This window comes from Eleutherodactylus coqui, chromosome 8, assembly GCF_035609145.1.
Source record: "Eleutherodactylus coqui strain aEleCoq1 chromosome 8, aEleCoq1.hap1, whole genome shotgun sequence".
In the NCBI taxonomy this organism is placed as follows: domain Eukaryota; kingdom Metazoa; phylum Chordata; class Amphibia; order Anura; family Eleutherodactylidae; genus Eleutherodactylus; species Eleutherodactylus coqui.
In genome coordinates, this window is record NC_089844.1 from 175,204,261 (window position 1) to 175,276,349 (window position 72,089).

At 44.6% G+C, this 72,089-nt stretch overlaps 1 protein-coding gene across 1 annotated transcript; it reads left to right on the plus strand.

Annotated features, from left to right (window-relative positions):
* Window positions 1-3,106: 3,106 nt before the first annotated feature.
* LOC136577699 (guanylate-binding protein 2-like) lies at window positions 3,107-26,419 on the plus strand. Its single transcript, XM_066577615.1, has 13 exons — window positions 3,107-3,252; window positions 5,939-6,137; window positions 11,875-12,005; window positions 12,085-12,194; window positions 12,354-12,550; window positions 12,904-13,152; window positions 15,044-15,321; window positions 16,482-16,694; window positions 18,476-18,557; window positions 18,758-19,093; window positions 19,677-19,797; window positions 25,069-25,142; window positions 25,884-26,419. Exons 2-13 carry the CDS (start codon window positions 5,945-5,947, stop codon window positions 26,165-26,167), a joined length of 2,268 nt encoding a protein of 755 aa, XP_066433712.1. The 5' UTR covers window positions 3,107-3,252; window positions 5,939-5,944; the 3' UTR covers window positions 26,168-26,419.
* Window positions 26,420-72,089: the final 45,670 nt, after the last annotated feature.

Consider the following 72,089-nt stretch of genomic DNA (forward strand, 5'->3'; position numbering starts at 1 on the left):
CGTTTTGGGCCCCATTGTGCATCCAGACATAAGATTAGGGCCACAATGGGTATGTCTCTGAACACGGGAGAAACAGGGGTATCCATTTTGGGATGAAAGGCTTCATTCATGCGTGTGCTGTACAAAAAAAGCTGTTTTTAAAATGACAGAATTGACAAAAAATGAAAATCACAATTTTTTCCTTTTGCTTGGCTTGAATTCATTCAAAAACTGTGCGGTCAAAATGGTCAGTACACGCCTAGATAAATTCGTTAAGGGGTCTAGTTTTCAAAATGGGGTCACTTGTGGGGGTTCTCTTTGGTTTTGGCCACTCAAGAGCTCTACAAAAGTGCTATGGGGCCTAAAACGCCTTCAAGCAAAATTTATGTTCTGAAAGACACCGACTACTCCTTTCATTTTGGCTCCCGTTATGCATCCAGACATAAGATTAGGGCCACAATGGGTATGTTTCTGAACACGGGAGAAACGGGGGTATCCATTTTGGTGTGTAAATCCTCATTTTCATGGGCTCTATAGGAAAAAAATATGTCTTTAAAATGACATATTTGCAAAAATATGAAATTTTATTTTTTGTCCCCTAAATTGAACTAATTCCTGAAAAAAACTGGTGGGGTCAAAATACTCATGACACCCCTCAGTGAATACACTAAGGGGTGTAGTTTTTAAAATGGGGTCATTTGTGGGTGTATCTATTATTCTGACACTTATAAGCCTCTGCAAACTTGGCTTGGTGCAGGAAAACAAAGTGCTCCTCAAAATGCTAAAAAGTAATGTTAAATTTGTACGTCCTCTAAATGGTTAAAAAAAACACAAAAGTTTTTCAATTGTGCATTCAGAATAAAGTAAACAGATGGAAATACATATCTTATCAAAAATTTGTACAGTATGTTTGGACATATTTGAGATATTACGGTTGAAAATGTGAAAAAATGACAATTTTTTCAAAATTTTTCCAATATTGGTACTTTTAATAAATATACACAAATTATATCGGTCTCTTTTTACAATCTAAATGAAGTACAACATGTGGCGAAAAAACAATGTCAGAATCACTGGGATATGTAAAGCCTTTACGGAGTTATGCCACGTTGAACGACGCATGTCAGATTTCCAAAATTTGGCTCCGTCACTAAGGCGCAAACAGGCTTCGTCACTAAGGGGTTAAACCTGTCATTTGTGCCTTGTATTGCCGAAGTTAATCCAGGACCTGATCGTTCCTGGGGACCTGAGGTACTCTATTATTAAGTGTGGCTCAGTTATTTCACACCTGATGTTCATACTGGTGGGTACCGGAATGGTGGTGTCATGCGTGACAACCACAACCCCTGTATCCCAGTTTATTGGGCATCCCCATGCCGGGGATGCCCGTAAGAGGCCCAGCGCTGCCCTGGCCGAAGCTATGTACGTCCCTCTGGGAAGGAGCATGGTAATCGCCGCCTTGACAAGCCAGCATCTTGCCCTCCCTGCTCCTTAATGTATACCTAGTGTCCGGGGTCACCCTATGAGATGCTGCACTACAACTTGGATAGCTGCTTTAATAGAAAGTGGAAAGAAGAGAAAAGAGTAAACTTGTATTTCTCCCACCACTAGTCTCTGCAGAGATCAGTAAACTAAGTGAAAAGCACAAACCACCACAGGAACACGACAACCATAGACCAGAGACGTAGAAGACATCTCAAGAGGGGGAGGGGAGCTCTGTGTCCTGGGCTTAAGATCTGATCATTCAATTGTCAGTACTTGTAAAATGAAGATGCAGATGCTGCAGTGTTACTGGAGACAATCACAGGGTTTATTATACGCCATGGAGTCATTCTTTCACTTACAGTCATAGTTAATCTTTAGCTCTGTTTTTTTCTGAGCTTAAAGAAGATCCGGAATAGAATGCTTGAACTACTGTACAGACTGACAAAAAGGTGTAATTTCCCTCCAGATGGTGAGCTAAAGGTGAGGATTACTGACATAAAAGGACCTGAAGAGTTGAGATTGATTTGCCATAAATACAATCACAAACAGTTTTCCTTGAAAGTAGAGCAGAGTAATGGAACAGAGTCATGCAGAAGAGTCTTGGACAGCATCATGGCAGTCTTAGGGCCATGTCTTGGTGCCGAACCATGGAGTTGTGTCTTGGGGAAGAGTAGAGTTTAAAAAGAAGCTTGGACATCAGCATATCATCACCGCAAGTGTATTGCAGCAGGAAATACATCCAACGACGTTTCGGCTCAGCTAGAGGGCAAAGTCTTGGGATAGTATCCTGGGGAAGAGTCTTTGTCAGCATGAGCGATACAATATTACAATATGTTATCATCATTAATAACTTTAGAAGGGTCGGTGCTCTGAGGATTATTCCGATTGTCAGATTGAAGTCAGTAAGGACTTTTTTCCCCTTAAATGGAGATTGGCTTCTACATCATTGTTTTTTTTTTGCCTTCCTCTGGATCAACATTGGGGGTAATAGGCTGAACTGGATGGACATATGCCTTTTTTCAGCATATTATGGTACTATGTTATCATGAACCAGATTCTTGGGTCAGAATCATAGTAGCATAATAAGTAAGACTGACAGCCATACATCCAATGGGCATTGTCTTGGGAAAGTGTCATGGGCAGTGTCATTAGGCAGTGTTTTCTGACAGAATTCTGGAGAAAAGTCTTAGGGCAAAATAATGTCTAGGGGCAATCTTGGGGCATAGGCGTAGAGTAAATTCTTGGAGCAGACTCAGGTAGTAAAGTTTTCAGGCACAGTAATGGGGCAGCATCTTGGAGCATTTTCATGTAGAAAAGTCTTGGGCACAGTCATGGGGCAGAGTCTTGGGGCATTGTCGTGGAGAAAAGTGTAGTTGGAAGGTTATTAGAACGTAGTCATGAGGCAGTGTTTTCTGGTTAGAGTCTTGAAGCACATTTATAGGGCAAAATCTTGGGGCACAATCATGGAGAACGTCTTGAAGCAGCACAGTTGTGCAGAGTTATGGGGTAGGATGATTTGGCACTTTCTTGGGGCAGAATCTTGCCACTATGAGGTAAGGTCCACCCTCTTCTCGTCCTGCTCTTTCTTTGCAGTTTCCTGTATACACTCTCAATGCTCCTTTCACTTTCATTTTCCGTTAATTCAACAAAGAGACATCTTAACTCTTCATTGTATCTCACAAGTATTCTGTGAGTTTTGACAGAAGGAGTCCTGGTGGATCTTGAAGGAAGACACATCTCAGAGACACAAAGGGGAGAATTGTTCAAGTCATCTACAAGGACATTCATGTGAGTTTTCGGTCTGTGAACATTTAATGGTAGAGCATTGTGGAGAACCTACAATCATGCCTTCAGGGTCAGGGAGGGATAATGGGCCACGACTGTTAGGCTGCAGATTAGGGCATCAGGTATGTGGGGAAGGATTGCTGGCTCTCGATCTGAGGAAGGTTGGAGCGGTTTATACAAAGCATACTGTATTGCAGAAGGACGTTGTAGATTAGGCTAAATGTAACATGTTGCAGACCTTCCTGCATCTGACTCAGAAATGTTCTTGGAGTAATTTCACTTGTGATTTTGAAAAATAAACCTTTTGTAGTGCACAAGGGTCATAAGGTGACATGCGAAGCGGAGGAGGGGATGGAATCGGAGACAGCCCCTCTGACTGTAACCCAGGTATGGTTACCGGGACTCTGCAGGTACATGTGTCAGGCGGTAGGGAGTCCGAGGCAAGATTCTTGCTCAAAGAGAACTTTACTGGAAAGTGGTAAAGCCTGGCAATCTCAGGCTGGTTTCACCTCAGCGTTCGGGATTCCGCTTTCCTGCTCCATTTGGGGAGAACAGCTGGCAACCAGCTCCATCTCTTGACAGAACCCAACAGCGCAGGTCAGATCACATTAAGTATAATGGAGTCCGTCTGCTTTCACCTAGCTGCCCGGCATTTGGACAGAAGAATAAGTGCTGCATGCAGCGCTGTTTTTCCTAGTATGTTGAGCTGGACCGGGATCTGTGACGGAACGCAAGAAATTCTGTAAGACATTCCACAGAACACATTTTTCAATTAAAATGCAAACAAATCTTCACTAATTGGCAAAATCTGCATTTGCGCTGCGGACAAGTCTGTCCCATGTGAAAGGTTGCTTAAGGGTGAACACCCACTTGCATTTTTTTAACGCTGCAATATCGCTGCGTTTTTTTTACGCGATTGTCAATGGGACTTTCTAATGTTAAAAACGCATCACACAAAAATTGCAAAGCACCAATTTGTGAAGCATTTTTAACAGAAAGTCCCATTGACAATCTCGTTAAAAAAACGCAGCAATATCGCAGCGTTAAAAAAATGCAAGTGGGTGTTCACCCTAAGTGTTTAACCCTTTCCAATCCACTGTCTGACCTCTTAAGACATTATGATTTAAGGCTGTACAGCTCTGATGTTGGAAGGCATCCGTTGGGGTTCTCTTACTGTATATTGCCAGCCTCTCTGCTGTTGCAGCCTATCCAACGTGTCACCTAATGCAGTACTGGCTTTAGCCAGCAGATAGCGCTGTTGTATAATGGCAGAAAAAGAGTAAGCCCCCTAGGAAAACCAGGATACAAATTGGATTAGAAAGGGTTAATTCTCATTTAATGGTGCGAAGCTGCGTGTGGAAAATTCAATATCAGGGTCCACGACTTGTCACGTTTTTATCCGCACGTAGATTTCAAGCTATGTGTAGACTATGGTGCGGATTCCCATTCATATGAATGGGCCACCTCTTTACCACAGACTTGGCACATTATCCGCATGGTATCGGCATGTGAACTTAGTCTAAAGCCCCGTTGACACAGGTTGACAATCGGACACAAATGCTCAGAGGAATGCTGTTTGCCTGATTGTTGGCCTGTATGAAAGTGCAGATGAACAGCTGATGAACATTCAAATGGCTGTTCATCAGCTGCCAAAGAAACCATCATTCTAGGCAGCTCATGTCTCCTTCTGAATGGGGGATGTGCTGCCGAGAATGATTTAAGAAACACTCTGATATGGAGTGTAGTTGTCAGCACTGTAATGAAGAAGAAAAGCTCCGATCCAAGCTACCAGTCCATCATGTCACCCTACACTCTGCACTGAATCTGTGTCCCTCTGACAACACTCCCTGCCTCTTTGCTCTGGTAGCTTAGTGCTGTCATGCTTGTAACCATCAATAAGCTCTTATTTATTCTTATCAGTGAAATTTGGATTCTGATTGGTTGCTAAGAGCTCCGGTGTTCCTATACTGCGCTGCCATAACATCTGGCCAGGGAGATCTTATGCAGGAGCTCTTAACACAGGAGACCCCATTACTGACCTAATGAAGCTACATCAATCTTCTCTCTAATCCTAAGGCTCGTCCACATTGTTACAATTACCATTTTCCTGTTCTATCATGGGAGCAGGAAAGCCAAAACTCCTTTCCGTCACCAGGACGGAAACAAACGGCACCGAACAGACGCCACTGACTTTAATTGGGTCCGTCCAGCTTCTGTTAGGACCTCTTGTATTTTTCTAGATGAACCTGTGATGCAGATGTGAACAAGTCCTTAGGGAGATGTTCCTTGGGCTCCATTCACATCTCTGTTGGAGTGTCCACTTGGAGTCTCTGGTGCAAAACCGAATAAAACAGCACAGCATGCTTCACTATTGCATTCAGTAAAATGCCAGATAGCTGGATGGAGGCTGAAAGGACTCCATTATAGTCAATGGGGTCCATCTGGAGCCGGTGAGGCCAGGCATGTGCCTGATCTGGCACTCCTAGTGTTTCTGTTGTTCAACTCCTAGGACAGAGCCAAACAACAGAAGGACATAGGGCCTGTGTGAACAAGCTCTACCCGATCTGTTGGAGTCTAATGAAGACTGAATATGAGTCTAACTTAGATGCCTCACCTGTAGACAACATGTTCTTAATCTTCACTATAATCCCCCTATGAATGCAAGACTAGTAATATATGCCACTTGCAGGTCATCATGGCTCCAATTCCAAAGATATCCAAACCCATTTGTCTGATTGAGAACCCTGGAGATAAGAAGTTATCTGTCAATGAAGAAGCCAAGAAGATTCTGGAAAACATTTCTCAGCCTCTGGTTGTGGTGTCCATCGTAGGGCCGTACCGGTCTGGGAAATCCTATCTACTGAACAAACTCTCTGGAAACTCAGCAGGTAAGAGGACTATCAATGCCTAGGAGGTCCGGGGTTATGTATGAGATCTATAGCCATCATGGATGTAGAGGCTTGGCATTTTCTCATCTGACTCAACCACTGGAACTTCTCAGTCTCTGTATCGATTAAATAAAAAATCTGATTTAGCTATTGGATTAAATCATCAATGTACTCAATGTCTGTATTAGGGGTTTGCCCATCCCACATGTGATAATTTAGTATTTTGGTTAGGATTAATAAGGGGAGGCAACATCTGAAAGTTTTTGTTATATGTTGCTTGCATGTAGCAGGTTTATCTGAATATCTCACATGCCCACCATATTACAGTGCAAGTGTTATACACAACATTATCCACAGGATCTGCACTATCCTTCTTGGTATATCAGTATTGCTCAGGGATGTAGCTATAGGAAGTACAGAGTTAGCCGTCACACCCGGTCCTGGTGCCTGAGGTCTGTTATACCACATAATAAGACACCAGATTTATAAATGCCACATGGTAGTTGGTTCTGGTACAGATTTTTCTTCCTATCTCGAGCTATGCCCTTGGTCCCATTTCATTGTCTTGCATATCAGGCACTGGTAGACTTCTTAAATTTGGGAGTGTTATGGGCCATTTACACGGGACGGTTATTGCTCAAAATTCGTTCAAGTGAACAAATTTGAGTGATAATTGTGCAGAGTAAATATCAAAAAAATGGCGCACTATTAATTCACAAGTTGTTATCACTGACAGTCAGCATAAAAACCATCGCTGGATCAGCAGCTGAGAGGTTATTAAAGGGGTTTCCCAAGACTACACTATTGATGACCTGTCCTCAAGGTAGGTAATCAGTAGTTGATCAGTGGACTCTGCTGCTCGGGATCCCCGCCAATCAGTTGACTGAAGCAGCCACTTCTCAGACCTGTGCTATCACATTCAAGTGAATGGGGCTGAGCTGTGATACCGGGGACAGCTATTATACATTGTATGGTGCGATGCCTAGAATGCACTGAAGTGACACCCGCGCTTACCCAAGAACCACTGACACTTCAATCAGCTGATTGGCAGGGTTCTCGAGTGGAAGATAGGATTAGCCAAGGAGTGGGGTTTAACCTTTTTGTACTACTGCAGATAGAACAGCAAAGGGATGCGGGGAGAGAAAGGACTTAACCCCTTAATGATGGAGCTTTATTGTTTTTTCCTATTTTTGCTATTTCCACCCCCCCCCCTTTTAAAAAATCGTAACTCCTTTATTTATCCATTAATCAAGCTGTATGAGGGCTTGTTTTTGTGGGACGAGTTGTGTTTTTCAATGGTGCTATTTAATGTACCATATAACGTACTGAAAAACGTTTTAAAAATTCTAAGTGTAGAAATGACATTCTGCCATCTTTCAGTGCGTCTTGTTCCTACGGTGTACAAACTGCAACAAAAATGACATGATAACTTTATGTTATGTATCAGTACGATTACAACAATACCAAACCTAGCAAATTTTTTTTTTTTGCTGTACTACTTGTATTTTTTTTTTAAAGATATTTAATCTTTTAAAATTATTTTCTGTCTCCATCTTCTGCGCACAGTACTTTTAATTTTTTTTTTCGACACATCTGTGCGAGGGCTCATTTCTTGCAGTACATTTTGTAGTTTCCGTTGATACCATTATTTAGTACATATGACTTTTTGATCGCTTTTTATAATATTTTTTCTTGGAGACATGGTGACCAAAAAAACGCATTTCTAGTGTTCTTTATTTTTTATTTTTTGGATGACGTTTACCGTGCGGGATAAAGAATGCATTACTTTGATAGATTGGACTTTTATGGATGCAGCGACACCGAATATGTATTTTTGTTGTATTATTTAGATTCTTTTATCGTAAATATAGAAAAAGGGGGAGAAGGGGCTGAACTAATATTGTTTTTTCTTTTTTAACAATAAGTAAAACTTTACTGTTCTCCTGGGGGACCACAACATGCGATGCTCTGATCGTTCCTGCAGTATGATGTAATGCCACAGCATTACATCATACTACAATCTGACAGGCAGTCTATCATGCCACCCCACGGGGATGGCTTGATAGGCATATTGCCAAGACAGGCCTAGAGCCTTTCAGAAGCCCCCCGGCTGCCATTACACCAACACGGCTCCCTGCAATCTCATCGGGGGGGGGGGGGGGGGGGGAGACCCCTGAACATCTGACAGGGATTTAAATGCTGTTGTCAGAATTGACAGCAGCATTAAAAGGGTTAACAACCCTGATCACCGCGCGGCTTGTCGGGGCTGTTGCCAGAGGGTTTAAGCTGTAAGAAACAACTGACACCCACGATGTAGGGAGGGAGATCGTGGCACACACTCCCTCCATACACGTCGTGCAGCTGCAGGACGTAAAAACACTATTGGGCTTTAGGGGTTAAGTAGAGGGATGGCCATTTTGGACTTAATATTAAACCAGCACATCTGACAGAATAACAAGGGTGCAGATTGAGGGGCAGCTGAGAGACAGTGGCTATAATATAGTAAATTTCCATCTGTCTTTCAATAGAAAGTTTTATCGGGAGCTACAAGAACACTAAACTTTAGGACAGCAAAGTTTGATCAGCTCAGAGCTAACCTAACCTTATAGTATGGGACAATGTCCTCAGAAATAAGACAGGCAGTAAATGGGAACTTTTTAAAACCATCCCAAATGCTTACTGTAAGCCATTCATACCTTACAGGAATAAAAGGGTTGGAAATAGGAGAAAACCAATGTGGTTTAATAAAAAGGTAAAGTGGCCAATAAACAACAAAAAAAGTATTTAAACTACTTAAATATGGAGGCAGCGAAAAAGCACTGGAAACCTACAAAAAAAATTATGTAAAAAGCAGAGAAAAGCCTCAAATTGTTATTCAAGCATATATCTTATAAAAATATTAATACTGAAAGTCTTGGCACTTTAAAAAATAATCTAGGAAAAATAGTTGAGGGTGATGAGGAGAAAGCAAATCTATTAAGTAGTTTTTGCCCATGTATTCACTCAGGAAATGTCTGCTGAAATCAAGCGCTATAAAGTAAACTCTCCATTAATGACACTAGCCTAACCCAGGAGGAAGTGCAGAGCCACCTTAAACAGATTCAAATAGACAAATTGCCAGGTCCTGATGGCATACATCCCTGGGTTCTACAAGAAATAAGTAATGTGATAGACAGATCACTGTTTCATATATTTAAGGACTCGACAGTGACAAGGCCTGTTCCACTGGATTGGCGCATAGCAAATGTGTTGTCTGTATTTATAAAAGGTCAAAAAGTGAACCTGGAAACTACAGACTGGTAAGTCTTACTTCTATTGTGAGTAAGATGTTTGAAGTACCAAGGTTTCTTGGGTTGGACGGGCCCAGCTGAGCATCAGGAAGTTGCTTGGTCTTCTCCATAGTCCACACACAGAACAATCTCTCTCTAGTGTCTGTGCGGCTCACTTACCGACTCCAACAACTACTATACTCTCCTTACATTACATTCAGCAAACACATATATGCAACACCATCATGTGACCTCAAACTATACATTTTCCAGGCAGGACAAAACATACCACACATTAACTCTGCAAACATCCAATACACATAAATCAAATGCAATCCACAAACAAGTCCCTGACAAGACAGTTACATGAGACAAGCATAGAACATTCTGGAGGGGCACCACTAACTCTGGGCAACTACATAAGCGAGAATGTGTGTAAGTGGGTATGTAACTGGCTCAGTGATAGAAAGCAGAGGGGGGTATAAATGGCACATATTCTGATTGGGTCACCATTACTAGTGGGGTAATACAGGGGGCAGCAGTGGGCCTATTCTCTTTAATATATTTTTTCATGGTAGAAGGATTGCACGGTAAAATATCAATACATTTTACAAAACTATGTAAAATAATTAACACGAGAACACACGGTGGTTGCAAGAAGATCTGGATAAGTTGGTGGTTTGGGTTTAAAAGTGGCAAATGAGGTTTAACACTGATAAATGTAAAGTTCTGCACATGGGCGGGAAAATACATGTCAGCATTACACACTAAATGGAAAACCACTAGGAATCTCTCCCATCATCTATTTATACCCAGGACTGTAACAAGGGGGCGCTCTAATAACTATGTATAGATATATCAGGGGTCAGTACAGAGATCTCTCCTATCATCTATTTATACCCAGGGCTGTAACAAGGGGGCGCTCTAATAACTATGTATAGATATATCAGGGGACAATACAGAGATCTCTCCTATCATCTATTTATACCCAGGACTGTAACAAGGGGGCGCTCTAATAACTATGTATAGATATATCAGGGGACAATACAGAGATCTCTCCCATCATCTATTTATACCCAGGACTGTAACAAGGGGCTGTTCTAATAACTATGTATAATATATCAGGGGACAATACAGAGATCTCTCCCATCATCTATTTATACCCAGGACTGTAACAAGGGGGCGCTCTAATATCTATGTATAAATATATCAGGGGTCAGTACAGAGATCTCTCCCATCATCTATTTATACCCAGGACTGTAACAAGGGGGCGCTCTAATAACCATGTATGGATATATCAGGGGACAATACAGAGATCTGTCCCATTATCTATTTATACCCAGGACTGTAACAAGGGGGCGCTCTAATAACTATGTATAGATATATCAGGGGACAATACAGAGATCTCTCCGATTATCTATTTATACACAAAACCTTAACAAGGGGGCGCCCTGTACATCTAATGCATAGGGGGGTGGGGAGTGGGAACGTATTTTCACCAAGGGCTACATCACCTTTTGGTTGCCTTCAAAGGTAAGATTGTATAGTTATATTGACCCCCATATTGGCCTCAGTAGTAATTGTGTTTCCCATATGGCTCCAGTAATAATAATGTTCCCTATAGTGTCCCCAGTAGTAATAGTGTCTCCCATGGTATCCCCAGTATTAATAGTGCATCCCATAGTGGCCTCAGTAGTAATAGTGACCCTCATAGTGGCCACAGTAGTAAATGTCCCCTATATTGGTGGCCTTTATAGTAATAGTGTTCCCTATATTGGCTCCAGTACGAATAAGGGACTCTCATAGCAGCTACAGTAGTAATAGCGACCCCCCTATTGGCATCTGGCTGGGCAGCATCCCTACAGGCATTCCACTTACCCAGTGTGTAGCCCCGGCCCGACAACGGCAGCCGCTGCTGTGTCTGTAACCTGTCTCCTCAGCATCTGTCCTGCATACAGGATAGCACATTCAAACACTGGGTGGAGAGGTCAACAGTAACAGACTCTGTACTGCTGCCGCCAGATTGGAGATGCAGGCTGGGTGAGTGGAATGCCTGTTGGGTTGTTGCATGGATGGTGGGCGACATAAAATGAGGTGGCAGACTGGATTCAGCCCACGGGGCTTGTGTTTGACATGTGTGGTCTAAAGCAAAGAAGGTTGCTGCACAACATAAAAGGGGTTTCTTTACTGTGAAAGCAGTGAGAATATGAAACTCTCTGCCTGAGGATGTGGTGATGGGGAACTCACTAAAAGAGTTTAAGAAGTGCCTGGATGCCTTTCATGAGTGTAACAGTATTACATATTATATCACCAATTACTCAAAAGGTTCGGTGATCCGGGGAAAGGAATTGTTTCTCCTAAATGAGGAAACTTGGCTTTAACCTCTGGATTAACATTGCTGGTGGTGGTGGGGGTAATGGGCTGAACTGGATGGATACTATGTTACAAGGCGTCTTCTCCATCTGTAGGTGGCTTCTCTTTAGGACATACATTGAGTGCAAATACGAAAGGCATCTGGATGTGGTGCGCTCCTCACCCTAAGAAAAGTGATCACACCCTCATCCTGCTGGACACAGAAGGTGTTGGAGATGTGGAGAAGGTAAAGTCCAGGAAATGGTCTATTTTGGATGTTTCCATGTAGTTTCATTATCGTTATTTACATACATGATGTCTTTCAGGCTGATCAAGAGAATGATTGCATAATCCTATCGCTGGCAATGCTCATGAGTAGCGCTGTCATCTACAACACTAAGGCCACTATAGACCAAGATGCTGTAAAGAAACTGCAGTATCCTTTTCGGTGTAAGATTATTATGGGAGAAGCTCCTTTGCTCACTTATAGTTCCACATTTGGAATGCAAATATAACCTAAAACCTTTTTCCCCTTGAAACCTCATGTGAAATGTTTGCTGCACTTTTCCCAATTCTCCTTGATGTAATAACCCAGCTCCATGACTACAACACATCAGTACATCACCGAGAAGGCTTCCCAAGCAGATGGACCAGATGTACAGACAGCCGATGGAGACCACACACTGCCGCTTCTAGTCTGGACCCTACGAGATGCCACACTCAAATTAGAATTAAATGGTCGACCGGTCTCTGCCGATGAGTACCTGGAGAACTGCCTGCAGGATATAACTCGTGCGTATCACCAGACATGTAACCATGAATACAAAATGTTTCCAAAGTTCTCCTTATCTTAAGCAGACAAAACCATGGAGCTGAGACCGGAGATTTCCTGGTTGGGTCAAGAAGAATTGGCATCTTACCAGCATCTTGCAAGACCAGTGCAGATAAAAAGTGGGGCGATTACTCATAGTATCCAATCAGATCGCTAAAATCCAATTCTTGCTACGAGTAACTGCTCTACTCCTGGTTTACAACATTTTTTCCATCTGTGGCCCACTGCACCCCCATGGTTTTGCTTTGAATAAGGAAGGACGTTGGTTCTTGTATGAAATTCCTTTGTTCTTACTGTTGTCCTTATATTGTAGCTGTAAAGTCTCCAAGGACTCAGAGTCAAAATAAAGCCCGAAAGACCATCCGGAAATTCTTTCCCAAGAGAAAATGCTTTGTTTTTGACATCCCGTCATCAGACAAGGAGACTCTCAGCAGAATGGACCAAGTGTCTGAGACGAAGCTTCAAGCAGGATTTACAGAAGAAACCAAACATTTTTGTCAGTTTGTTCTAGAGGAAGTTCCACCGAAAAGACTGAAAGGAGGAATGACCGTCACTGGGTCCAGTGAGTCTGACGTCCATGTTGTGTTACACAGGGAGATGGGTAGAAATATAGTCACCACTAAAGGCTCATTCACACGGGCAAAAGGACACTACAGTCACATAAATACAGCACATATATGTGCCACCGGAAATCGCTTTCATCCACATTTTTAGGCTTCTTTGGTGAGTTTTTTTATGCGCAAATACATTATGCATTGGCTCCTTCAGACGGCCGTGTTTGTGCACATTGGATTAGTTCTCAGTAGCGTGTTGTGCGCGCAGCAGATTTTGTGCGTGCAAAAAAAAAAATAGGTCCTGATCTCTCTTCCTGCATATAAGTCTAAGGCAGGTGAGCAAATACACAAGGGGAAGGGTGAAACACGCAGGGAAATAAGACAGCTGGACCACATTAGGGTTTAATGGAAATGAAGTATTTCGTGTCCGTGTGAACTGGCCCGGCGAGCACAAATATTACAGTAATATGCGCTGAGATCCACATAGAAGTCTGATTATATTAGAAACACTATACATGTGCAAATATACTGTGGCAGCGTATTTGCATAATGTTCCCTTGAAGAAGCCCTAAATCATATTGACTTTGTATATATATGCCAGTTTTCTGTGTGTACCATATGCATTTACGCACGCTCATTGATTTCAATTGGCTTCCGTGGTGCAAAAATAGGGACCAAGATAGGGCATGCTGCGTATTTTCTTATACGATCACACATCATGTGAAGAAATACACTTATGCGAACAAACCCTTTGACATCAACAGATTCTGTTCACTGCCTATTATGCGGACACAAAAATTGTGTGCTTATTACATTGGGCAAATATAAGCCCTAATACTCCGGCCACTTGTCCTAAATTAATCCGTTAGGCCTCCTTCACATGAGCGTGACGTAATTACGCTCACCAGCCTGATCCCATTCTCTGGCGAGGGGATCCATGCTCATCTTTGCTCCACTGCTTGCCCTTTTCACATTAGCGCAGGAGACACCCGCGGCTCGTTTGAACAGGTGGGTATTTTAGTGAGTAGGCAGGCCAGCCTGGTCCCCGGTGTTATCGACTAACACCGCAAAATTACACTGTAAATAGTGCGATTTCACTCAGGACGAGGCCGCATATGCATCCACCATAGACTCATATGGAGCCTCGGGTGCGCAAGTACGGCCCAAAATAGAGTATGTCGCGTATTTTCACTGGTGGAGAGAATGCACACATGAAATCGGCTAATGTGAATCCACCCATTGAAACCTATGGGTTTTAATGCTTACTGTTCCCACGGCCGATTTTATACGCATAAAAGCATGCACAACTGCACTCGTGTAAGGGATTAAACACATGGGCGCATGCTTAAATACAGAAATCACACCCGTGTGTTTAGGCTCTAATGGTTGCAGAGAAGGAGATGATTCTCCTGATTTTGCATAATTAGGAAATGTACAATCTGACACCAAAGCTTTTGGGTAACCTGTTCAAAGGGACCATGTAGGTTTACAGAGCTAGATTCACATGGACATATATGCAGAGAAGAGAACCCATTGATTTCACTCACATGGAAGTAGCACCCATCCATCTGAGTGGGTGAATTCATATGAGATTTTTTTTTTTACTCGGATGAATAGTCAAGAGAAAAAAAATGCTGCATGTCCTATTTTTGTCTAATTATTGGACGAAAATAATACATGTCAATGAGTGGTGTCTCGAATATCTGACAGCACAGAGATGGAATGTCCGTGTGCTGTCCGATCCGAGATGCACCCGAGAATCTCTGACGCAACTCTTGACTCGTCCGTGTGCATGTACCCTAATTAGGACAAATGTCCCAGCAGATATCGTTGTGTTACGTTGTGCTATGTACATCCACACTGACCTGCTTAGATAAAGCTTCCCCGCTTTCCTTACAGGATTTGCGCACCTTCTACAGTCATATCTTGATGTAGTTAGAAGACAGGATATTGGTGTTCTGGAAGATTCCCTGTCAAACATGTTCACTTCTGAAAACAATAAAGGCATAAAAAGATCTCTGGAGGGTTACGAAAACAAGATGTCTTCCCAACATGTGAACAGTCTTCAAGAATTCCAGCAGAACCACGAGGCTGCGATGAAGGAGGCAAAGCAAGAGTTTAACAAGTCTTATGTCACACATGAAAAGAATCGAGAAGAATACTTGGATGAGCTCAAGGTTGAAGCCAGTTCCCTATAGTTTAAAATATGCAATCGGGATAATAATTCTCATATCCACAGTTCTGCCAGATTCTACATTAAAGGGGTTGTCTCACGCCGAAACGGGTTTTTGTTTTTTTTTCAATAGACCCCCCCGTTCGGCGCGAGACAAACCCAATGCATGTGTTAAAAAAAAAAAAAAGTTTAGTACTTACCCGAATCCCCGAGCTGCGGTGACTTCTTCCTTCTTCTTCCTTACCTTACTAAGATGGCCGCCAGGATATTCACCCATGGTGCACCGTGGGCTCTGTGCGGTCCATTGCCGATTCCAGCCTCCTGATTGGCTGGAATCGGCACACGTGACGGGGCGGAGCTACGAGGACCAGCTCTCCGGCACGAGCGGCCCCATTCACCGCACAGAAGACCGCACAACGCAAGCGCGTCTAAAATCGCCAGAAGACGGAGATTTTAGACAGATCCATGGCGACGGGGATGCTAGCAACGGAACAGGTAAGTGAATAACTTCTGTATGGCTCATATTTAATGCACGATGTATATTACAAAGTGCATTAATATGGCCATACAGAAGTACTTAACCCCACTTGATTTCATGAGACAACCCCTTTAATATTCTGTACTGGATGTGAAGTCAGGGCCAACGAAGCACCTGGAATAACTGGGCAGGTGTCAGGGATCACTGGGCATGGTCATCTAGGCTAACATGCTCAGTCACACAAGAGTCCACATACATACACCTGTATCTGGAAGTTGATAAATATGGCAGATTTTCCACGCTTTCTCAGGGTTCACTATTCTGTTCTATGGTAAAATTACAAATTGTAATTGACACAATGAAAAATTGATTAAAGAAGACTTGTCGTGCTCTCATGTCAGCGGGGTAGGAGTCGTAGCTCTGACTCTAACAATATCTTCTTTTTCTGTTCATACTTCCCCTGTATCGGCTCTTCTTTGTTTCAGCTCCCTCCATTGTGAATGTGTCAAGTTGGTGGTCTCCAATGGATGATGTCAAACCTGCTTGACAGTAACTGATGTGGACAGCCTAATTGGCCACCCAGTTGACACATTCACAGCACCAGGAGCCGAATCTAAGAATCCAATCTATGCAGCTGGCTCCACTTAGATGAGGAAATAACGAGATCTGCTTTTTCTGGTGAGCAGGCCATCTTACTGACGAAAAAAGATGAAATCTGGAAAATGTGTGAGGATTCTTCCATACAGAGATGCAACGATATTAAGGCACAGCTGGAAAGTAGAATACAGCAAAGTCTCAATGAGAACAAGTACCACGTCCCTGGAGGACACAAGACGTTTACTAATGACAAGGAATCAGCAATACAGGAATATAACCAAAAACCAGACAAAGGGGTGAAGGTAAGAGTGCCGTCCCTCCGCTTGTCCCTATATTCCATTCTTCTCAGTCTGGTTCTGTAATGGAGATAGATTGCCACCACTTAGTCTTAATGTGTCCTGAAAGTAATCATACAATAGCTTCTATGGTGGCTGAGCACAGACATTGGTGGGGAGACAGTGGGAAATGAGATGGTTTTCAACGGTGACTCTACTGTCCCCTCCCAGAATATCAAGACTAGGCTTAACCCAGCTGCGCGCAGTGACAAAGACAGTAACAGTGATGATGAATATGCTGATTTGAATGTTCATGTGATGCCAGTACCTTTTTGGTGAAGCACTCTGGTGGAGATAAAATAAAGAGTCCAGACCAGATTTGACAAAATAAACCGAAGGTACAGAGTTCACTCAAGGCTTGCTAGATTAACAACAGTTCGCAATTGACACATTTCCTTTTAGCATTAACTTCAACAGATTTGCTGTGGGCAAAGAGTACTCGTACAAGCTCTTTAACTCTTCCTCGGTTCAGGAGAAATGAGCCCACCAGTCTAAGTTATCTGAGGGTTCTTCCGGAAAGGGGTATTTGTAGAAAAATCGAGACTTAAGCAGAGTTGATTGTACGCAGTGGACTCTTAATTACACAGGATACATTACATTCATTGTTGAGAAGTATTCTCTCAGGTTCGTTCTCCTCACTATGCCTTGTTCCTGATGATTTCTCCAAAACCCTGACCTCTGTTGACTTCTAGGTTGCTACAGCTCCATACATTCCTTCCTCTCTCCTCCATCTCCAATGAGCAACTCAAGTCTCTTCCTCTCCTTTCCCGGCACTTTTTATCTCCCCACCGACTCACTTTCTGCTCCACTCTGCTCACTTTCCCGGGCTTGACTCAACTCCTCCCACTCCACGAATCAGAGAATTTACTAGTAAGCAGTCATAGAAGAGTGGTTTCCAAGCAGACTGGTCTCAGCTCAATATCAGGAGAATGAAAAGGTCTTTCTCCTGCAAGATACTTTCTATATCCCCCTAGGAGCTCATAGAGAGGTATCTAGGACTCGGAAACTGTTGGACTACGGGTCACTACCATTTTTCTTGGACGTCTTCAGGGAGTAAACATATCCATCCTGGGAGTCAGTGGCAGCAGTATATAGTGATACAACCTCATCATCACGTCTCTTAGAGATGGAGTAAAGATAGTTCAAAGTTTTAAAGGGACTTGGTTGCTAATGTTGAATAGATGAGATCAAAACCTTTAAAAATTAGAAAAAATTGTATTCTTTTGATTCCCTCTTCTTAAACATACATGAATGTGGGAACATGTATAAAGCATGATACCGTATTGTAGACTGACGGACTCAACAACGTGCACATCTTCTGCATGTCGATAATTTATTTCACTCATTTGTATATAGTACATACATACACCATAGTGCTGTGCACAGACTGCCATCAGTCACATTGGGGCCTGTCCTCATGGCGGCCTCACATTCTACGGTCACCTATTAGTATGTTTTTAAAGTGTGGGAGAAGGAAACACATGCAAATAAAGGGAGAACATACAAACTACATGGGACACTCCATACAAAACCGTTACATTAGATTATGCCTAGTGGGCGGAGCATGACACAGTGACAAAGGGGTCCAAAGAACAGGAAAGAGAGACTCCAATGTTATGCTTTGCTGGATCTGCACTGCACAGAACTCAGTTCTGTCTGTAGTATCACTTTAAGCAGAATTCATGTTTTCAAAGCATTTATGCCCATTTTATTACATTACAAGCTAACATTTCCTCATTTTTGTAAAGGCTGAAGACGTCCTCCAAGACTTTTTGAGCTCATTAGAAGCTATGGAAAAAGTAATCTTAAAAACTCATCAAGATTTGCCAGGTGAGAAAACGTTCACTGAAAATGCAAAGAATAACGTCTCTATTACTGTCTTACCAATATGCCCCTGTGTGTTCACTGTGCAGAATGTAACCCTCGGGTCTGGCACATTGACTCTACCTGCTCCAGTTACCTCCCTTATAGGCAATATGACATGACAAAGAAGTTGCAGTCCATCCACTTATTATTCTGTATCCTTTCAGATGCCGCGCCCAAGATCTTCCAAGTGCCTGATCCAAATGACAGCACACAGCTCACCAAGTATATACAGAACTACCAGCTGCCTCACGGGCCCTTCAGTCGTATTCTCATCCAGCTCTTTGGCTTTGCTGGCCATGGGAAGTCTTCCTTTGCAAATTCCTGCCTGTTTACCCTGAGCAATGGCCGCTTTAATGACTATGCCGGAGAGGCTACATCCCAGGGAGGGAAGACAATGGACCGGAGGGCATACAAGCTCACCAACTGTATTAGTATTGTCGACAATCGAGGCTTTTCTAAGATGAACTCTGCTGAAGAATGGGAAATTTATGCTCAACTCTGTAAGTTCTTCTCTCAGTATTCTCTCATTAGTTAGGTGATGTAAGGTTGTTGACAAACAATCATCTTTGTCCCACCCAGCAGTGGGGTGGAGTATGCATGTTGCTTGCGGTTTGCTTGTGTGCTTTCTGCCAGCAGCCTCTTGTTCTTCCGCCTAGCATCTCCTCTGCCCTCAGTCTATCAGACAGCACCTCTAACCTTACTCTCAGTCCCTGTGCTTCTGTTTCACAGTAAAAATAGTCCCTTCCCAATCAGTAAGTGGCCACGGAGTATGCCGAGTTCTGCTGTACCAATATTTGGTGCAAACTTTAATGCATGCAGTAATTTGGTGTAATTTTTGTTTGTACTTTTCCAGTTAGTGTCTATAGCAAATTTGTAACCCTTTAGGGCGAGTCCCTTACAGATCTATAGCTTCTCATAGATGTTATCTAGCCACACCTCATATGTGATGCACAACGACAGAGCTAAATTATGCTTCAGAGCTGGATGGATAGAACATCAGCGGCAGACATTCTTCTCATTGGAAGTATGTATATTTCTATAGTGTAACGCTAGCTGATCTTTTTCTTATCTTAATTCTTTAAGGTCATTTTGTGCCTCTGAATGAAATTGTGTCATGGAATAAGAACCTGGATGACCGTATCAACCTAATAACACAAAGTGCGCTGGAACCCTCTGATGTGATCGTGCCAGTTCTGATTTACAGGTACAGTATCAGCAAGAATAAGGAAAAAGCAAGTATATCAAAATTCAGTAAGGACTGTCAGACGTGTGATGATGGAAGAAGAAAAAGCAAAGGTAGAAAGGAGGAGTCTAAGGAAAAGGGAAGAAAAATAAGAAAAAGGGGGAGACTGAAGGAGATAGGAGTAAGGGAAGAAGAAGAAGTAAGACACAGAGGGGAGGAAGAAGAAGATAGAGAAAAAAGTAGAGGAGAAGGGCAAGGTCTAAGGAGACAGTGAGGAAGGATAAGAATGTGGGGAGGAATAATGGAAGGAGAAGAAGAAAAGACAAATGAAGGGAGGGGCAGGGAAAGGAGATGATAAAATAAATGAGTGGAAAAGCAAGGGATGGGGAAGACAAATTAGAAGAATAATGGGAGAAAAAAGGGAAGCAAAAGAAAAAAAATAAAAAATGAGGGGAGAAACATTGGTATGAGAAGAAAACATGAAAAAGAAGAATGAAGTGAGGAGCAAAGGAAGGAGAAGAAAACATTGAGGAAAATGATGGGAGCAGTAAAGGTAAATAAAAAATAAAGATAAAAGAAAAGGAGGAGTTAGTAAAAGAAGAAGAAAAAAAAGAGAAAGAATGATGGACAGAACAAGGGGAGCAGAAGAAGTAAGAGAAAAGGAATGATGAGAGGAGCAAATGAAAGTGAAGAAGAAAGAGAAGAAGGAGAGGAGAAAAAGGAGATGAAGTAGAGGAAGAAGGGAACAGGAGAAAGAAGAGGGATGGATTAATGAGATGTTGAGGAAGAATAAGAGTGTCTAGACTCTAGAGGACCAAGAAAAAGAGAAAATGAGAAGAAGAATAAACGGAAGAGAAGAAGAACAGAGAACAATGATGGAAGAATAAGTGAAGGAGCAGAAGAAAGATTATACGAATGAGGGAGAAGGCAGGGAAAGAAGAAGAAGACTAGAAGAGTAAGGGGATAAGCAAGGCAAGGAAAGAAGAAGAGGAGAAAGGGAGGAGATTAAGGAGATGTGAGAATGAGTTAAAAATAGGGAGAAGAGTATGGGAAGGAGAAAAAGGAAGGGGGCAGGGGAAGTGTAACAGTATCGATGGGTGGTCCAGTACCGCTGCGACACTGAACCAGACCATTTTTGTTGGCATCGGTGAAGTGATCGGTTATGGCAGTACTGTGAGTGGGGCTTCCCCGGGACTTGGGGCCAGTGAGGAGACTGGTACTTGTACTATGATGAGCCGCAGTCTCTGGGAACTCAGCACTGGGATGACTCTGCCCCTGGCTCGAGCAGATCATGTTGTCCCATTCTAAGCCTTACATCTGCATACCTTGATGGCACATGTTTTTCTTGGAATCATGCGTGATGTCAGAACAGACTGTTCCTGACACCACATGGCTGCTTGCAAACAAAACTTTACATGAATAGTGCTAACAGTTTTTACAGTTCTACTTCTCTTGGCGGCAGTACAATCAGATAGGCACTTTAATGGAGCATTCACACCGATCACTTGATTCTGGTTCCCCTCTACTCTCACACTCGACCTTCTTTCTCTCCCTGGAAGCTGAACTCTCACAGATCCTATGTGGAATCCTTAGCAATGTACATACACCCGGCCATTGAATGTTTTTTTCTCCCCCGCTCTCTTTTTTCTGAATGTGGGAGCTTTTGTCCTCTCATCGCTTTTATCTACGGATTTATGTTTTGTTCTCCATTCTGTATAGGCTTCTTGTTCTCTCAGATCCGCATGGAACAGTCCTCTCTCAATTGCTTCCATGTCTCACTATTACAATTCCACACCTCCTACTTTTCTAAAACTAATACAAAACCATATAATCCATATATAAACATAATATCATAAAGTTATATAAGGATTATATGGTTTTGTATTAGTTTTAGAGAAGTCCTTTGTGACTATTACATAGGATTTATTATATTTATATATTATTGTCCAGATTAATCAGCGAACAATTAGTTTAACAATATATTAAGAGTATTCGATTTTGATGAAGGATCACTTCCATTGCATCAATAGCCGCATATATGAGATCGTATGGTTTTATAATATGTTCGTAAAGATAGTTGATAAAGATTATTGAAAACTTGGAACGCATGTATGCGTTCCAAAAGAAATCACGTGATGGTTTACGCTAGAGGATAGTGAACTCCTCCCTAGAAATTACGTCAACGGCAACCTCGCGGGGACGCTAACAGGGAAAGCATGTTGTGAGTAATACCTATGAATGTATTTAAACTTGATCATTATTGTATGTTTTAAGCTTGAAAAAGGCACATTGAAGTAGCGTAGCTTTAAATAAATTTGTGCGACGTGAGTTTACAATCCCCATTTTACATTCCATACTGCTTCTTTCTGCCTCTTCCCACGTTTGCACATCACTCGGACACCTGGTTGTGCACTAAGACATGACGGCACATTCAATGTACAGGATATGTATTTTTAAAGAATGAATATATTTAAAGAGTTTTCCAGACAGCGCTGGCTGTCTGTGCCAGGATTCACTGGAGTCGGAGTGGAAGCCGCTGCTCCGACCCCTGTGTAGTGGCCGGCACTTGTAAATGCAGGCGCAGCTCTCATTGAAATAATTTGTTATTGTAGACGCACCTTCCACCCCGGTGTAGTCCGACACTGACAGCCCGGCACTGGCAGCCTGGAAAACCCTTTTACAGTAAAAAGGAAAAAAAAACAAGGGAAGAGAGGGGGAAGAAAAGAAGAAAGAGGGGAGGAACAAGGGAAGGAGGAGATGAAATGTAGGAACACAGAAAAAAGGGGATAGAGAGGCAAAACAAAATGTCTTGTCTTACCAGGAGTCTTGTTACAGAAGAAAGACAAGGAGATCAGAAAATAAACTCCATTGAAGGGGATTTCATTGTAAACACTGACAATTTTATGGCCACCGCTGATCCTGCAAATGAGGAGCACCTGATCCCTATTCTTTATGTGGGCGTCACTAAATATCATCAGATTCATGATGCTTTTTAATATTTGTCATAAAGCTCTTTTTGGAAGCCTACAATTATTCATTGCTGTGGGACTTTGCTAAATCTTCCCCCCACGCACCTCATTTCACCTCTTAGCTGTTCAGGCACAAACAGGGTAATTGACTCACACAGCTTCATGTATATGTATAGTACCCTATATGTACACTTCCTTACAGTAGGTATGCTTGCCCGAGGAGCATCCTCACAACGATTGTTCAAGCTTTGCATCAATTAAATACAGAGTTATAAATGCATGAGGGGACGATACAAGGATCTCTCCCATGATCTGTTTATAGCCAGCACTACGACGGTAACAAGAGGGCATCCGCTACGTCTAGAAGAAAGCAGGTTTAATCACCAACACAGAAAAGGGTTCTTTACTGTAAGAGCAGTTAGACTGTGGAACTCTCTGCCTGAGGACGTGGTGATGGCAAAATCCATAGAGGAGTTTAAAAGGGGACTTGATGTCTTTCTGGAGCGGAAGGATATTACAGGATATAAATCTTAGATTAATTGTTAATCCAGGTATACAGGCAAGTAGGAACCATTAGAGGTTGATCCAGGGAACAGTCTGACTGCCATTAGGGAGTCAGGAAGGAATTTTTCCCCCAAAAGGGCTAATTGGCTCCTGCCTTTTGTTTTTTTTTGCCTTCCTCTGGATCAACAACATAGGAGGATAAACAGGCTGAACTAGATGGACATTGTCTTCATTCGGCCTTAAATACTATGTTACTATGATCCCTTCGATGTGACCCCTCATAACTCCTTCTAATGACACTCCGATACAGAAATGTGATAACAATGGAAAAAAAACCTCAAAATGTTTTCCCCATCAGAGGTGATCAGTGTGATCCCCTTTATCACAAGATGCACATGGAGCTTGTAGTCAATTCCTGCCATACACGTTCTATTGGATCGCGACTGACAGATGCAATGGTAAGGGGGGCATGTAGACTCTAACACTCCCACAGAGAGGAGGTGCAAGGTCCGGGGGATGTGGAGTTTAAGGAAGAAGGTCACTTTCGTCACCAACTGGAACGGCCAATCCATCTGTTTAGTAGTCACTGCTCACTTTTGACTTCATTGTCAAGATGATGGAGGGTGCCGCATCCTGTTGGAAGATTAAACCAGGGATTACTTGTTTTTGCGGCGTCAGAAGCCATATCTGTAGCGTATAGGTATTAAATTATTTATGCAAGGAAAAAGAAGGGGCGGGGCACTTTCCTACACACTCCGCTGTTTCCGCTCTTACTGATGGACCGACAGATGATTTTCGTTTACAGATGCAATCTTTTTCCATTACATTGGAGTACCCCTTATGAATGATGCACCCGCTGGGGGGATCTTTACCAATCTTTGTTAGAAAATGAAGTTGTAAACTAATAGCAGACTGGTAGACATGAAAATCAAGGAAAGAAAATGCTCTCCTGTCTCCATGGCAGCCATTTTGTCCCATATCGTCTTAGCGACCATGACGGCAGACTAAAACGGTTTGGGCAGTAAGACCATCCTTGTTGTCCATAAACACCAATCACAGTGCAGCTTTCATTTTACCCCAGCAGTTTGAGAAATGAATGCCGCACTGTTATTGGTTGCTATGGGCAACAATGACTGCCTTAGGGCTCCCACCCACTTGCGTTAGCTATTTGTGTTTTTTAGCACTGCGATAGAGCGCTAAAACTTTCTAGTTTGAAACAAATGAGTTGTAAAGTGGCTATGCGCATTTGCGATTTTGTTTTGCAGCGCGGGTGGGATTTTTTATGGATTGCGACTGCCCTATATTAGTGCGATGTCCGATTTTTCCCTCGCCCATGCAAGTCAATGGGTGCCGTAAAAACGCATCGCACATCGCAGAATCGCATGCGCGACTGCGTTGCGATGCTTTGCTCTATAATTAAGTTTAAAGTGTCAAAAAGGCTGCGATAAAAAAACGCAGGGCAGTCACAATACATAGAGCTTAGCGATGCAAGTTTAGTGGGGGGAAAATCGCAGCGCAATCGCACAAAAATCGCAAGTTGGCAACTGCGATATCGCAGCGATTTTAAAAACGCAAGTAGGTGGGAGCCCTTACTGTCAGACAGTTTTGCTAAATGAAAATTTTTGACTTTCTGTTTCCATAGATATCAAATTTTTGTATCTGAGTGTCATTAAACAGGAGTTATGAGGGGATCACATTGGGAAGACCACCTGTAATAACCCTGTACTGTATGTTATGGCTCATTTTGTGTATCTTTCCCCGATTTGTAGAGTGCTGCGGAATATGATCATTAAATGTCTGTTAATATTTTTTTTTGCAGCTCAGAAAACAGCTTTGCTGGTAATGAGTCCGATAATATCAAGGAGTTCCTAAAACAAGCTCAAAAACTCACAGGTACGTAGCCCCCGAGCTGCGGTGTACAACAGACCTGCACTCACTCCCTTATGATCCCTCCCTTACTTTCGTTGTACAATGATGTTCCTGGCATTTCAGTTTCTTCATGGGGAAAAACGTTGTGTGGTAATCACAAGAATCCACACCAAGTCATCTGCAACTTTTTTCCTTATAAGGCCTGGCTCACATGGGCATGCATGAATCTGTGCGTGCCCACAGGAATAGACATTAAAAGGCAATTTCTTACCTCTCCGGATCCAGTGCGGATCTCCTCCGTCGCGGCCGGATCTTTTTTCTTCAGCACGGTGGATGTGTCTGAGCACTCCGGGCGACGTGCCTGGCGCATGCACCGTGCCTTTTTTTATTTCCCTGCTTTTCTACGGATCTGTGAAACATCCACAGTGACAGCTGCAGGTGTGCTGCAGACGGGATCCGCAGGAAAATAGAGCATGCTGCGACCTGCACGCTGGGAAAAAAAAAAATCACATCTGCATGCTAAAAAGCTGCTATGCAGGCGCCCATGCATTCCTATGGGCGGCTTGATTTTTGGATCTCCCACGCGGGTGCCCCTGCGTGAGTTCCGCAGATCAAATCCATGGGAGCCAGGCCTTAGTTAAAGTTGAGTTTGTGTGAGTCCTCTTTATGAAGACTAGCAGAACAGCCAGCCCTGAGATCTGGTGACATCCTGTACATGTGGTCCATGACAGTAATAAATCTCTGCTAAATATTACCCTCACCCAGGGATCCTGCCTTTCATTGTCCTAACCAAGAGCAAAAAGGCGCCTCGATCTACCTTGAAGAACACGTTTTCTAGAATGGGAATGGAGAATGTATACTGCATAGAAAACTACATCCTCTCTGATCAGCTTGCCCAACGGAGAAAACACGTCAACCTCCTCCAAGTTCTCTATGACATCCTGCAATGTGTCAACTACCATATGAAGGCCAGATCTGATTTTCAAAACCGGCGAAATGACTGGCTGAGATTCCTTATGACGAAAGCAGGGACAATTCTGAAGACATAGAGATGTCCTTCTATACTTCCTCCCCTAATGTATCTGGTTGTGACTGATGGCTATAGGAACGGTCTACAGGGGGAGCTGTTCACGCCCCTCCCACTTTATTTTTCTTTTTTGATCTCGTCCTGGTTGTGATGTAATATTCATCAAATTCTCCAAATCTCACTGTGTGGCCCCGGCCCAACAGATGTAATGCAGAGATGAAGCTTATATCATATCCTACATGTTGCTCCCTTCCTTGTCATTGCTATTCTCTACTTGAAGGATTGAAAGAATAAAAAAATAGAAACCTTTTGTCAATCGATAAGTCATTCTTTATAGTAAACGGCTCATTGGAAATGTTTAGAATTAGAGTTTTTCATCAAAAAGATATAGTTTTATAATCTTGTTTTGCAAATTAAATCACAAATGGGAAGAACAGAAGGAACAATGAGCAGATATCAGCGCTGCAGAGGGGGAAACAATCAGTTGGTAGAGCTCCTCATTACAATAGCTCCCCGGCTACATATAGACAGGGACCTTACTACCTATGATGTATGGGGAGCACCAGCGTAGAGCACACATCGAGAAGGAGACAGAGACCCTTTGTGTCACAGGGACGTAGATGTTAGCAGCAAGGGTTATGTGAAAGAAATCCTATGGTGGTGCTCAGGGTCTGCTCTAGATGTACTGATATGTGATAATGTTCCAAATATTGTTTATATAACTCACTTCAAAGGGGTTCAATGAGTAATCGGAAGAAAGGAGCATTTTGGTTGTATGTACCATACATACTAGGGTCATAAAGTATTGGCATGTATATGTGTCCAAGTAATCCTGTGTCATGGTGTATAGATAAAGAAAGTAAAGTTTAACAGAATAAGAGGTTACAAAGTAAAAGCAGTGGAGGGATATATATACTGTGTGACCACCTATAATAAATTCAGGCTTTGGATTTTCCCTATGTCCATCTGCAATTACAGTGATATCCGCAACCTGGGATAGGGGGTTCCTAATTATTCATTACTTGAAGAAAGTAATGTAAATGAGATTTGAAACATTATCCTATATATATATATATATATATATATATATATATATTTACATTTAGACAAGACTTTGAGGATCACTCTACGCTTTTCTTTTACGTAACCTTTAGAACAAAGGCTGGTACCTTGGGAACGTATGTGTGTGTCCTGCCTTTTGGATGTTCTGATTGGACTGAAAATCCTTGGATTATAGTTTAGGTTATTCAAGGCTCTCTTGGATCCATAAGTGAGGCAGGGGATCTCTGGCCCTGGCTCCACCAGGTGACTTGGAAAAGCTCTTCCTCCTTTTTATATGTTCTATAGAACCTAACCGCAGCACTGACCACACTTTAGAAACATTCAGGGCAAATGGTTAGTAAACCCACTACAATGTCTGTGCACCTACACAGTCACACACCCACATGTTGTAACAACAGAAGAGGTAGAGACTGTGGAGATCATTATCACAGTGTCTGCAGATCTGTCAGCCAGCAGCCTGTGCAGATAGCCCCTCCCTCTGTTGCTATGGAAACATCCATGTGTCCTTGTTATTATAGAAGCTTTGTACTAGAGATAAGCGAGCATACTCGTTAAGGACAAATACTCGAGCGAGTATCGTTCAAGTATCTCCCTGCTCGTCCGCAAAGATTAGGGTGCCGGTGGGAGTGAGCGGTGGGTTGTGGGAGTGAGCAGGGGGGAGCCGGGGTTAGAGAGAAAGATCCCCCCCCCGCGCTCTCCCCCCCCCCACCCCCCCCCCCCCCCCGCCGCCCGCTGGCAACCGAATCTTTGCGGATGAGCAGGCAGATACTCAAAAAGGACAATACTCGCTTGAGTATTTCTCCTTAACGAGTATGCTCGCTCATCTCTACTTTGTACCTAACAACAGAGATTAAACTGTACAGAAGCTGGAAGGAAGACCCCTAGGGACTCCACCTACAACGTAATTTACATTGGTAAAGCAACAATTGTTTTTTTGTAAATACTCTTTTTTAATTATTGAGCATTCAAAATATAAAAGTGACAACAGCCTAATGCTGTAAAGTAATCAAAGCTAATTTTTTTAATAGAGTTTTTTTCCTTTTAACATCTGTGAAATAAAGGCCAATTTTCAACTATCAGACAAGATTGAGGATAAGTCAAAATAATGAAACACAGGAAGTGGGTAAAGGCAAAAGGGTTGGCAGGGCAGGTGGGGCGAGGAGTGAGTAGAGAACATAATCACTTCTTGGTTACATGTTGCCATATTTCCATAAGAGGTATCATAACAAAATCTTACAATCTGATTGGGAGGAGACTTACGTAGAACACTCTAATAATCAAAACTGCATTTCAATCAGGGATCCCAAGTTTTCTCAAAGGTGTCACGGGTTCTATTAGCCCAACTGGCAAGATCCTCAAATCTGCATATCTTGTTTACTTTTGAACATCGTTGGTTCACTGAGGGCACAGATGATTGAAGCCACATGAGGGGAATAATGGATTTTGCAGCCACAATCAAATGCAGATTTGTATTTGAGGGGCAAGGTCTGATATGGGTTACGATAAGATAACATTTTCAAGGGTAAAGTTAAATAAATCACCAGCAAAGTGACTGATGACCTGTTCCAACTTCTGCCAGAAAGGGGTGATGACCAGGCAGTGCCACCATATAAGGGAGAACGAGCCTACATGGTTTCCACAGCACCAACACAGGTTTGGGTCAAAAAACTTGTATGCATACAACGACTCTGTTGACTTGCATCATCTAGTCAGCGGTTTATAATGATGTTCCTGTAGTCTAACTCAACTGGAAAAACCATGTGAGCCACGTAGTATGAGTTTCCTGTCCCTAGCTGACACTTTGATATTACCTACTTATTGGGAACGTTTAGACTCAGAAAGTGTTTTCTAGATTGGTACGCAAGAAACTATTTCAGGATCTTGAACCCCGAATATGTGACAAAGTTTAGATTCACATACGTTTATCCCTATTGGGAAGTTCTGGTGTACTAGAAATAGTGCTAATACCACCTGTACATAAACTGCACCCATTGTATAAAAACATACAAATGGAGTATAGAATAGTTATCTAACCAAGTGGGTGATCTTTCCTGGTAACTCATATATCACTAGGCTGTTGACAAAGGCTATTGCAGCAAAAATGCGTTCAGCCTAAACCTGTGAGCTGTATTCTTTTTAACCCTTTCCAATCCACTGTCTGACATCTTCCAACATTCTGATTGAAGCCTGTACGGCTCCGATGTGGGAAAATGTCCGGTAGGGTATTCTTATTCTGTAGGGTATTCGGTATATTAGTGGTCGCTCTGTTGTCGGGGGACCTCTCCAGCATGTCACATACTACAGTACTGGCTCTAGCCAGCAGTTGGTGCCATTGTCAATTTTTAGAAAGAGAAATCCCCCCAGGAAACCCTGAAACCAAAATTGGATTGCAAAGGGTTAATCAATAAAGAATTCATTTTTAACAGTAGAAGCTCCCCTCTACACTTGCTTCTTTCCAACTGGCCACTTGCCTTCTGCTATCTGAGAACGGAGCTCTCGCTGGATCTTTCTTCTCCCTGCTACGCCGGAGGCACTGTTGGTGAGCTGAGCCCACACCCTTTGGGATTTCTGTTTTGTTTCTCCATTGTTCCCACTGTGTTGTAGTTTTCCTCAGACAATATTACTTCCAGTTGGTCTACTTTATTCGTCAGAATTCTAGCATTAGTTACCATACAGTTTAGAAAGTTTTGGTTATTTTTTTATAGTACGTGTACTCCTACTAACTGTACTGCCATTTCTAACTATACTAATCCCTCAAAACCGCTCTGCCCCAAATTCCATGACTTAGTCCCTGGTCACTGTCTATACTGTCTTCCCCCCCATCTCTATGGTTGCCCCCCCAGCGCCTAGTTTAAACACTCCTCCAACCTTCTAGCCATCTTCTCCTCCACCACAGCTGCACCCTCCCTATTGAGATGTAGCCCATCCCTACAATAGAGCCAGTAGCCAACAGCAAAGTCAGCCCAGTTCTCCAGGAACCCAAACCTTTCTTTCCTACACCAACTCCAGAGCCACTTGTTTACCTCCCTAATCTCTTGCTGCCTTTCTGGTGTGGCACGTTGTACAGGTAGAATTTGAGAAAATACTACTTTGGAGGTCCTTGCCCTAAACTTAACTCCTAGTTCCCTGAAATTGTTTTAAGGACCTTCCACCCCCTCTAATTTTGTAATTGGTGTGAATGGGCACCATGACTGCGGGATCCTCACCAGCCCCTCCCAGTAATCTGTCAACCCAATCCACAATGTGTCGAATTTGTGTGACTGGAAGACAACACACCGTTTGACGATCCTGGTCATTGTGGCAGATTGCCCTGTCTGTCTCTCAAATAATTGAGTCTCCCACTACCAGGACCTGTCTAGCCTGCCCAGCGCTCCTTTTCCTCTTCTTACTCAAGTAGTCATCCCCCTGGTGGTCAGAGGGCATACCGTTCAACAGCAGTGATAACCTTGTAATGGCATCCCCCTTATGTGCCAACTTTGCAAACTTGTTGAGGTGTGCCAGTTCAGGACACATCCCTCAATCTCTTCCCTCTACCCCTCCTTCTAACTGTCACCCAGCTAGCTGCCCACTCATCCTGCTCTCCCAAACTATCATCAACCCCCACATCTACCCCAGTGAGTGCTCAGTGAGCAGCAAATTCCTTTCTATGGTGTTAATGGATCTCAGTGATACAAGCTGCTCCATCTCCAGTCCCCCGGCAGTGGGCCAGTAAAAAATGTATTACACAACCTAGTATTATGTAAACAGCCCCTTCACACTGTGAAGGTCAGTGCTGATGTGCTATCATTTGGAAACACACATAGTCTCGAGTGGTAGCCGAAACGTTGTTTATTTATCTGTGGACTGAATAAAGATTTTTGCTGATATGGATTGACGTCCTGCACCTTCCTGCTGCTCAGACCACAAAACCTTTTTGGACTGATTGACATTGGATCCAGGGTCTGGATTTAGGTCTGAGCGTGCAATTGCTTTGAAGAGCTTCCCAGAGGTGGTTATGGTGAGTGCTGCTGATACGCCTCTTTTTCATTATTACATTAGTTAATAAGTTATATTACAGAGCAAAACTAAGTTAACACCTTAGTGACCACCCATACGTGTTTTCACATCCTAGGTGCGTGGGCTTTATTTTACAGGGCCGTAAAAACATGCTGGCCCAATAGAATAAAGCCTCAGGGTCAGGAAATGTGACAGCTCCCGGCTATTGGATACCACAGGTAGCTGTAGCCGTTATCGGTGTGCACTCCCCGGTAATGTGATAGACATAAAAGTTTTTTAAAAAGTTAAAGTTTTAGCTTCCCTCACTGATCCAATCTGTGGGGGAAGATGAAACTACTTACCTAAGGCCACCTCGATGGCGCCCAAAGATTTCGTCCCGCAACTATCTTTCCTCACATGAGCCAGCTGGTAAAATGGGCGATGCATGTGCAGAACCTAGGGAGTACCCGGCAAATTTAACTCCTTAGTGACCAAGGTTTTTTTCATTTTTCCATTTTCGTTTTTTCTCCCCCCTTTTAAAAAAATTGGAACTTCTTTATTTATCCATCAACGTCGCTGTATGAGGGCTTGTTTTTTGCAGGACGAGTTGTATTTTTCAATGATACTATTTAATGTACCATAGAATATACTGAAAAACTTAAAAAAAAAGTGGAGAGAAATTTAAAAAAAATGAAATTCCGCAATCTTTCGGTGTGTCTTGTTTCTACGACGCACAAACTGCAACAAAAATGACCTGATAACGTTACTCTATGGGTCAGTATAATTACTACGATACGAACTTGTATAGTTTTTTTTTTTTTGCTGTACTACTTTTTTAAATATTTTCTGCCACCATCTTTTGCGCTCAATAGCTTTTTTATTTTTCCGTTGACATAGTTGTCCGAGGGCTCATTTTTTGCAGGGTGTCCTGTAGTTTGTGTGGGCACTATTTTGGAATACATATGACTTTTTGATCACTTTTTATTGCATTTTTTCTTGGAGAAATGGTGACCAAAAAAGTGCATTTCTGATGTTCTTTATTTTTTTTGCTGATGAAGTTCATCGTGCAGGGAAAATAATGCATTTCTTTGATAAATCAGACTTTTGTGGATACAGTGATACCAAACATGTATTTTTCTTTTATTATTAGATTCTTTTATTACAAATATGGCAAAAGGGGAGTTTTTTGTACTTTTATTACTTTTTTTTAAATAATTAGTAAAACTTTATTATTCTTATTTTTACTTTTGTTTTAGTCCCCACAGGGGACAATAACTATCGATGCTTTGATCGCTCCTGCAGTATGATGTAATGCCATAGCATTACATCATACTGCAATCGGGCAGGCAGTTTATCAAGCCCCCCCCCCCCCCCCCCGCACGGGGACAGCTTGATAGGCATTCTGCCATAACAGCCCTGGGGCCTTTCAGAAGGCCCCCAGCTGTCATGACCCCGGCATGGCTCCCTGCAATCATATCGCAGCTGTATGCAGGGTCATGGCTGGGCTCACAGGTGGAATCCGCTGCGGGCCTCCACAAGCGGATTCCGCATAAGGCCATGTGAGCCCGGCATTATTCAGATTGCTACCTGTAATGCCTATGTAATGTATAAGAAGTCCCCGGGAATGCTCACCTTCCTGCAGTTGCAGCTTGTTGAGCGTCTTCTGTGTGAGACTACTGAGGAGGTGCAAAGGCTCACAGAGCAACACTTTTTACACCCCCATCCCAGCCACTGAGGTTTAGAAATACCCCCAAAATGTGTCAGGGGCAATTCAGAATTGGACAGTTCAATGCTGAAACCCAGCCTTGTTCTATGCCTCCTTGCTCTTGCTAAGTCCACTTCCTGTCTCCCTGTCCTGGCTCCACCTGCTACTAATTAGGACTTTGTATAAAAGCCTGACCATGCCTCAGATCAAGTGCGTGATTATTGTGCTCAACACTGCTGCACAACAAAGCCAATTTCGCTAGGGATTATCTGAGTGGGTAAAAGACGAACTTACCAGAGTGGAGACTCCAGATAACCTGGAAGACTTCATCCAGTTATGCATACGGGTTGACCAGAGACTTTCCTAACACCGAAGGGAGAGACTGCGGAGTTCGTGCACCAGCACCCTGTACCCCATCAGCCAACCCACGTTTAGTCCCCACCCAAGGATTAAAGCCACTCCCAAACCCATGCAAGTTGATGCTATTTGCAGACCTCTCTCTACCACAGAAAAAGAAAGGCACTGGGCTGAAAATCTGTGCCTTTATTGTGGGAACTCAGGACATTATGCCCTAAACTGTCCAAACAAGCTCCAAAGGACTCCGCCTTAGATCACGTCAAACCCATGGCCAATCCAACCATCATGAAACACGGGGATACAACACAACACACCTTTGCACCAGTAGCTTAGGACGGTGTGGAAACTCTTCCCCTGCTCCACCATTTTGTCCTCCCAATTGAGATTGTAACAGGCAATTAGAAGACACAGTGTTAGCAAAGTTGGATTTAGAAGCGGGGGAAAACTTCATGGACTTAACATTCGCTCATGATAAGGACATTGCAACCACACTCAAGTCCATAACGATCAATATGGAAACCATGGATGGGTCACCCTTTTTTTCAGGTCCTGTGGCACAGTTGACAATTGAACTGGAGCTCCACATGAACCCTGACCACCCAGAAACTATCAGCTTCCAGCTCATCTCATCCCAGATGTTTCCAGTGATTTTTGGGATCCCCTGGATTTCTACCCATAATCCCACTATCAGCTGGGAAACCCAGACCATTGCCTTCCCCTCAGAATATAGTAAGGAAAACTGCAAGATGACACCATCTGCACCTAAACCAATGCAAGACCTCAAGGAGGATAAACAGGACTTAGATAAATTACCAGATCACTACCAGATGTTCTGCGATGTTTGCAGAAAGAAGAAGACTGACCAGTTGCGACCTCACTGGCTGTATGACTGTCCTATTGAGCTTCTCCATGGATCTTCTATTCCATTTGGGAGTATCTTCAACCTCACAGAACCAGAGTTCATAGAATCATAGAATGGTAGAGTTGGAAGGGACCTCCAGGGTCATTGGGTCCAACCCATTGCTCAGTGTGGGATTTACTAAATCATCCCAGACAGATATTTGTCCATCCTTTATTGAACACTTCCATTGAAGGAGAATTCACCACCTCCCATGGTAAGCTGTTCCACTCATTGATCACCCTCACTGACAGAAAGTTTTTTCTACTATCTAATTTGTGTCTCCTCCCTTTCAGTTTCATTCCATTGCTTCTAGTCTTTCCTTGTGCAAATGAGAATAGGGCTGATCCCTCTGCACTGTGACAGTCCTTCAGATATTTGTAGACAGCTATTAAGTCTCCTCTCAGTCTTATTTTTTGCAAGCTAAATATTCCCAGATCCTTTAACCGTTCCTCATAGGACATGATTTGCAGACTGCTCATCATCTTGGTAACTCTTCTCTGAACTTGCTCCAGTTTGTCTATGTCTTTTTTAAAGTGGGGTGCCCAGAACTGGACACAGTATTTCAGATGAAGTCTGACTAAGGAAGAGTAGAGGGGAATAATTACCTCACATGATCCACACTTCGTGCTTCTCTTAATACATCCCAGAATTGTGTGTTGCCTTTTTGGCTGCTGCATCACATTGTTGACTCATGTTCATTCTATGATCTATTAGTATACCCAAGTCTTTTTCACATGTGCTGCTGCTCAGCCTAATTCCTCCCATTCTGTATGTGCTTTTTTTTTCATTTTCTTGCTCAGATGTAGGATTTTGTATTTTTTCTTGTTAAATACTATTCTGTTAGTTGCTGCCCACTGTGCAAGCTTTTCTAGATCTTTTTGATTACTCTCTCTCCCCTCCCTAGTGTTAGCTATCCCTCCTAACTTTGTGTTTTTGGCAAATTTGATCCGTTTTCTATTAATTCCCTCCTCCAAATCATTTACAAAAATTTTGAACAACACTGGTCCTAGGAAAGAGTCTTGTGCTATCCAACTTGATACATTCTTCCACTTGGATGTGCAGCTATTTATGACCACTCTTTGAGTACGATCACTCAGCCAGTTGTGAATCTACCTAACAGTTGCCTTGTCAATCCCATATTTGGTCATTTTTTCAATAAGTATGGACTGAGAAACTTTGTCAAATGCTTTACTAAAGTCAAAATATACTATATCAACCGCACTTCCCTGATCAGCCCAGTCCGCGATTCTGTCATAGAAGGAAATTAGATTCGTCTGGCATGACTTGTTTGTTACAAACCCAGGCTGGCTCTAGTTAATTACTCCATTTTGATCCAAGTACTTACATACATGCTGTTTAATAATTTGTTCAAAGATCTTTCCCGGTATAAAAGTCAAGCTCACAGGCCTGTAGTTTCCTAGATCCACCTTCTTACCTTTTTTGAAGATAGGGACAACATTTGCCCTTTTCCAATCTTCTGGGACTTCTCCTATTCTCCAGGAATTTTCAAAGATTATGGTGAGTGGTTCAGCAATTACCTCCGCTGCTTCCTTTAGTATCCTAGGATGTAATTCATCAGCACCTTGAGACTTGAATTCATTTAAGTTAGCTAAGTGTTCTCTCACCATCTCTCTGCTTATAGATAGCCTGCATTCTTTTATTCCCCCAATAGCACAGGGAAGATCAGTTAATTTTCCATCTACTTTCCGAGAGAAAACAGATACAAAATAGGAATTTAAAAGTTCAGCCTTCTCAACATCTTTCTTAACCAATTCACCATTTTCATCTTGCAAGCATCCAATAGCATCTTTGACTTTTCTTTTGCTTTTAACATACCCCCCTCCCCCAATCCTTTTTTATTGAGTACCGTTCTGGACACCAGTAATTAGGAAAGATATTGGAACGCTTGAAAGGGTTCAAAGAAGCGCAACTAAATAATAAATGGAATAGGAAGACTGGAATACCCAAAAACTGGAATCAAAATTGGGATTAAGGGACAATACAGGGATCTCTTCCATGATCTGTTTATACCCAGGACTGCAACGTTAACAAGAGGGCATCCTCTATGTCAAGAAGAAAGCAGGTTTCATCACCAACAAGGAAGGGGGTTCTTTACTGTAAGAGCAGTGAAACTGTGGAACTCTCTGCCTGAGGACATGGTGATGGAAAAATCCATAGAGGAGTTTAAGAGGGGACTTGAGGTCTTTCTAGAGCGCTATGATATTACAGGATATAAAGATTAGGGGGGTGCACAGTCTTCCCCGTTATCACACGCACGTTCAAGTTACGTTAAATGTTATGATGTTTGTAATACCCTGGCAACTTGCTGTTGATGTAATTACAATCGTAAAGTTCTGGATAAGTTTGTGCAGTACAACACACGGAATCTGTTCCGGTCGGAGCATGGGGACACATCCCTCGACCCTTGTTCGGGGGGACCTGGTGGTTGACCGGGTGCGGGGTTCGATCTGATTCGGTGGGGCACTCTCTCCCGCATAACCATAGAACCACCCGAGTTAAATGGCCAACATAAACATACTCTCCTGGAATGTGAGGGGAATGGGAGCTCCTAGAAAACGTTCTATGATTTTCTCCTATATTAGAAACCATAACCCCCACATAGTGTGCTTCCAGGAGACGCACATGATCCCTGAGAAAACAGGACAACTACAGAAACCATGGGTCCAATTGGCTATTCACTCAACCTACTCTTCATATGCCAGAGGAGTATCAATATTAATTCACAAGCGACTGCGATGGGAACCGGGACACACAGTCAGAGACCCAGAAGGCAGATTTCTGTTCATCCAGGCGTGGATAGAGTCCCTGCCCTACGTAATAATTGGGCTGTACCTTCCCCCACCAGCCAACATAGCAATTCTACACCAGGCAGCCCAATTCGCCACCTAATACCCCAATGCCTCTATAATATGCATGGGCGACTTAAATTTGATACTGGACCCCCAGATGGACAGATTTGGTGCCCCCGCAGCTCACCCAGCTCAGACCAGCCCCTCACCCCTGACGCAATTCTTACAAGAGGTCAGTTGGCGCGATGTGTGGAGAGTTAGGCGACCGGCGACTCGCGAATACTCGTGCCACTCCGCCGGCAGGAACACTCTATCCCGAATAGACTATTGTCTTGGAAACGCCAGACTATGCACTGCAATAACTCACATTAAATACCTTCCTAGAGGCATATCGGACCACTCGCCTATACTCGTAGAGGTCTCCACACCAGACACACATGCCCATAGGCATAACTGGCGTGTACACCCATTCTGGCTAAACCTATTCGGTACAAATGATAGAGTGCCCGACCAACTCTCTGTTTTTCTAGAACTTAACCAGCCAGATGCCGACCCGGTAGTGTTGTGGGAGACATTAAAGGCCTTCTTACGAGGCGCCCTAAAATCATCTATCTCATATATCAAAAGGGAATCCTCTAAGCTGGAACATGAGATGGCATCTCAATACGAACATCTAGAGGCAGACTACATCGCAGAACCAACCGACGAACATAGAGAGCAGTGGCTAAGACAGGGCAGGCAATACTTAACCCACTTACAAGAGAAGGCCTGTAGAGCCTCCTTCTTTGTAAAACAGCGATTCTACGAACTTGGCAATCAATCCAGTAGCCTATTGGCCACTCTGGTACATCAAAATTCGGCATCGCCGTCGATACTCCGTATCGCATCGGAAACAGGAGAAATCCTCCACGAAAAGAACTTATTGGAGCAAGATTCCAACGCTTCTATAGGGACCTCTATGCCACTGGATTCCATGCCACACAACAAGAACTAACAAGCTTCCTATCTAACCTTAATTTCCCTACACTCTCCGAGGACCAACAGACCCTAGTAGATGCCCCATTCACTCTAACTGAACTCTCGGAGGCTCTCCAGGAGATGTCCAATGGTAGAGCCCCAGGCCCAGATAGCCTACCAGTAGAGGTATTCGCAAAATACCAAGAAATACTCCTGCCCACATTACTTGAGACTTATAACGCTTCCTATAACAACAAGACGCTACCCCCATCCTTCTACGAGGCCACAATCGTACTCATCCTAAAACCGGGAAAAGACGCCTTAGAGTGTGGCTCATATAGACCCATATCCCTCCTTAATTCGGACTATAAACCCCTGACAAAAATGCTGGTCCGACGCCTTAATAGCGTCATTCTAGACCTGATACATCCAGACCAAACTGGATTCATGCCGGGCAAATCCACAAGAGAAAATTTACGAAGGGTACAGGTAATAACGCAAATCGGATCGGCAGACAAAACGGACTGGGTCCTGGCCTCAGTAGATGCAGCCAAAGCCTTTGATTCTATAGAGTGGCCCTTTCTGCTCCAGGTGCTGAAGAGATTCGGGTTCGGAGACCGTTTTATCCAATGGATCTCCATAATTTACAAAACACCATTGGCAGCAATCTCCGTGAATGGCACCTGCTCTACGTACTTTCCCCTGCGCAGAGGTACTAGACAGGGGTGCCCTCTCTCCCCGCTTCTCTTCACCCTGGCCATGGAACCGCTGTCCATTATGCTCCGAGCATGCCCTTTATACCACGGGATTAAAATAGGAAATCGGAAGGATCGTGTGGCATTATACGCTGATGACCTCATGCTTTTCATGTCAGACCCAACAACTACCCTGCCCCACGCTATAGACATCATTAATACATTTGGAACCTTCTCAGGCCTACAGATAAACTGGTCAAAATCCGCTCTAATGTTAGTTTCTACACAGAACCCCCTACGATCTACGGACTCACTGTGCGGCCTACGAGTCTCTAAAGAATTTAAATACCTGGGAGTCCAGATTACCAATACAACTGCTCGAACCCTAGATCTGAATGTTTACCCACTAATAGACTTATATAGATCCAAATTTAAAGTATGGGGATCATTACCCCTATTGGTTGCAGGTCGCATTAACCTGATCAAAATGATAGTCCTACCGAAGTACCTCTACACCTTGCAATACATCTCCGTACCAGTCCCGATGAGATTCTTCCGAACTATGAACTCCCTCATGACCTCCTTCATATGGGGCAATTCTCGCCCAAAACTTAAGCTCTCCACGCTACAGAGACCTAAAGACAAAGCCGGGTCGGCACTCCCAGATCTATTCCTATACTACCCAGCCGGCCAATTGATACACTTAAAATGCTGGCTGAAAGACGGCCCACTGCCCAATTCAGAGGCCCATCTGGCCCAGACTCTAAACACCCCCAGCCTCCGGCCGCTGCTAGAGCTCCCCGCCACTGTAAAGGGCAAAATACTACCTATCCATAGACTAGCTATGCGGGTCTGGCGCCAGGCTAGGGAGGTGAGCGGGTTCTTTGATATAGTCGCAGACATGCCGCTGTGGAGGAACCCTGGGCTGGGGGAGCTGCGGTTACTAACTGACCTAGAGGTATGGGAACAGCATGGGATAGCTCATCTAGGAGACCTACATAACTCTAATATCCTGCTATCCTTTGAGCAACTCCAGGCCCAATACCAAATACCTCGATCCCACTTCTATAAATATCTACAGATGCGGCATGCGCTCCAGACGCAATTCCCGCCTACGAGTACCATTATATCCTACTACCCATTAATCGGAATATTAAGATCACAAGGGCCCCGGGGACTCATCTCGACATTATATTCCCATCTTACAACTTCAAAAGCCACAAGGGAAATCCCTCCCGCTCTGATTAAGTGGAAGACTCTGATTCCAACACTGACGGAAGAGACCTTTCAAGAGGTATTAGAATTGCCGCTATCCGTCTCCCCCTCAGCAAATAATAAAATGACCCAATTATACATAGTTCACCAATGCTATCTCACCCCGGCGAGACTACACAAGATGGCCAGGACCCCAACCACGCACTGTATCAGATGCACCTGCACATACGCTGATTTCTGGCATATGATCTGGGACTGCCCGCGGATCCGATCATATTGGGACGAAGTCATAAATCTGCTATCCGCTGTCCTCGAAATCCCAGTCCCTTCCACCCCAGAAATCTGCCTCTTTGGCATCCTCAATGAGGAGCAGTGGCAACACTATCACAGAATATTCCTAAGGCAGGTCCTGTTCATAGCCAGAAAGGTCATCGCGATGAGATGGATGGACCAGAGAGGCCCGACCATGGCAATGTGGAAGAAAACCACAAATTCAATTATACCCTACAACAACATAGTATACAAAGCCCGCAACTGCCTGGATAAATTCCAAAAGGTGTGGGGCCAATGGTGTGACTCTTCACTGACCTTGTTTCCTCCGCAACTGCTCTCATTAGCCATATCAGCACTACAAAGACGACAGTAAAAACCCCCAGGGAACCGCGGTGGGATGGAGAGACTCGGCCCCGTGCACGGTCAACCACCCGGAGTATAACTACACGCTTCCTTCCTCCCCCTAAAAATAAAACACCTTGATGGCCCCGACTCCGTACTGCAACATACCCGGTTGATAACCACATTTTGATGCAAACCCATACAAGTCTGCTTAAGATAACTGATACAACAGATGTATGTTCTAAAATGTGTTCTAACACTGTTATACCTTTCTCCATGAACCTCTCATTACCTTTACTCCTCCCCACCTACCTATCCCTCCTACGACATTGTACTTTATTTCACGCTTATCATATCCCCCCTCTACTCCGGACCAGCAAAACGCACCAGATAAGATGTAAACCGTAATGTACAAGCCCGACTGGCTTCTATTACATGTAAGACTATGTACTGCACAATGTTTCTTTTTCTTTTTCTGTATTTGACATGCTGGTAACTTGTCAATAAAACAAGTTAAAAAAAAAAAAAAGATTAGGGGACTAGCGGGGCCAACAAGGTAGGGGGGAGGGTTGAAACTAGATGGACATTGTCTTCATTCAGCCTGAAATACTATGTTACTATGTTCTTTGAACCCCCTTGGGCACTGCAGTGCTCAAGGGGGTTCAAAGAACATAGTAACATAGTATTGCATCTTTCCTGAGCATCAGTGTCCAGAACTGTACGCCGTATTCCATGTGAGGCCTGACAAGTGCCTTATATAAAGGAAGAATAATGTTTTCGTCCTTTGCCCCTATACCTCTTTTAATGCACCCTAATTTAGGCCTCCTTCACACGGGCGACAAAGTCGCACGATTTTGTAGCATTGCTACGATGCTACAAATCGCATGTATGAGAAGCCCATGGTTTCCTATGGGTTCCTTCACACATGAGATGTTTTGTAGCATGCCATAAAACGAAACACGAACCTCGCAGGTCCGGCGATATGCCCGCGACACGCGAGGTTTTGTAGCCCATGTTTCTCTATGGAGCCTTGCTCTCTGTTGCATCGCATCGCACGAAAATGCGATTTGCATGCGATGCGATGCAACTTTGATAGTAGCAGATGCTACAAAGTCGTGTGATTTTGTAGCGTCACATGCGACTTTGTAGCGGTACAAATTCGCGAGAAAATCGCAGCGATATTGTACGGTGCAGCAATGCGATATCGCTGCGATTTTCACGCAGCGATGCCGTGTCACCCGTGTGAAGGAGGCCTAAGACTTTTTTGGCTTTTGCTTCAGCTGATTGGCATTGATTGCTCCAGTTTAGTCTATAGTCCACTAGTACCCTCAGGTCTTTTCCATATCACTTTTCCTTAGCAGTACCCCATTAAGGGAATATTGGTGACATTCATTTCCCTTGCCCATGTGCATAACCTAGCATTTTTTAATATGGAACTTCATTTGCCAATTTTCTACCCAAGTCCCCAACTTATATGGGTCTATTTGCTGCCATACATTGTCCTTCTTTGTATGAATGACCTCGTATAACTTTGCAACTTCTTTCAGGTCATTAATAAATATATTAAACAGAATGTGGCCTAATACTTAATCCTATGACACCCGTCTTGTGACTGTGGCCCAATCCGAGTACGAACCATTCATTACCACACTCTACTTTCTATTTCCAAGCCAGTTCTTTACCCAACTGCACACGTTTTTGCCTAAAATGAGCAGTCTCATTTTATATATATATATTAACCTATTATGCTTTAGAAAATTCCAACATACAAGATTAATAGACTCTCCCAGGTCCTACCTAGAACTTACTTCCATTGTAGAAGCTGATCAAATTGGTCTGACATGATGAACCTCTCATAGACCCATGCTGATGAGTATCTGACTGACGCTGGTGGAGGATGTCAACTTTATTAAAAGTAAGATGGCTGACCTCGAAGATAGAAGTAATAGGAACAATGTGAAGTTCTGTGGTATTCTGGAAAATATTTCTTTACCAGAATATAAAAATGTCTTTCTGCTATTGATGAAAACTCTGCTTCCCTCTAATTCTCACAATGAGCCTGTTATTGATAGAGTGCACAGACTCCCTAGACCAAAATTCCTCTCTGAGAATGTTCCCTGTGACGTCTTTGCCAGAATGCATTTTATTGATATCTATATATATAAAGACAAAAGCCCTCACTGACTCACTGACTGACTCACTGACTGACTCACTCACTGACTGACTCACTGACTGACTCACTCACTGACTCACTCGCCACTAATTCTTTTACTTCCCAAAGTCGTAGAAACATGAAATTTGGCACAAGCATAGATTATGTCCAAAATAAGAAAAGTAAAGAGGTCCCAACTCGATTATTCAATTCTAGCGCAAAAGAACTAGCGTCCAAATTTTATGTACGGAAGCTAATTCTCTTACTTCCCGATGTCATAGAAACTTGAAATTTGGCACGGGCATTGATTATGTCATAAATAGGAAAAGTTAATGGGTCCCAACTTAATTATTCAATTCTATCGCAAAAGAACTAGCGTTCAAATTTTAGGTACAGAATCTAATTCTCTCACCTCTCGATGTCATAGAAACTTGAAATTTGGCACAAGCATTGATTATGTCATAAATAGGAAAAGTTAATGGGTCCCAACTCGATTATTCAATTCTAAGCGCAAAAGAATTAGCGTCCAAATTTTACGTACGTAATCTAATTCTCTCACTTCCTGATGTCATTTTATATAAAGGAAACATCGCATGGTTACCTCCACATGGTGTTTCCTGGGTAACGCTAAGAACCATGCAAAATGGTGAACATATTTTTTTCCTCTGTATCTCTAAAGTAACCACGACTTCATAAGATTTTCCATGTGAACAACAGATAAACGTCCAAATTTTACATACGGAATCTAATTCTCTCACTTCCCGATGTTATAAAAACTTGAAATTTGGCAAGAGAATTGATTATGTTATAAATAGGAAAAACGCAAAAGAATAAGCGTCCAAATTTTACGTGCGTAATCTAATTCTCTCACTTCCTGATGTCATTTTATATAAAGGAAACGTCGCATGGTTACCTCCAAATGGTGTTTCCTGGGTAACGCAAAGAACCATGCAAAATGTTGAACATATTTTTTCCTTGGTATCTCTAAAGTAACCACGACTTTATAACATTTTTCGTGTGAATACTAGATAAACACCAGTACCAAATTAACTCGGGCAAAGCCGGGTATATCAGCTAGTTAAGGAATAGAGATGAGTGAGCACCAAAATGCTCGGGTGCTCGTTACTTGAGTCTAATCTTTTGTAATGCTCGAGAGCTTGTTTCGAGTAACGAACCCCATTGTAGTCAATGGAAAATAGGGGTCACGGAGAGCGCCAACACACTATGTAAATGTACCACAAAGATGCTCGTGTGGTAACTCACCTGGTGCAAGGCATATCACCCTCAGGTGATTATGCCTGCACCTGACATCCTGGTGTACTTGTAAAGGTTACTTTATCCAGGGTATACCAAAGGCAGATAAACAGATAAATCCAGAATTCCTGGAGAGCTGCAGGTCGCAATGTAACTCCGTTCCTCCTAGGAGGTCGGATGAATTCAAAGATACTACAGAAAAAAGCTATGGACCTGCGCTGCTTAAAATGCCAAATCAATAATACATGTCTCAATAGTTAGTATTTCCAAAAGAGACAAATAAAACACTTTTTATTTTATATGAGTAAACAAAATGAGGTAACAACCTCCTCAATTTGATATATAAAAAATATACTTGCGGGATCCTAATACATGCGACGCGTTTCGGCGCAATATACGCCTTTATCAAGCAACATAAAGGCGTATATTGCGCCGAAACGCGTCGCATGTATTAGGATCCCGCAAGTATATTTTTTATATATCAAATTGAGGAGGTTGTTACCTCATTTTGTTTACTCATATAAAATAAAAAGTGTTTTATTTGTCTCTTTTGGAAATACTAACTATTGAGACATGTATTATTGATTTGGCATTTTAAGCAGCGCAGGTCCATAGCTTTTTTCTGTAGTATCATTGTAGTCAATGGGAGACTCGAGTATTTTTCAAGGTGACCCATGGTCTTCATAGGGGAGGGTGTGTGAGTCACCTGAAGACATCAGAAATTGATGGAAACACCACAGAAATGGATAGGGAACAGCAGGGGCAGCATTTATGGATGCATCTGAGGCTCCCAGGTCGCACTATTAAGCCAAATTGTGAGCAAGAGCCTGGTGGTCACCCCCATAACAATTTAGTTGTGCCAGACCATAATCAGCAAGGCACACGCGCTGGCACATCTTAGCTAAGCACCACACTAGGTGTAACAAAGGCCAATCATTGCCTACAGGTGACACCACTGTCTCTTCCCCTGTGTTACATGCTGGCAATACTATCCAATCCCCTCCAGGACGCAGGCACGAGCCTTCGTCCCTAGCGTATTAAATATTTTCCCAGCGCAGCGATCCCGGTGTCCCTATCCCAGACAGGGTAAGGCACACCCCTTCACCTACTCAGTAGTCCACAGTGTACTGAAATTTTTTCCTGCGCAGCATTCAGCTGCCCTCATGCCACACGGTCGCTTGATAGCCACACTACCCTCATGTCTATTTATAAGTGTGTATTGGATGAGGAGGAACAGGAGAGGCACACTGCAGAGGGTTGACAGGGCTTGGCAGCGACCCTCTTTTAAATTGTGGCGATAGCCCACAATGCTGATGAGAATTGCTGATAAATTAACATATGGAACATAATTGCTATCCCATGCCACTTCCGTCACAAAATTTCATGAGCCACAAACGTGGGCATAAGGGGGACTCAGATGCCAGTACTTCTACACATCTCCACAATTCAACAACCCATTCTAAAACAAAATACTTTTTTACCCAGTGTGGAAGATTTGTTTACCAAGAGTATAGGTGAACCCCTAAAAGAATTTGTTTACCAAGAGTACAGGCGAACCTCTGAAAAATTTGTGTACCAAGAGTATAGCCGAACCCCTGAAAGATGTGTGTACCAAGAGTATAGGTGTACCCCTGAAAGATTTTTTTTACCCAGAGTGCAGGTGAACCCCTGAAATATTCTTTTAACATAGAGCTCATACTTACTTAATGAGATCCAGGTGGCGGTCCACCAACAGGCAAGCTACCACCTGTCCCAGCCCCTGCCTCTCCCTGAGGGGCTTTTTAACCAGTGCCCCAGGGAAAAACAGCATGTACTATGAAGAAATTAGAGTGGCCAAACCAGGACAATTTATTCTGTCTCGGTGTCAGATAGCTGGACACTGCTCTGGGATACATTTGGGGAATCTGTGGGCGTATGAAGTTGGAACCAGCACGTTTGCTGAACTCTAGTGGTGAGCCTCTTCAAAATTGGGGGCAAGAACCTGGAGGCGGCCCTCAGAAAAAATTGTTTTGACAGAGCCTTATAACCCTCTGAAGAATTGGCTGTTCAGCGTGCTGACATGCTGGTTTAGGAGGAGGAGGAGGAGTAGGAGGAGGAGGAAGATCAGAGAAGGATAGACCAAGCTACTTCTACCATTTTTGGGGTGATAGAGGGTGCATGGTTCTCCAGTTCCAGCTTAAAGACACCTTATGTGAAGCTGCTTTCCACCTTTGGAGAAGAGAAGTCTGGGGAAATCCAGGCTTTGTTCATCTTAATAAGTGTGAGTCTGTCGGTGCTGTCAGTTGACAGGCAGGTAAGCTTATCGTGATAATCCCCCCAGCAGCACTAAACACCCTCTCTGATAACACGCTTGCGGCAGGGCAGGCCAGCACCTCCAAGGCGTACAGCGCAAGTTCGTGCCACGTGTCCAGCTTTGACACCCAATAGTTGTATGCAGCAGAGGGATCACATCTTTTTACACTGTTCCCTCCTACTCAGCCTGGACTGGGGAGTGGGGACACAGTCTGGCTGGGGTGCCATAAATCTGGCAAAGGCCTTGGAGAGTGTTCCCCTGCCTGCGCTGGACATGCTGCTTGTTCCCCACATCTCCGCTGCTAGTTGGACAACTGAACTACGTCCTCTACCCCTAGTGTTGTCAGATGGAAAGTTTAGTATAAGATTTTCTACTAGGGCCTTGTGGTATTATATCGCTGTCGTACTCCTTTCCTCTTCGGGAATGAGAGTTGAAAGGTTCTCCTTATACCGTGGGTCAGGAAGGGTGAACACCTAGTAATCCATGATGGCCAGAATGTGTCTAACGTGAGGGTCACGGGAAAGGCAGCTTAACATGAAGTCAGCCATGTGTGCCAGAGTCCCAGTACGCAACACATCGCTGTCCTCACTAGGAGGATGACTCTCAGTCTCCTCCTCTTCAGCCCATACACACTGAACAGATGTGAAGGAAGTAGCATGGGTACCCTCTGCAGTATGGGCAGCAGTCTCTTCCGCCTCCTCCTCCAATACGTGCTAAGAAACAGGCCTGAGGGTGGTCTGGCTATCAAGCGACGTATTGTCATCCCCTGTTCTATCCGCAAAACATCGGCCTTATTGCTTTGCAGCGACCTTCTCAGCAGGCAAAGCAGTGGAATGGTTATGCTGATAATGGCGGCATCGCCGCTCACCATTTGTGTTGACTCCTCAAAGTTTCCTAACACCTAACAGATGTCAGACATCCATGCCCACTTCCCTGTGAAGAAGTGCGAAGGCTGACTACCACTCCGATGGGCATGTTGCAGCTGGTATTTGACAATGGCTCTACGCTGCTCGTAAACCCTGGCCAACATGTGCAAAGTTGAATTCCAGCGCGTGGGCACGTCGCACAACAGTCGGTGAGCTGGCAGCTGGAAGCGCTGTTGCAGTGTCCTGAGGGTGGCAGCATCTGTGGTGGACTTTCTGAAATGTGCGCACATGCAACGCACTTTGCTGAGCAGCTCAGACAAATTGGGGTTTTTAAAAAAAACACTGAACCACCAGATTGAACACGTGGGCCAGGCATGGCACGTGTGTTAGTCTGCCAAGCTGCAGAGCCGCCACCAGGTTACACCCATTGTCACACACGACCATGCCTGGTTGGAGGTTCATCGGCGAAAGCCACAGATCTGTCTGCTCCATCAAACCCTGTAACAGCTCTTGGGTGGTGTGCCTCTTGTCACCTAAGCTCAGGAGTTTCAGCACGGCCTGTTGACGCTTCCCCACGGCAGTGATGCAGCGCCGCGAGCTACTGACTGAAGGTGACGTGCTCACAGATGGTAATTGAGAGGTGGAGGAGGAAGGAAGGGGTTGGAGGTGGTGGCATAATAAGCCGGAGAAACCATGACCGAGGTAGGACCCGCAATCCTTGGTGTGGGTAGCACGTGAGCGGACCCAGGGTCAGACTCGGTCGCAGCCTCCACCAGGTTAACCCAATGTGCCGTCAGGGAGATGTAGTGTCCCAGCCTGCAAGCTCTTGTCCACGTGTCAGTGGTTAAGTGGACCTTCCCAGTAACTGCGTTGGTGAGGGCACGGTTGATATTTTGTGACACGTGCTGGTGTAGGGCAGAGACGGCACAGCAGGAAAAATAGTGGCAACTGGGGACCGAGTAGTGTGGGATGGCCGCCACCATAAGGTTGCGGAAAGCCTCAGTTTCTACCAGCCTATGTGGCAGCATCTCCAGGCTCAGCAGTTTGCTGATATGCACGTTTAGCAATTTTGTATGCGGGCCGCTGCATATTTGCACTTGCGCTCTAATGTTTGTTTTATGGACAGCTGAACACTGCGCTGGGGCAAATTGGTGGAGGCAATGGAGGACCGTGCAGGTGAAGGGGTAGATGCAGGGCGGGAGAAGCTCGTTTCTGCATCCTGGGAGGGGGATTTCATCTCAGTGCCAGCATGTGACACAGGAGAAGAGGCAATGGTGTGACCCGCGGGCGGTGAATGGCCTTCGTTTCACCTCGTCGGGTGTTTAGCCATCATATGCCTGCGCATGCTGGTGGTGGTCAGGCTGATAGTAGTGGCTCCCCTGTTGATCTTGGTGCGGCACAGGTTGCATACCACTTTTTGTCGGTTGTTCGCGCTCTCATTAATAAACCTCCAGACCTTCGAACACCTAGCCCTCTGCACGGGAGCTTGCAGCGAGGAGGTGCTGTGGGTAACAGTTGGGGGATTACTTGCTCTTGCCCTGCTTCTCTTTCTGACCACCCCACTGCCTCTTCCAACCTGTTCTGGTGCTGCACTTGCCTCCCCCTCTGAAGCGCTGTCTTCAGTAAGCTTACCAACCCAGGTCGGGTCAGTCACCTCATCATCCACTAGTTCTTCCTCCGAATCCTCTGTGCGCTTCTCCCTCAGACTTACTACCCTAACAACAACCTCACTGACAGCCAACAGTGTCTCATCATCATCGTCATCATCATCATCAACATATACCTCTTGAGACATGACTTGGAAGCCCCCACCCTCATCACCCTGAAACTGTGAAAGGTCCAAATTTTGGGCATCGATCATGACAAGCTCCTCAGGTGTCTCATGAACCATTGTTTGCGACTCAGGGAAAAGACCTGAGAACAGTTCCTGGGAGTATGCCTGTTCTGAATCTCTCCTTTTCCTGGAGTGAGCAGGCTGGGAGGAAGGAGGATCAGCGTGAGGATACTCAGGTTCACAGGTTCCCTTGGCTAGCATGAGTGGACTGCGTTAAAGACTGTGTGGTGGATAAATTACTGGATGAGTTTTCCCTATCCAAGTCATCACCTGATCGCATTGTTGTGGTTTTAATAATGGTGTACCACGTGGACCTGCAAACTGTGAGATGAAGCTAGGGAGCGTAAATACCCCACACCCTCTTTCAGACGCCCACGTCCACGTTCACGTTCTTGTCCTCGTCTTCGACTTTTACCCCTAGTGTTGATCATGTTGCATAATGCACTGCGTCAAAATGCTACGCAAAAATGCGAGGTATTTTGTGTATGCTTTAAGCCAAAAATAGAGAGTGTAAAATATGTACAGTCGTGTTTTATAGTGCGGATTGACAGGACACACACAGGCGTATTTTGCATACACTTTAGCAAAAAATAGACAGTGTGAAATAAGTACAGTCTTGTTATATGGTGCAGATGGACAGGACACAGACTAAGGGTATTTTGCATACACTTTAGCAAAAAATGGACAGTGTAAAATGAGTACAGTCTATATATAGTGTGGATCAACAGGACAGAAACTTGGGCCTATTATGAAAATGCTTTCAGCCAAAAACAAGTAAAACAAATGAAAAATGAGTTTTGTTAGTTCCTATATAGTCTGTGTACACCAGTAGGAGTATACTGTATAGAACTGGTAACAGTATGCAGTATGTAGCCGGGATGCTTGTGAATGCCTTATGCTCACTACCGGTTCCAAGCAGCCGAACTGATGATGCACAAAAGTGGAGTTGTAGTCCTAAAAAGGACTGTTGGGTTCTTTGAAGATGGATCCCTGCCTGAACACTCCTTCTAACCTACACTAACACGCTCCCTCATTCACAGCAGCTCTGTCCCTCAGCTAACCCAGCCTCCGTGTGAGGCGAGCATCAGGTAACCTGAGTTATTATGATCCTAGGTCACCTGATCCAGCCAGCCAATCACTGCTATAGATGTGCACAGGGTTGGCACATCATAGCAGGAGGTGCCAAAGCCTTCCCTGCATGTTCATTGGCTAAAAAAGCTGCTAAACATGTGGGGAGGAAATTTTCTCGAACACCTCATGGTGCTCGCTTGAGTAACAAGTACTTTCGAGTATGCTAATGCTCGAACGAGCATGCTCACTCATCTCTATTAAGGAGGCTTTGATATTTGCAGCTCATAAAACTATCCCTCTTTTGAATCATTACACAAATTCTGAAATTATTTTTTCGCCACATATTATCCACCAGTTAAGCTGGTAAAAATAGACCAATAGAATTTCTGTATATTTTTTAAAAGTGCTAAAATTGGGAAAATTAAAAAGAAAAAAATCATTTTTTCACATTTTCAACTGCAATATGTCAAATATGTGCAAACTTACTGTACAAAGTTTTAATGAGCTATATATTTCCATCTGTTTACTTTATTCTGGAAGCATGTTGGAAAAGCTTTATTTTTTAACAATTTAGGAGACGTACAAATGTAACATTATTAACATTTTGAGGAACATTTTGTTTTCTTACACCAAGCCAAGATTGCAAAGGTTCATTGGTATCAGAATGGTAAATATCCTTACAAATGACCCCTTCCCAGTTACCGCATTGGTGAGGGCACGGTTGATATTCCATGACACATGTTGGTGTGGGGCGGGGACGGCACAGCGGGAAAAATAGTGGCGACTGGGTACCGAGTAGCATGGGATGGCCGCTGCCATGAGGTTGCGAAAAGCTCATAGTTTTGCAAATATGTCATTTTAAAGTCAGGATTTTTTTCTATAGTGCACATAAAAATGAGGATTTGCGCCCCAAAATGGATAACCTTCTTTGTCCTATATTCAGAAACATACCCATTGTGGCCCTAATCTTACGTGTGTATGTACAATGGCGCACAAACCACAAGGAGCAGATGGTGGCTTTCAGAACAGACATTTTGTTTGAAGCTGATTTAGGCCCCATTGCACACTTGCAGAGCCCTTGAGCATTTTGGACTTAATATTAAACCAACAGACTTGACAGAATAATATGGGTGCAGATGGGTGGGGCACCTGCCAAATAGTGACCATAATATAATAGATTTTTAATTGTCTTTCAATAAGGCGTATTGTTGGGAAGCTACAAAAATACTAAACTTTAGGAAAGCAGAGTTCCTTCAGTTTAAGGACACCCTTAACCTTATAGACTGGGACAATGTCCTCAGAAATAAGAGTACAGACAGTAAATGAGAAATTTTCAAAACCTTCTTAAATACTTACTGTGAGAGGTTCATTCTTTACAGGAATAAAAGGGTTAGGGATAGGGAAAAACTGCTGTGGCTCAATAAATAGGTAAAGAGGCAATAAACAACAAAAAAAGTGTTTAAACTAGTCAAACAAGAAGGCAGTGAAGAAGCACTAAAAACTACAAAGAAAAAATATATTATGTAAAAAGCAGATAAAGTAGCAGAGATGGAGACAAAGAGACTCATTGCCAAAGAGAGTAAAACTAATTATAAACTGTCCTTCAAGTATATAAATAGTAAAAAGATTTATACTGAAAGGGTTGGCGCTTTAAAAAATAATGGAGACAAACCCTAAAATCAAATTTTATTAGAATAATTTAAAATAACTAGATTGATCTGATGTTCGCTATGCGAACATAAAATGTTTGTTGTGCATTTCTAAATCTGCTTGGTTAGGTGATTATTCAGAGTGTCACTTTGTATGTGGAGCAGATATCTCTCTGTCTCTCGCACTCTCTGTCTCTTTCAATCTTTCTCTCTCACTCTGTCTTTCTCTCTGTCACTCTCTTTTTCTCTCCCGTTGGACTTTCTGTACTCCAGCCAGCAGCTCTCCTTCTTGAGCCATCCAAGCCTTTGAATAAATTCCCTTGCTGAACCTATCCTTGTTCCATGATCCAGTGTATTCTAGCTCCAGCCTCCCTGTTCTGACCCTGCCCTGCTACTGATTAGGACTTCCTGTATAAGCCTGGCCCTGCCACTCCCTCAGTGCGAGACTATTGTGCTCTAGTGCATTGATCAAGTATTATCTCCTAACCTGCTCCTCTCCTGCAAACTGTGATTACCTGTTACTGACTACTGGCTTCCCTCCTGACTACGTTTCCCACCTCATCCATTGTACTGCATACTGAGACTTCCTGTTGCTGACTTATGGCCTCCCACCTGACATTGTTACCCACCTCATCCATTGTACTGCATAACCAGACTTCCCATTGCTGACTCCTGGCTATCGTGACTACTCTTTGGTGACCTGCACGGCTATTACACTCACGGCTCCTATTCAGCAGCAGAAAGACGTTACACTCTCTGTCTCTCTCTCTCTCTCTGTCTGTCTCTTTCTCTCTCTCTGTCTCTGTCTGTCTTTCTGTTTCTGTTTCTGTCTATCTCTCTCTCTCTTTCTGTCTCTCTTTTTATGTCTCTCTCTCAGCCCTAGCCCCCTGCTCACGATCAATGGCTTCATATACATATTGCTTAGCAATGTTTCATTCTCCCTAGCGTCTCTGTTCGCTGAAGTGCACCAGCGCCCATAGACTTAACACTGAAACTTTCAACTGGCCTGACAGGTCACTCACTCTATGAAACTCCCATTTTAGGATTTTATGGCGGTGATGAGGGTCTGTCTAATCAAATGACACCAAAATCAGCTACCTAAGATTAAGAAAAGTGGTTAAGGTGTGGTGCAAGAAAAAACATGTAGGCTTTTTTATATTAGATGGGATACATAAGACAAACACACATATAGGACACAAAATATAGTAAAGTGCTCAGACCGATGAAGGACAACCTAAACCCTGCTCAGATACCAGATGCTAAAGTAAAATCAAGCACTGGTTCAGGTCCACCTCTGAGTGGATTGATGGAAAATAAATCCTATTACAGAGTGCCTCAACCATTGAACCAGCTCAGTGTTTCAGGAATATCCTTCATTAAGGGAGGCAGAGTGCAAGCTCAAAAAATCAAGGATGTAATGTACGATCAAAATCACCTTAACCGTGTATATTTACCTCGTTATAAGAGGCAGGTAAATAGCAAAATTATGTTAAGGAAGATATTCCAAATCCTTCCATATAGTGGTCTATGATCAATAATACCACCATGGAAGAGGTGTGCATTCTGGTTCCATAACTGCATAGGTTTGCAGTCATAAGAGTAACGTGAGCACCCCCAAAAAAGTATATCAGAAAATATGCTCCATTACCATCTGCGCTAGTGGTTCTCATACCATGGCACCACAGCAACAGACAAAATTATCTAGGTTTTATTCTGATTTTATGTGTTTCATTAGAAGAATTCTAAATCATCAGGAACCTAATGTTTTGTTTGATATCATAATCAGCTTCACCCATCTATAGGTACAAAGATTTCTCCTAATAGAGACTGCAGGAACATCCAACCGGTTCAAAAAAGCACAATGAAAGAGATTCACAATCCATTTACCCAGTGTGAGGTATTAGCGTCAGGGTAAGGTAGCTGCCAGGGCGTCCACGGCCAGAGACAGTGACACCTGGCAATAAAGTTCTTTAGTAGAGATGAGCGAACGTACTCGTCCGAGCTTGATACTCGTTCGAGTATTAGCGTGTTCGAGATGCTCGTTACTCGTAACGAGTACCACACGATGTTCGGGTTACTCTCACTTTCATCTCTGAGACGTTAGCGCGCTTTTCTGGCCAATTGAAAGACAGGGAAGGCATTACAACTTCCCCCTGCGACGTTCAAGCCCTATACCACCCCCCTGCAGTGAGTGGCTGGCGAGATCAGGTGTCACCCGAGTATAAAAATCGGCCCCTCCCACGGCTTGCCACAGATGCGTTCTGACATAGCTGAGGGAAAGTGCTATCGTGTTGGAGCTGCTATAGGGAGAGTGTTAGGAGTTATTGTAGGCTTCAAGAACCCCAACAGTCCTTCTTAGGGCCACATCTAACCGTGTGCAGTACTGTGGAGGCTGCTTTTTGCAGTGTTGCACTTTTTTTTTTTTTGGTATATCGGCCGTGCAGAGCATTGCGCCCTGCAGTAATACTCCAGGGACAGAAGTGTGGAGGCAGGGACAGAAGACATATTCATTGAATATAGGCAGTGTGCCTTTTCTAAAAAAAATATTGGTCAAAAAATCTATTTGGCCTGCCTGTGACTGTGCTCAGTGTTCTGGGTCTGTCTGTGCTGGGTGTAGTAGTTCTACAAAATCATACGCAACCAGCTAAGTATTACAGCAGGCTTGCGCCAAATTATTTCCTGGCATTCCGTAAGCGAAGTCAGCCTCCAACCACAGGCCAATAAGTGGCACATTTAATTACAGCGTTCTGTTTCTGCATTACTGGTAATACAGCATGCTGAGGGGTAGGGGTAGGCCTAGAGGACGTGGACACGGCCGAGGACGCGGAGGCCCAAGTCAGGGTGTGGGCACAGGCCGAGCTCCTGATCCAGGTGTATCGCAGCCGATTGCTGCGGGATTAGGAGAGAGGCTAGTTTCTGGCGTCCCCACATTCATCGCACAATTAATGGGTCCACGCGGTAGACCTTTATTAGAAAATGAGCAGTGTGAGCAGGTCCTGTCGTGGATGGCAGAAAGTGCTTCCAGCAATCTATCGTCCACCCACAGTTCTGCGCCGTCCACTGCTGCAACTCAGAATCCTCTGGCTGCTGCTCCTCCTTCCTCCCAGCCTCCTCACTCCATGAAAATGAGACATTCTGAGGAGCGGGCAGACTCCCAGGAGCTGTTCTTGGGCCCCTGCTCAGATTGGGCAGCAGTGGTTCCTCTCCCACCAAAGGAGTTTATCGTGACTGATGCCCAACCATTGGAAAGTTCCCGGGGTCCGGGGGATGAGGCTGGGGACTTCCGGCAACTGTCTCAAGACCTTTCAGTGGGTGAGGAGGCCGATGACCATGAGACACAGTTGTCTATCAGTGAGGTAGTAGTAAGGCCAGTAAGTCCGAGGGAGGAGCGCACAGAGGATTCAGAGGAAGAGCAGCAGGACAATGAGGTGACTGACCCCACCTGGTTTGCTACGCCTACTGAGGACAGGTCTTCAGATGGGGAGGCAAGGGCAGCAGCAGGGCAGGTTGCAAGAGGCAGTGCGGTGTCCAGGGGTAGAGGCAGGGCCAGACCGAATAATCCACCAACTGTTTCCCAAAGCGCCCCCTCGCGCCATGCCACCCTGCAGAGGCCGAGGTGCTCAAAGGTCTGGCAGTTTTTCACTGAGAGTGCAGACGACCGACGAACAGTGGTGTGCAACCTTTGTCGCGCCAAGATCAGCTGGGGAGGCACCACCACCAGCATGCGCAGGCATATGATGGCCAAGCACCCCACAAGGTGGGACGATGCCCGTTCACCGCCTCCGGTTTCCACCACTGCCTCTCCCCCTGTGCCCCAACCTGCCACTGAGATCCAACCCCGCTCTGAGGACACAGGCACTACCGTCTCCTGGCCTGCACCCACACCCTCACCTCCGCTGTCCTCGGCCCCATCCAGCAATGTCTGTCAGCTCAGCGTCCAGCCGTCGCTAGCGCAAGTGTTTGAGCGCAAGCGCAAGTACGCCGCCACGCACCCGCACGCTCAAGCGTTAAACGTGCACGTAGCCAAATTTATCAGCCTGGAGATGCTGCCGTATAGGGTTGTGGAAACGGAGTCCTTCAAAAGTATGATGGCGGCGGCGGCCCCGCGCTACTCAGTTCCCAGTCGCCACTACTTTTCCCGATGTGCCGTCCCAGCCCTGCACGACCACGTCTCCCGCAACATTGTACGCGCCCTCACCAACGCGGTTACTGCCAAGGTCCACTTAACAACGGACACGTGGACAAGCACAGGCGGGCAGGGCCACTATATCTCCCTGACGGCACATTGGGTGAATTTAGTGGAGGCTGGGACAGAGTCAGAGCCTGGGACCGCTCACGTCCTACCCACCCCCAGAATTGCGGGCCCCAGCTCGGTGGTGGTATCTGCGGCGGTGTATGCTTCCTCCACTAAAGCACCCTCCTCCTCCTCCTCCAATGCAACCTCTGTCTCGCAATCAAGATGTGTCAGCAGCAGCAGCACGTCGCCAGCAGTCGGTGTCGGGCGGTGTGGCAGCACAGCGGTGGACAAGCGTCAGCAGGCTGTGCTGAAACTACTCAGCTTAGGAGATAAGAGGCACACGGCCCACGAACTGCTGCAGGGTCTGACAGAGCAGACCGACCGCTGGCTTGCGCCACTGAGCCTCCAACCGGGCATGGTCGTGTGTGACAACGGCCGTAACCTGGTGGCGGCTCTGCAGCTCGGCAGCCTCACGCACGTGCCATGCCTGGCCCACGTCTTTAATTTGGTGGTTCAGCGCTTTCTGAAAAGCTACCCACGCTTATCAGACCTGCTCGGAAAGGTGTGCCGGCTCTGCGCACATTTCCGCAAGAACCACACGGACGCTGCCACCCTGCGCACCCTGCAACATCGGTTTAATCTGCCAGTGCACCGACTGCTGTGCGACGTGCCCACACTGTGGAACTCTACGCTCCACATGGTGGCCAGGCTCTATGAGCAGCGTAGAGCTATAGTGGAATACCAACTCCAACATGGGCGGCGCAGTGGGAGTCAGCCTCCTCAATTCTTTTCAGAAGAGTGGGCCTGGTTGGCAGACATCTGCCAGATCCTTGGAAAGTTTGAGGAGTCTACCCAGGTGGTGGGCGACGATGCTGCAATCATTAGCGTCACCATTCCTCTGCTATGCCTCTTGAGAAGTTCCCTGCAAAGCATAAAGGCAGACGCTTTGCGCTCGGAAACAGAGCCGGGGGAAGACAGTATGTCGCTGGATAGTCAGAGCACCCTCCTGTCTATATCTCAGCGCGGTGAGGAGGAGGAGGAGGAGGAGGAGGAGGAGGAGGAAGAGGAGGAGGAGGAAGATGAGGAGGAGGGGGAAGAGACAGCTTGGCCCACTGCTGAGGGTAGACATGCTGCTTGCCTGTCATCCTTTCAGCGTGTATGGCCTGAGGAGGAGGAGGAGGAGGAGGAGGAGAAGGAAGAGGAGGATCCTGAAAGTGATCTTCCTAGTGAGGACAGCCATGTGTTGCGTACAGGTACTCTGGCACACATGGCTGACTTCATGTTAGGATGCCTTTCTCGTGACCCTCGTGTTACACGCATTCTGGCCACTACAGATTACTGGGTGTACACACTGCTTGACCCACGGTATAAGGAGAACCTTTCCACTCTCATACCCGAAGAGGAAAGGGGTTCGAGAGTGTTGCTATACCACAGGACCCTGGCGGACAAACTGATGGTGAAATTCCCATACGACAGCGCTAGTGGCCGAAGTCACAGTTCCGAGGGCCAGGTAGCAGGGGAGGCGCGGAGATCAGGCAGCATGTACAGCACAGGCAGGCCAACACTCTTTAAGGCCCTTGACAGCTTTATGGCTCCCCAGCAAGACTGTGTCACCGCTCCCCAGTCACGGCTGAGTCGGCGGGAGCACTGTAAAAGGATGGTGAGGGAGTACGTAGCGGATCGCACGACTGTCCTCTGTGACACCTCTGCCCCCTACAACTACTGGGTGTCGAAGCTGGACACGTGGCCTGAACGCGCGCTGTATGCCCTGGAGGTGCTTGCTTGTCCTGCGGCTAGCGTCTTGTCAGAGAGGGTGCTTATTGCGGCTGGGGGAATCATCACAGATAAGCGTACCCGCCTGTCAACCGACAGTGCCGACAGGCTTACACTCATCAAGATGAACAAAGCCTGGATTTCCCCAGACTTCTCTTCTCCACCAGCGGACAGCAGCGAAACCTAAGCAATACGTAGGCTGCACCCGCGGATGGAAGCATCGTTCTCTATCCCCATCAAAAATGGGGACCTTTTTGCTTCATCAATCTGTGTATAATATTCCTCCTCCTCCTCCTGCTCCTCCTCCTGAAACCTCACATAATCACGCCGAACGGGCAATTTTTCTTAGGCCCACAAGGTCAGTCATATAATTTTTCTAAACAATTTTTATACGTTTCAATGCTCATTAAAGCGTTGAAACTTTCACCTCAACCAATTTTTATTTTTACTGGGCTGCCTCCAGGCCTAGTTACCAATTAAGCCACATTAACCAAAGCGATTAATGGGTTTCACCTGCCCTCTTGGTTGGGCATGGACAATTTTTCTCAGGTACATTAGTACTGTTGGTACACCAATTTTTGGGGGCCCTCGCCTACAGTGTAATCCAATTAATTTTTTGCCCACCTGCATTACAGCTGACGTAACATCAGCTGTGTTGGGCACTGCAATGGGATATATTTATGTACCGCCGGTGGGTTCCAGGGAGCCACCCATGCTGTGGGTCCACAGGGAGTTGTAACTGCATGTGTCCACTTCTAAAGAACCCCGGTCTGACTGGGACATGCAGTGTGGGCCGAAGCCCACCTGCATTAAAGGGGTTGTCTCGCGAAATCAAGTGGGGTTATACACTTCTGTATGGCCATATTAATGCACTTTGTAATATACATCGTGCATTAATTATGAGCCATACAGAAGTTATTCACTTACCTGCTCCGTTGCTAGCGTCCTCGTCTCCATGGTTCCGTCTAAATTCGCTGGCGGCTTGCTTTTTTAGACGCGCTTGCGCAGTCCGGTCTTCTGCTCTGAGCACGAGCCGCTTCAGTGTGCTCGCCGCTACAGCTCTTCTGCGCATGCGCAGACGAGCTGTATCTTCTCGGGAGCGCGCTGGAGCGGCCATTCTGCTACCATCCTCTGTTAGAGGAAGGTGCAGAAACTGGAGCCGCCCAGCCGAGAAGCCCAGCCCAGCAGCCCAGCAGCCCAGCCCAGCAGAGCCGCCCAGCCCAGCCGCCCAGGTAAGTGATGGGTGACGGACTGATGGGGGTGACACGTGACTGACTGCCGCTGTGGCCCCGGAGCCTACCGCTGGGGAGCCGGGGTCTACCGCTGGGCCCCGGAGCCTACCGCTGGGCCCCGGAGCCTACCGCTGGGCCCCGGGGCCTACCGCTGGGGAGCCGGGGTCTACCGCTGGGCCCCAGAGCCTACCGCTGGGCCCCGGAGCCTACCACTGGGGAGCCAGGGGCTAGCGCGAGGAAGCCGGGGGTAGCGCGGGGAAGCCGGGGTCTAGCGCGGGGAGCCGGGGGCTAGCGCCGGTTACCTGCTGCCTGGCGGTGGGTGACTGGTAGGCCGCGTTCAATCCCGGGGTCCGGTCGGCAGCTGCGGGGCGTCTGGTTGTCAGGGAGACACAGCTGGTAGCGTCTCGGGAGCGCGCACGTCGGGCTACAGCAAGCGATGGGAAAAGAGCCGGCGGCCATCTTGGGGAAACTTTTTATAAGTTGCTGAAACGCTGGAACTGTAAGTACAAACCAGCTAGAAAAGCCATTTACAGGGGGGCTTAGTAATGTTTGCTTAATTAGGGAGACTGGGCAAAAAAATTTTTTTACTGCTTCCTTGAGACAACCCCTTTAAACAGGACATTATTACCTCAGCTGTGTTGGGCAATGCAATGGGATATATTTATGTACCGCCGGTGGCTTCCTGGCACCCACCCATGCTGTCGGTCCACACAGAGTTGTAACTGCATGTGTCCACTTCTAAAGAACCGCAGTCTGACTGGGGCATGCAGTGTGGGCCGAAGCCCACCTGCATTAAGCACGATATTACATCAGCTGTGTTGGGCACTGCAATGGGATATATTTATGTACCGCCGGTGGGTTCCAGGGAGCCACCCATGCCGTGGGTGCACACGGAATTCCCATTGCGGAGTTGTACCTGCCTGTGACTATTTATAAAAAAAAACGCGGTCTGACTGGGGCATGCAGACACCTTGACAAAATGAATAGTGTGTGGCACATAGGTTCCCCATTGCTATGCTCACGTGTGCAGCTCCAGATGGAGGTGGCACAGGATTGGATTTCTCATTGCTTCTGTACAGCATTGTGGACTATTACCCCGCCCCTTTTAAAGAGGGTCGCTGCCTAGCCGTGCCAACCCTCTGCAGTGTGTGCCTGCGGTTCCTCTGGCAGACGCACTTATAAATAGACATGAGGGTGGAGTGGCATGAGGGCAGCTGAAGGCTGGGCAGGGACAGTTTGGTGTGCGCTGTGGACACTGGGTCGTGGGGGGGGGGGGGCAGCATGTTACCCAGGAGAAGTGGCAGCGGAGTGTCATGCAGGCAGTGATTGTGCTTTGTTGGAGGTAGTGTGGTGCTTAGCAAAGGTATGCATTGCTAATGAGGGCTTTTCAGAAGTAAAAGTTGTTGGGAGGGGGGGGGCCCACTCTTGCCGCTATTGTGGCTTAATAGTGGGACCTGTGAACTTGAGATGCAGCCCAACATGTAGCCCCTCGCCTGCCCTATCCGTTGCTGTGTCGTTCCCATCACTTTCTTGAATTGCCCAGATTTTCACAAACAAAAACCTTAGCGAGCATCGGCGATATACAAAAATGCTCGGGTCGCCCATTGACTTCAATGGGGTTCGTTATTCGAAACGAACCCTCGAGCATCGCGAAAAGTTCGTCTCGAGTAACGAGCACCCGAGCATTTTGGTGCTCGCTCATCTCTAATAGTAAACCCACTACAATGTGTGCACACACATAGTCACCCATCCACACGCTGTAACAGCAGTTGAGGTACAGACTGTGGAGCTCATTAGCACAGTGTCTGCAGATCTGTCAACCTACAGCCTGTGAAGATAGCCCCTCTTTCTGTTGCTATAGAAACATCCCTATGTCCTTGTTACTATAGAAGCTTTGCACCTAACGACAGAGAGAGCAGATGGTACAGAAGCTGGATGGGAGACCCCCAGTGACAGAATTTACATTGGTAAGGCAACAATTGTTTGTTTATTTTTTTTATTCTCTTTTTATTAATGAGTATTTATAATATAAAAGTGACAACAACAGCTTAATGCTGCAAAGTAGTAAAAAACTTTAAACTTTTTAACAGAGTTTTTTTTTCCTTTTTAACATCTATGAAATAAAGTCCAATGTTCAACTGTTATCAGACAAGATTGAGGATAAGTAAATATGGAACACAAGAAGTGGATGAAGGTGAAAAGGTTGGGCAGGGGAGGTGGGGTGGGGGTGAGGGAGTGGAGAACACAGTCACTTCTTTGTTACATGTTGCCATATTTCCATAACAGGTATCAAAACAATCTTACAATTTGATTGGGAGGAGACTTAAATAGAAACACTTAATTAAGTGTTATGGGTTCCATTAGCCCAACTGATGAGTCCTTCAAATCTGCATATCTAATTTTGGACTCCCACACACTTAAGTTTTTTTAAAGCTGCAGGGTTTTTTTTACGCAAATGTCAATGGGACTTTCTAAAGTAAAAAATGCATCACACAAAGATTGCAAAGCACAAACTTGCGATGCATTTTTAATAGTGATAAGCGAGAATACTCGCTAAGGGCAATTGCTCGAGCGAGCATTGCCCTTAGCGAGTACCTGCCCGCTCGAGAGAAAAGGTTCGGCTGCCGGCAGCGGGCAGGGAGAGCGGGGAGGAACGAAGGGGAGATCTCTCTTTCCCTCTCTCCCCCCCCCCCCACTCCCTCCTGCTCACTGCCGCAACTCACCTGTCACAGGCACCGGCAGCCAAACCTCTTCTCTCGAGCAGGCAGGTACTCACTAAGGGCAATGCTCGCTCGAGCAATTGCCCTTAGCGAGTATGCTCACTCATCTCTAGTTTTTAACATAAGAAAGTCCCATTAACATCTGCGTTAAAAAAAACACAAGTGTGTGGAAGCCCTTACTTTAGAACTCCATTGGTTCAGTGAGGGCGCAGATGATTGAATCCACATGAGGAGAATCAGGGATTTTTCAGCCGAAATTAGTTGCGTGATGAGATTTGTATTTGAGGGGGCACTGTCTAATGAGGGTTTCAATAAGATAACAATTTCAGGGATTTGTTAAAAAAAACACTTGCAAAGTGCCTGTTGACCTGTTACTGCTCCTGTCAAAAAGGGGTGATGACCAGGCAGTGCCACCATATATGGGAGAGAAAGCGGATGTGGTTCCCACTGCGCCAACACAGGTTTGAATCTGAAAACTTGTATGCATACAACGACTCTGTTGACTTGCATCATCTAGTCAGCGGTTTATAATGATTTTCCTGTAGTCTAACCCAGCTGGAGAAACCATGTGAGCCACGTATTATGAGTTTCCTGTCCTTAGCTGACACTTTGATGTTCAGTTTCTTCTAACACGAGAGGATGAAAGCAGGTGCAGTGCGGTCACTTGGTAAAATGAACTTCCGCTTGAGTTGTGCTGTTTTTCTGCTAGAGCTAAACTTTGACTGGAAGATTTTTTCAAAGTTGATTAGCGGTCGATTTGAGAGAAATGTTTCTATAAACATGTCAAATAATTTAACCAGATGTGTGAGCTGAAGGGAAAAAAGCGGCGGCAGCGATAGTCAGGAGATGAAAATTTTGACAAACTCTGAGTCCTGCAGGGAGCGGCACATCCAAATGTCTGACATTTTGAGCTCTTTGAGGCGCTATTAAAGCTGCTTTGTGTGGGCGCAGAGTGGTACAGCTAGGATGTGAGGGATTGGATTCACTGGTGGTAATGGTGAGGGGTGTAGTGCTAAACTTCCCCCCAGTCCCAGATCTCGCAGGCTCCATGTAGTATGGAGTCAAAAGATTTTTTTTATAGGTTTCGATGGAGGGGAGCCAAATGGCCTCTAGAAAACTTTAGCCATATGAAGCCTGCACTAAAGTATAGGTGCTGCAGTTCTTGGAGGGGTTTGCTAACTGTAGCCACCTATTGAGTTTTATCATTTAAAATATTTTTAGATTTATTGGACATAATTCTATGCAGCAGTACCATAAATTCTCATACAACTCTCTGAAGCGGACAGCCCCTCCCTTTGGAATTCACCTTATCTTTGAGAAGAAATCGTTAAACCTCTCTACTTAAGACTGTATATAAAAAAACCCACTAGCATAAAAAACTGAAAATCCAAATACACAAACAGTGGGACCATTAATTCATTCTTAAACAGGCTGATCAGCTTAGATAGTAGAGACTGAGTCTGTAAATACACAGAATGGAAAATAGTGTACAATGCATGGGTAAGAGAGGTCTTAAGCTGGGTTCACACAGGGCAGATTTGCCACAGAATTTCCCTGCGGAATTTTGCTGTGGCAAATCTGCCTGCAGCTGCTAATCCTGGTGTTAGCCTGCCATGTGGACGAGATTTGTCAAAAATCTTGTCCACATGGGACGGCGAATCCGTCGCGGCAATGCCGGCAGAAGTTGGTGCTGCGGCGCAGATTACCAGGACGCAGCATGTCAATTCTTTTTTTTTTCTGCTGCTTCTGCGCTCTCCTCTATTGGAGAGCCGGCTGCAAGAGAAAAGCATGCGGTGAAGCGGCTCCAAAACCCACGGCTGAGTGCAGCAAAACCGTTAGATTTCCGCCGAGAATACGACCCGTGTGACCCCAGTCTTAACATGATTTAAAGTGTTTGTCCACTATCAGTCATCCTATTTATGGCCCACCCGAAGAGGTATGCCCTTGGAGTGCTTGCTTTATTTATTGAAACAGTGCTTTCACATCAGCATAAAGATCCTTAATACCCACTACACCCCCACTGCAGACCTTCTGGATCTTTTACATTTTGACATCTCTATTAGTTGAGACCTTGCTTTTTGTATAGATTACACATATAACCATCCTATTTATCTGGATTCCAATCCACTCCAGCTTCGGCTATGGCCAATGCACCTTACTTCTATTTACTCTACCTTCACTCTTTTGGTTTTGTATTGAGCCCCTCTCACTGCTGCTTTCTCAGCCACAAGCTGATATGAATCACATTTATCCGTTAACAGCTGATTTTGACATAGTGTCACAGACAACGCCGCACGCACATTACACAGTTTGTCCAACTCTTGTACCTGTCTCAGCAATCTTTCTTTCTCCCCAGAGTATGCTTGATAAGCGGACAACAGAATCCACCCACGCCTGCATGCATTTGTAAATTCTTTTCTTTTTTTAACTTTCACTTTCTACAAACACTAAATAACATCCACTGGCTCTGCATTGTTTAAATACTTTTCCCATGATTCACTCAATCTAGCATGTAGCGATCACTCAGAGGCCAAGACATTATAGGGAGCCTGCTTCCACCCTAGAATATCAAGAAATTCAGTTACTACCTCTTTCTTCTTGAAGAGAGACATATTTTCTACGCAATATTACCCATATGCCAGACTATTGGATGAGGTTCTTTAAATTCCAGACTATCGGAATCTTATAAAAAATTTACTCCTAGACCTTCTACATAAAGTGCTGACTACGCCAAATTATGTTTTTAAGTTTTTGTGTTTGAGGTTTTGTTACACCTTTAAAGAAGGACAAGGAATTAAAGCTAATGTAATTTTATTCATACAGTAGAATGAGCTGTAATACAGTTGCATATAGTAAATGATATCGCATACAATTTTGCAATAATTTCTATCAAAGGTGAAGTACTTAGTTACTTACTTACACATCACAAAGTGCTGTTCTCCCACACAGATATTTGTCCAGCCTGTTTGAAGACTTCCATTGAAGGAGAACTCACCACCTCCTGCAGTAACCTGTTCCACTCATTGATCCCCCTCACTGTCTAATATCTAATCTGTGTCTCCTCCCTTTCAGATTCATCCTATTGCTTCTAGTCTTTCCTTGTGCAAATGAGAATAGGGCTGATCCCTCTGCATTGTGACAACCCTTCAGATATTTGTAGACAGCTATTAAGTCTCCTCTCAGCCTTCTTTTTTGCAAGCTAAACATTCCGAGATCCTTTAACCATTCCTCATAGGACATGATTTGCAGACCGCTCACCATCTTGGTAACTATTCTCTGAACTTGCTCCAGTTTGTTTATGTCTTTTTTAAAGTAGAGTGTCCAGAACTGGACACAGTATTCCAGATGAGGTCTAACTAAAGAAGAGTAGAGGGAGATAATTACCTCACGTGATCTAGACTCTATGCTTCTCTTAATACATCCAAGTATTGTGTTTGACTTTTTGGCTGCTGCATCACATTGTTGACTCATGTTCAGTCTATAATCTATTAGTATACCCACGTCTTTTTCACATGTTCTTCCCATTCTGTATGTTTTTTTCATTTTTTGCCCAGATGTAGGACTTTAAATTTCTCCTTGTCATTCACTGAGTGGCTGTGATTGGCTCATTGAGTGCCGTCTGTAATTGACTGGCTGGCACTCGAATTGCCAATCACACTGCTTGCTTTGCTGGTGGCGAGGTATTCAAAGCCCCGTCACCAGAAAGAAGCTGACATGTCAGACTGGGAGGACACTGCAGTTTGCCGCAGCGCTGCCGGAGACCATCTGGGCGCTGTGGACCAGATGAGTATTGATTTTTTAAAATGCAGGTTAGCTAGGTCTCATTTAAGGGGGATGCCTTATATCTCAAGCCTCCCCCCAAAACCAGGATAGGTCCTATTTTCAGGGAAACACGGTAATAAGCTGCCATGTTTACGCTGGACAGCAAGAGTAACAAACAGAGAAGTCCTGAATCGTATAAAACCCAATATATCACTGGAGGACAAGATAGCCAGACTCATGGATTTTTGCCATGCAATGCGAGCAGAGTTGCAAGAAAAATCTATAATGCTTGGACAGATCAGTGGAAAAAGAAGACCTGTCCGTCAAAGAACATGATTGGTGATACTGTCACATCTGATACTGGTATGGATATCACACAACTGACAGAAGCAGTGCAAAACCGAAAAACATGGAGGGTGGGAGCCTTTAGGGTCACCAAGCTAACAACAACAACTGTGCTAATAATGGGACATCAGATACAAAAAGAAAGTTTAGCCCGTATTTCGAAGTTGCATTGAATGAGGAAATTGTGTGCAAAGTACTCATATCAATCACATTTGTATCGAAGATGGGTTAGGAGTAGAGATGAGCGAGCATACTCGCTAAGGACAATTGCTCGATCGCGCATTGTCCTTAGCGAGTATCTCCCCGCTCGTCTCTAAAGATTCGGCTGCCGGCGCGGGTGACAGGTCAGTTGCGGCAGTCAGCAGGGGAGAGCGGGGGGGGGGGGGGAGGAGAGGGAGAGAGAGATCTCCCCTCTGTTCCTCCCCGCCCACCGCCGACACCCGAATCTTTGCTCCCGAGCGGGCAGGTACTCACTAAGGGCAATGCTCGATCGAGTAATTGTCCTTAGCGAGTATGCTCTCTCATCTCTAGTTAGGAGGCATCCAGTTTTGTGCTGTAGTAGATTATGGGAGAAGGCATATTCTCAATTCTCATTAATAATATTGCCAGTTGGAGATAAGGGGTGAGCTGCAAAACCTGTAACTTTTTGAATCAGTGAAAACATAAGGTTAGTATGTTTGGGCCTCCCCAGAAAATATGGAGGACAGAGCCAATGACCCTACGTGTTTCCCAACATAAATTGGAAGTCCCTAGAAAGAGTCTAGCCAATATTGTAGGGAAATAGTATCAGTTGGTAGTTACCTTGTAATATACATCTAGCAGACTAGCGCAAGACGATCCTCTATGAGCCAAAGAAATAGCTTTACTCCATTGTGACAAAGTTATTGTATTATTCGTTTTTTTCCCCAATTTAGATGTGCTTTTTTTTAAGGTTATCTTTCCCTCGTGTAAATATTTCATAGACATATCTTGTCTAGAAGCTTAGCTGAAAGGGATTAAATTAAAAGTTATTCAGATAGAGGGAAGAAGAGTAATGGACTGATATGTAGCTTTTAATCTGAAAGTACTTACAAGACTCTTGAGTGGAGAAGCAATAACCATGGGCTAGTTCCACAAAAGTATTCAAATTGTTTCCAATAAACAAATCTGAGATAAGAGACAACCCGCTCTCCTTCCAGCTTTAGACCAAGAGGTTAGGAATGAGGCATTCCAGAAACTCTTTGATCAAATACAGTACAATGTATGTAAATAGTGACACAGTCTCCCCCAAATATCAGTATTATCCAGTAGTGCCACTGGATATAGGGTCACTATACTTGTATCAGTAAGTATGGCCATCTACTATGAGTTTTGATTACCTTCGCCCCTTTTCTGTGATCTGTTTCTAAAGGGATTTCCGCAAGAGTATGTAAGAGGGTGGTGCATAGCCTCTGAGTTTTATTATGGTGTTGATCATATTATATGTACTATCTTTTTAAAATTGCGTTTTAAACAATGTTTTGTATAAGGACTGCACCCTCTGGGCTCTGGGTGGGGCAACCTGTGTCTGGCGCAACACTTCAAAAGTCCCGGTTATGCTGGAAAGTAGGGTATGGTATAAATCATTGGCTTGTGCAGGGAGAGAGTGAGCACGATCTGAGGTAGTATGATAGAGACAAGAGAGATCATCTTTAATATCGGCTGACATGTTGAAGTGAAGGGGATTTTTGGAGATCATGCATTACTAAGAATAAGTCCTATTCTAATATGGGCTTTTATTAGCTTGATATTATATGAAGCAGACATATGCGGCTATAAGAGTGAGAGGAATCTTGGGTGGTAGAACGGGTATGATCACCATTACCCCAATCTTCTATCCATTTTTTGATGTTGCTCTCTAGCTGACAGCAATTAGTTTGATTTGCTGCAACACTTATAGCATCTGGTGTTGCATCTGGATATATTTGCATTGGTGTGACCTTATCATAGTTATGCATCAATGGCAGCACTTGCCTGCAGTGATTTATCTCCAATAATTAGCCATTAATTATTGATCCTTCTGATGATATCAATATGTAGGATCATACATGGACGATTAGTGGAGAGTAGTGGGGTATAATTACCAACTATTTGATCAGTGGTCTTGAGGAGATGACCACAATGAACATACAGATTAAGTTGAATTACATAATATACACCTACTAGTAATAAACTTTTCCCCTCCCTCTTATATTCATCTGGAGTGTTAGTCCACATCCTGTGAGATAGTAGGAATAATTTTAATAAATAGAGAGTACCTCAAGTTTTTTTCTGGAGTATGTATTGGAGATAAGGAGGGTGTATTGGAATATATATTCTCTTATGGAGACATAGACCCTCCATCGTAGCACTATAATTAGTGCCGTACTCTGATTATATACAGGGTTATACTACTCCTGTTATATATGTTATTTGTGAATCCACTCTGGTTTGTAGGGCTTGTTTATAGCCACGTGAGATCCAATGATACTAAACTATTGAGTGGCGCAAAGGCTTGGTCTCTGTGATACTAGATCATAATATTATTCACTTGAGTATTATTTATATGTGCACATGCCTAGGAAGTTTTTATGTATAAATTAATAAAGGTTATATTTTAATTTGGTTCTTTTCAGTGATGAGGCAGTATGATTGTACCGAATGAGCCAAGCCTCAGGCCTAGCAGGAGCAAGTGAGGCGGAACTAAATCCTGACTCCACGGAGTGTCCCACCCCAGCGTGCAGAGAAATAAACCACACACCACGCAATAAAGTTCATTAAAAGTTGATGATGAAGGTGGACTCAGCTACTTCCAGCAGTGACGAGTACCAGAATTAGGACCAGTTACCAAGAGTGGGAGACAAAACGGTGGCTGCGAAACTATTGGTGAGCTGGGTGCATGAAGTGGACACAAGATTCCCCGTGGAGGACTCCATATCACCAGATCTATGTAGGCCCCTGACCCCTCAAGGACTACAACACATTGGCGATCCCAATCCTGGAGCGAGGACTGTCATAGCGAGAACTTTAACAAGTATCAGAGTGTTAGTTCTGTAGCTCATGTGGTAAAAGAAGACATTAAACCTCTTCAGAATAGGTCAAATTCTATCTAACAGGCACAGCTGGGGTCACATTTCCTAAGGTTCAGCCCTCCATAGAATTGGCAGGCAACCAGCTATAGGCTCTGTAGCCAAAAAGGAAATACAGATTTCCTGTCAAAATTAAAGTCTGTATGAAGACAGAGAGAAACCTTTTGTTGCTACCGCTGCAAACAAATGAAGCCTGCAGCTGACAGCGTTAGAACCATTCCTATTTCATGCGTGCTACATCTACAGTCTCATTAGTAATAGTATAAAATGCACTACAGCACATGTTAGGACACTCATCCATATAGGTTAATGGCCACGGTCGAATTTTTGCCGCATTCTATTGAACCTAATAGCTTAATGTTCAAGCTGCAGAATTCCACCATGGAATTCTGCAGCATAAGAGAAAATGCGGCATGTTCTAAATCCAACGGGAATACGCGCGTCCAGCTTCCATTGTAGTCAATGGAAGCTGGCCGTCACGCTATACTTCCGCTGTAGCACAGCAAAAATATTGCATTATTATGCACCCCGGCCACCACGGCCGCATCATGTGACACTGCCAGTGCGTCATGTGCTGTGCTGCGCATTCCCACCAGTCCTCCATGCAGGACGCATACGCAGGATCCAGAGTGGTAATTATAGGGATTTTTTTTGGGGGGGGGGGGGGCGCAGAGTCCAACACGGCAGTGGGCATGCAGCCATAGTCTTGGAATTACCCTGGTATCTAACATTAAAGCACAATTCTAAAGCAAAATTAGCCACATGTAATAAACCAACAAACTTCAACTTCTTTTTCTTTTACAGAATTTAGTGACATTTTACTGCCTGAAAACCCCTTTAAACATATCAGCACGGCTTATGGGAACTCCTATCAAAGGAAGATCCTCACTAGCGGCAGTAGTTGGTACGTGGCTGCACATCCAAGTATTATCTGAGCTTAAGTCTATAAAGGAACATTCACACGCAGCAGAAAATTCCATGGCAAAACCACAGTTGATTTCGGCCTGACACTTACTGCAGCACAGAGAGCCTTCACATCCCTCATCTGGCAACTAAGCACCCTGCTTTAGAGACGCCTCACACCTTGTGACATAGCAAGCAGGTCTTAGTTCATAAAGGACCAAACCACCTGAGAATGACAGGATGTCTGTCAGCATGTCTCCATATGGGAACCCCTTGTTCTCCCATACCTTTGCCCAACTGCTGATGATCAAGAGAGAACCTACAGTAAAAAGTAGAGATGAGCGAACGTACTCGTCCGAGGTTGATACTCGTTCGAGTATTAGCGTGTTCGAGATGCTCGTTACTCGAGACGAGTACCACGCGATGTTCGAGTTACTTTCACTTTCATCTCTGAGACGTTAGCGCGCTTTTCTGGCCAATAGAAAGACAGGGAAGGCATTACAACTTCCCTCTGCGACGTTCAAGCCCTATACCACCCCCCTGCAGTGAGTGGCTGGCGAGATCAGGTGTCACCCGAGTATATAAATCGGCCCCTCCCGCGGCTCGCCATGGATGCATTCTGACAGAGATCAGGGACAGTGCTATCTTGTTGGAGCTGCTATAGGGAGAGCGTTAGGAGTATTTTAGGCTTCAAGAACCCCAAAGGTCCTTCTTAGGGCCACATCTGACCGTGTGCAGTACTGTTGAGGCTGCTTTTAGCAGTGTTGCACAATTTTTTTTGGACAGCCATTATCTGCTATTTATCCTTCTCTGCAGAAGTATCGCATCCTGGTGTATAGTGGGGATGCAGACATGGCCGTCAACTTTCTGGGCATTGAATGGTTTGTGATTGGACTCGACTTGGAGGTAAGCAGACTTAAGTGATCATGTAGGATACTGTATTAAACATTTTCTGCATCTTTCATACAAGTTTTATATCTGCTACTCAGTAATTCTTTGTGATTTGTATTCACTTCTGTATGTACAGCCGGTGGGTTCCAGGGAGCCACCTATGCTTTCGGTCCACACGGAGTTGTAACTGCATGTGTCTACTTCTAAAGAACCCCAGTCTGACTGGGCATGCAGTGTGGGCCGAAGCCCACCTGTATTTAATCGGACGTTACCTCAGCTGTGATGGGCACTGCAATAGGATACATTTATGTACAGCCGGTGGGTTCCAGGGAGCCACCCATGCTGTGGGTGCACACGGAATTCTCATTCCGGAGTTGTACCTGCCTGTGACTATTTATAAAAAACCGCGGTCTGACTGGGGCATGCAGACACCTTGACAGAATGAATAGTGTGTGGCACATAGGTTCCCCATTGCTATGCCCACGTGTGCAGCTCCTGATGGAGGTGGCACAGGATTGGATTTCTCATTGCTTCTGTACAGCATTGTGGGCTATCGCCCCGCCCCTTTTAAAGAGGGTCGCTGCCTAGCCGTGCCAACCCTCTGCAGTGTGTGCCTGCGGTTCCTCCTCATGGCAGACGCACTTATAAATAGACATGAGGGTGGTGTGGCATGAGTGCAGCTGAAGGCTGCGCAGGGACACTTTGGTGTGCGCTGTGGACACTGGGTCGTGCGGGGGGGTTGGGCAGCATGTAACCCAGGAGAAGTGGCAGCGGAGTGTCATGCAGGCAGTGATTGTGCTTTGTTGGAGGTAGTGTGGTGCTTAGCTAAGGTATGCATTGCTAATGAGGGCTTTTCAGAAGTAAAAGTTGTTGGGAGGGGGGGGCACTCTTGCCGCTATTGTGGCTTAATAGTGGGACCTGGGAACTTGAGATGCAGCCCAACATGTAGCCCCTCGCCTGCCCTATCTGTTGCTGTGTCGTTCCCATCACTTTCTTGAATTGCCCAGATTTTCACAAATGAAAACCTTAGCGAGCATCGGCGATATACAAAAATGCTTGGGTCGCCCATTGACTTTAATGGGGTTCGTTACTCGAAACGAACCCTCGAGCATCGCGATAATTTCGTCCCGAGTAACGAGCACCCGAGCATTTTGGTGCTCGCTCATCTCTAGTAAAAAGCCATGCTGAATCATATCCTGCACAAGGAACGGAGAAAACCTCTGTCCCGATAGTGTGGGCACACTTCTACTTGCCCCTTCATCTAGTAATGGGATCCTTTATTTACTTGTGGGTAAGTGATTCCAGCTAGGATGGCATCTAATACATCTGTACATGTAGGACATAATGAGGCAAGTGTGAAACTAGTATACAGAAAGTATACAGAAATATGTCTTAAACTCACAATCTATATATATAAAGACGAAAGCCCTCACTGACTCACTGACTGACTCACTGACTGACTCGCCCCTAACTCTCTCACTTCCCAATGTCATAGAAACTTGAAATTTGGCATGAGCATTGAATATGTCATAAATAGGAAAAGCTAATAGGTCCCAACTTGATTATTCAATTCTAGCGCAAAAG

What these genes read in the sequence shown, in the direction of transcription:
- LOC136577699 (XM_066577615.1), top strand. Translation starts at nt 5,945, where the DNA reads ATGGCTCCAATTCCAAAGATATCCAAACCCATTTGTCTGATTGAGAAC. An exon ending in GATGCTGTAAAGAAACTGCA is followed by an intron (nt 12,195 to 12,353) that starts GTATCCTTTTCG and finishes GTAATAACCCAG; the next exon opens with CTCCATGACTACAACACATC. An exon ending in AATACTTGGATGAGCTCAAG is followed by an intron (nt 15,322 to 16,481) that starts GTTGAAGCCAGT and finishes TCTGGTGAGCAG; the next exon opens with GCCATCTTACTGACGAAAAA.